This window comes from Lotus japonicus, chromosome 1 (genome assembly GCF_012489685.1).
Source record: "Lotus japonicus ecotype B-129 chromosome 1, LjGifu_v1.2".
Taxonomy (NCBI): domain Eukaryota; kingdom Viridiplantae; phylum Streptophyta; class Magnoliopsida; order Fabales; family Fabaceae; genus Lotus; species Lotus japonicus.
This window is the reverse complement of record NC_080041.1, coordinates 127,757,904-127,816,163: the sequence shown is the minus strand read 5'-3', so window position 1 is coordinate 127,816,163 and position 58,260 is coordinate 127,757,904. Positions and strand designations below refer to the sequence as shown.

At 36.9% G+C, this 58,260-nt stretch overlaps 8 protein-coding genes and 1 long non-coding RNA gene across 14 annotated transcripts; 6 read left to right on the top strand and 3 right to left on the bottom strand.

Annotated features, from left to right (window-relative positions):
- Positions 1 to 4,826: 4,826 nt before the first annotated feature.
- On the top strand, positions 4,827 to 5,765 carry LOC130732648 (uncharacterized). The gene is made up of 3 exons (XR_009017094.1): positions 4,827 to 5,193; positions 5,416 to 5,624; positions 5,750 to 5,765. It is a non-coding gene; the product is annotated as an uncharacterized LOC130732648 (long non-coding RNA).
- An 18,065-nt stretch (positions 5,766 to 23,830) lies between these two features.
- LOC130730542 (probable inorganic phosphate transporter 1-7) lies at positions 23,831 to 26,673 on the top strand. Of its 4 annotated transcripts, none has more exons than XM_057582580.1 (2): positions 23,831 to 23,985; positions 24,745 to 26,673. In XM_057582580.1, the coding sequence occupies exon 2, from the start codon at positions 24,791 to 24,793 to the stop codon at positions 26,408 to 26,410; it is 1,620 nt and encodes a 539-aa protein (XP_057438563.1). In that variant the 5' UTR covers positions 23,831 to 23,985; positions 24,745 to 24,790; the 3' UTR covers positions 26,411 to 26,673. The 4 variants fall into 4 exon arrangements, with proteins under 4 accessions (XP_057438563.1, XP_057438560.1, XP_057438561.1 ...); XM_057582577.1 differs by having other exon boundaries at positions 23,832 to 23,989; XM_057582578.1 differs by lacking the exon at positions 23,831 to 23,985 and adding an exon at positions 24,019 to 24,522.
- A 956-nt stretch (positions 26,674 to 27,629) lies between these two features.
- On the bottom strand, positions 27,630 to 30,436 carry LOC130730541 (actin-depolymerizing factor). The gene is made up of 3 exons (XM_057582576.1): positions 30,275 to 30,436; positions 29,396 to 29,661; positions 27,630 to 28,039 (listed from the first exon to the last, which is right to left on the bottom strand). The coding sequence occupies exons 1-3, from the start codon at positions 30,296 to 30,298 to the stop codon at positions 27,889 to 27,891; spliced, it is 441 nt and encodes a 146-aa protein (XP_057438559.1). The 5' UTR covers positions 30,299 to 30,436; the 3' UTR covers positions 27,630 to 27,888.
- A 1,212-nt stretch (positions 30,437 to 31,648) lies between these two features.
- On the top strand, positions 31,649 to 37,157 carry LOC130730539 (protein root UVB sensitive 2, chloroplastic-like). 3 transcript variants are annotated; one of them, XM_057582574.1, is made up of 9 exons: positions 31,649 to 32,200; positions 34,470 to 34,558; positions 34,640 to 34,724; positions 34,984 to 35,043; positions 35,139 to 35,232; positions 35,345 to 35,442; positions 35,635 to 35,814; positions 36,331 to 36,453; positions 36,555 to 37,157. In XM_057582574.1, the coding sequence occupies exons 1-9, from the start codon at positions 32,171 to 32,173 to the stop codon at positions 36,978 to 36,980; spliced, it is 1,185 nt and encodes a 394-aa protein (XP_057438557.1). In that variant the 5' UTR covers positions 31,649 to 32,170; the 3' UTR covers positions 36,981 to 37,157. The 3 variants fall into 3 exon arrangements, with proteins under 3 accessions (XP_057438557.1, XP_057438558.1, XP_057438556.1); XM_057582575.1 differs by having other exon boundaries at positions 31,650 to 32,204; XM_057582573.1 differs by lacking the exon at positions 31,649 to 32,200 and adding an exon at positions 32,553 to 33,425.
- A 3,116-nt stretch (positions 37,158 to 40,273) lies between these two features.
- Positions 40,274 to 42,493, top strand: LOC130730537 (transcription factor MYB30-like). The gene is made up of 3 exons (XM_057582571.1): positions 40,274 to 40,529; positions 40,645 to 40,774; positions 41,793 to 42,493. Exons 1-3 carry the CDS (start codon positions 40,397 to 40,399, stop codon positions 42,232 to 42,234), a joined length of 705 nt encoding a protein of 234 aa, XP_057438554.1. The 5' UTR covers positions 40,274 to 40,396; the 3' UTR covers positions 42,235 to 42,493.
- Positions 42,494 to 43,392: 899 nt separating this feature from the next.
- On the bottom strand, positions 43,393 to 44,328 carry LOC130730538 (uncharacterized). Its single transcript, XM_057582572.1, has one exon. It carries the CDS (start codon positions 44,201 to 44,203, stop codon positions 43,619 to 43,621), a length of 585 nt encoding a protein of 194 aa, XP_057438555.1. The 5' UTR covers positions 44,204 to 44,328; the 3' UTR covers positions 43,393 to 43,618.
- Positions 44,329 to 48,671: 4,343 nt separating this feature from the next.
- On the top strand, positions 48,672 to 50,150 carry LOC130730536 (uncharacterized). Its single transcript, XM_057582570.1, has one exon. The coding sequence runs from the start codon at positions 48,677 to 48,679 to the stop codon at positions 49,979 to 49,981; it is 1,305 nt and encodes a 434-aa protein (XP_057438553.1). The 5' UTR covers positions 48,672 to 48,676; the 3' UTR covers positions 49,982 to 50,150.
- A 3,581-nt stretch (positions 50,151 to 53,731) lies between these two features.
- Positions 53,732 to 55,201, top strand: LOC130730534 (uncharacterized). Its single transcript, XM_057582568.1, has one exon. The coding sequence runs from the start codon at positions 53,732 to 53,734 to the stop codon at positions 55,034 to 55,036; it is 1,305 nt and encodes a 434-aa protein (XP_057438551.1). The 3' UTR covers positions 55,037 to 55,201.
- An 886-nt stretch (positions 55,202 to 56,087) lies between these two features.
- On the bottom strand, positions 56,088 to 57,055 carry LOC130730535 (uncharacterized). The gene is made up of 2 exons (XM_057582569.1): positions 56,765 to 57,055; positions 56,088 to 56,658 (listed from the first exon to the last, which is right to left on the bottom strand). Exons 1-2 carry the CDS (start codon positions 56,908 to 56,910, stop codon positions 56,334 to 56,336), a joined length of 471 nt encoding a protein of 156 aa, XP_057438552.1. The 5' UTR covers positions 56,911 to 57,055; the 3' UTR covers positions 56,088 to 56,333.
- Between the last annotated feature and the right edge of the window lie 1,205 nt (positions 57,056 to 58,260).

The following is a 58,260-nucleotide window of genomic DNA, read 5'->3' as shown; positions in this document are numbered from 1 at the left end:
CTCCTAGTTCTAACTTTGGGTTAGGTGTAGATAGGAGTCATGAGCTCAAGTGTAAGAAACTGACTTGTAATTCTCTGTGGGCTTGCCCAAGCAGTTGTACTACCCTTTTGGGTTATGGGCCTGGCCCATGTTATCAATGAAATGTTCACCTTTGACAAAAAAAAAAAGAACTAACTCATTTAGCCAACTCAAAAAGAGCTAAAATGTGTTTCAAGCTTCAAAGGCTGCTTGGCAGAAATCCTAGACTTTCTGCTCATGCTGTGCAGCGAACTGATGGTGCTGAGTCTACCTCCTGGCTACTTGATTCGGGAGCGTCTCATCATATTACTCATGATCTTGAAAATCTGTCACTCACCAAGGATTTCTTTCCTCAAGATCAGTTGATGGTTGCCAATGGTAATTCTCTACCCATTCATCACACTGGTTCCGCTAATATTCTCACTTCTTCTAAGCCTTTACGTTTAACTGATGTCCTTTATGTTCCTAAAGTTACACAGAATCTTGTTTCGGTTTCTCAATTATGTCAATCTAATGGTGTTTCTATTGAATTTTTCCCCTGGCACTTTGAGGTCAAGGACTTGCAGACACAGGAGATGCTCTTGCGGGGAAGAAGTGAGGATAATTTATACAAGCTACCATCTCCTCTACCCAAGCCCAAAATTCATCATGCTGCCCTTACCCCATCATTTGATCTTTGGCACCATCGCTTAGGTCATCCGGATTCCTGCATTCTTCATTATGCTCTCAAGGATCTCAACATCAAGTTTTCAAGTTCCAATAAGCATTGCTCAGACTGTCTAGCCAATAAAAGTCATAAATTGTCTTTTTCTAAGTCTAGTTTGTCCAGCAATAATCCTCTTGAGTTAATTTATTCCGATGTTTGGGGTCATGCACCTATCAATTCAATAAATGGATTTTCTTATTATGTTATATTCATTGATCATTTTTCTAAATATGTGTGGCTTTATCCAATGCGTTTTAAGTCTGATGTCTCAACTATTTTTCCAGTGTTTAAATCTTTAGTTGAAAATCAGTTAAATTTCAAGATTAAAACACTTTATTCTGATAATGGCGGTGAATATGTTAAGTTACGTTCATTTCTTCAAGCCCATGGCATATCTCACCTCACTACTCCTCCTTATACACCAGAACATAATGGTCTTGCTGAACGTAAACACCGTCATCTAGTTGAGACTGCTCGTTGTCTTCTTCATCACGCATCCTTGCCACATAAATTTTGGTGTCATACCCTTCAAACCGCAGCATATCTAATTAATCGTCTTCCTACACCGAGTCTCCAGTTCAAATCTCCCCTTGAAGTTCTTTTCAAGTGTCCACCAAATTACTCAAAACTCAAAATGTTTGGTTGTTTGTGTTTTCCATGGTTAGCTCCTTATTCACAAAACAAGCTTGATCACAAATCTCTACCATGTGTCTTTCTTGGGTATAGCAGCACTCAAAGTGCCTATCACTGTTTTCATCCTTCCACGGGCAAGTTATACACATCCCGACATGTAAGGTTTGTTGAGAATATTTTTCCTTATTCTTCCTTCTCGGCTCCATCTTCTCATTCAAATTCAAATCCTCCTCTATCCAACTCTGCCCCTCCCACTAATTCTAACCTCTTCCACAAAAATTCAATTCAAACCATCTCATCCTTGCCCCCCCAGCAAAATACGCAACCACCACCAGATCATTTAAACTCAAACTTGACCCTTATCTCTTCTCACAACTCATCATCATCTAATACACATTTAAATCCCCACCATATAATAACAACCTGCCCACATGAACCTAGTCCTTCCTGTGCACGTGAATCTAGTCCTAATCCCATCCTTTCACATTTACAACCCACACCATTATCAACTAATTCCAATAACCATTCTCCATCCCACAATATACGCACAACCTCTCCTGGTGTACCAAGCCATTGCCAATTATCTTCACCACCGACCCCACCTAGCCAATTCCAATTCACTTCACAACCAACTCCTATTCAAACTTCCAATGGTGGCTTATCTATTTTATCCTCACCAACATCCCAAGCAGCAGCGGCTCCTGTGTCCGATAACACTTCAGTTTTGCCACATCATCCAATGATCACCAGATCGAAAAATGGCATTTCAAAACCGAAACAGATACACTTGGCAACTAAATTTCCCATTCCCCCATCAGTGGAGCCTTCCTGTGCTTCTAAGGCAATTAAAGTTCCTGAATGGAAAACAGCCATGAGCGAGGAATTCAATGCGGTCTTGGCTAATGTCACATGGAGTCTTGTACCACCTCAACCTCATAACAATATCATTGGCAACAAGTGGGTGTTTCGCATCAAGCGTAATCCAGATGGCTCTATTAATCGCTACAAAGCCAGGTTGGTTGCAAAAGGCTTCAATCAACTCCCTGGAGTGGACTACACTGACACTTTTAGTCCTGTTGTCAAGCCACAAACAATTAAAATGGTGCTATGTATAGCAATCTCCCGTGGTTGGTCTCTCAACCATATGGATGTCAACAATGCTTTCTTGCATGGGGTAATCTCAGAGGATATTTATATGAGACAACCTTATGGCTTTATCCATCCTCAGTTCCCCAATCATGTTTGTAAATTGCACAAAGCCTTATATGGCCTCAAACAGGCTCCACGGGTTTGGTACCAGGCCCTCAAAGCCTTTCTTTTGGACTATGGATTTCACAATGCTCGTACTGACACTTCTCTTTTTGTCTTCAACCGAGGCCCCACTCTTGTTTATTTTCTTGTGTATGTTGATGATCTTCTGTTGACAGGAAATGATAGCACATTCATTGCACAGTTCCAACAAGCATTGGCATCCAAGTTTTCCCTTAAGAACCTTGGTGTCCCATCACATTTTCTTGGCATTGAGCTTATTCCTACTGCAAGGGGTCTCTTCTTGACACAACATCATTATATTCGGGACCTTCTTCACTCTGTTCAGATGCATGACGCTAAGCCTGTGTCCACTCCAATCTCCACATCTCTCTCACTGGCTTCACCACCAGATTCCTCTACATGTGATGTTACTGCACATAGACGCTCGGTCGGCTCTCTCCAATACTTATCTCTCTCTCGACCAGATATTGCATTTTCAGTGAATAAACTCTCTCAGTCTATGCAGGCTCCCACTGACATTCATTTACAGGCAGCAAAACGAGTGCTTCGTTATCTCAAAGGGACTATTGATCATGGACTTCATCTTGTACGTGACTCTTCATTTCACCTCAATGCTTTCTGTGATGCGGATTGGGCAGGTGATAGCTCTGACAGAAAGTCCACAGCAACATATATAATATACTATGGTTCCAATCCTATCTCTTGGTCTTGCAAGAAACAATCCACAGTTGCCAAATCTTCAACAGAGGCTGAATACAGAACAATTGCATCCACTGCCATGGAACTGTTGTGGTTGCAGCAACTCTTAAAGGAGCTTCATTGTCCTCTCAATGAGAAACCTCTCATTCATTCAGATAATCTTGGTGCAACTTATCTTTGTGCTAATCCGGTTTTCCATTCTCGAATGAAGCACATTGCCATTGATTACCACTTTGTTCGTGATCTCGTCACCAATAAAGAACTTCAAGTTCGACATATTCCATCCTCTCATCAGTTGGCTGATTTGCTCACCAAACCACTGGCTTCGCCACGTCATCATCTTCTCAAATCCAAGATTGGTGTCGTTGCCTCTTCCACCATCTTGCGGGGGCGTGTTGGCATAATCAGTAAAACAGATTGAGTCTGTTACTAACTTTCAAATTCAAATTTAGCATATTCTCTATTGTAACAAGATATTTTCTGTTTTGTATTTGTAATTCAAAATACTCTATTTATACTCATGTAATCTGCACATATTGGAATAAGATAACATTTCTATTGTTCATCTCCTTTCTATAATATGGTGGAGTCATATTTATCTCTTGTTTGTGGGGGCGTCTGGAAATGTAGAAATAACATCCTATTGGACGAAGCGCCTTGGACAGCAACAGAAGCTTGGTGAAGGATATGTCATGACTACGATGAAGCCATTAATTTCCAAGATTCCCCACGAGTTGGAGAAGGAGATTCTTATAGTCATGTTTAGCAACGCCCCCTTCTGGGTTTGTAAAGCCCAATGTGGATGACAGTTACCGAGGGAGGATCACCGCATAGGTGGTGGCTGCCTGGTGCGTGATGATATGGGTCGATGGCTCTTCGATTTCTTTCATGTGATGAGGGAGGTGATGTGTTGATGCAGAAGCCCTTTTGTTGAAGAATGGCTTATCCTTGGCGTGGAACAATGGGCTCATGCAAGTGTTGTGTGAGGTAGATTGCATAGATCTTTTAATTTGTCTTCATGGAGGATGAAGGCACTATGAAGTTTTCATCCATTTTTCATAATATCAAGGAGCTTCTAAACCGAGAGTGGTCAATAGTCACAAACCGTGTCCAGCGAGGTTGCAACATAACAACGGATTAGCTTGCAAGATTTGGTGTCCGTTTCCCATCTTCTGGAATTCAAGTTATGGATGTTCCAAACATTGAGCTCGAGAACCTCTTGAGGGACTTCTTTTTGTTTTGTAGTGATTTTCAGATTTTGTATTAACCGATGTTCAACCATTACTTGTAAATCATTTTAGCATTCATTTAGTGTTTTTTTTTTGAAATACATTCATTTAGTGTTGATATAACGAGGTGCATGCTTGGGTGCCCATAAATTCAGGTGAATGTATGCTACAGGAAGGAGGTGGACGAATAATATATGAACACTTAATATAACAATGACTGACTAGATTCTATTTTACACTATTCATCATATGACCCCAGATGAATTATAGCTTACTAAGTTTGCCCTCAACCTTTTTAAAAATTATGTATGTATGTTTTACCATTGTTAATATAACTTTTTACCATGTATTGAGATTAGGGTGGCTGAATCAAATTCCTGGGTTGTGTTTGTTCTTCCCTTTGCACACCGTGAAGCTTTGTTCGTTCTTCCTTGTGTTTTCCGTTCAGCTGTTTCCTTCCTTGTCTCCGTCGTTCAGCGTCGTGTTCCCTCTCCTTCCATTTGTGGTCTACCCTCAGATGGGCCTCTTCGAGTAGCATATGTGGATGAGGTTTCTTTGGGTAGGGAAAAGACTGAATATTGCTTTGTTCTCGTGAAGTTTGATCAGGAGTTGCAGCGTGAGGTTCGACATCTACAGGTATGTTTGTCTGCTTTTTTCTGTTTGATTTTTATGGGAAATTTGACTTTTATGAACCCTAATTTTTTGAATTTGGGGAAATTTTGAAACCCTAATTTGATTGTTGGTTTCTCTATTCCTTAAGTTTTGTTAGATAACATGTCATAGTTATTTAGTTTTGTTTCATCCCTAATTATTCTTTCACAGAGTGTCCAGCTAATTACTTCTGTCTCTAAACATTAGGATCATTGATTGCTTGCTGCTGTGCGTGTTGAAGAGGATCCTGTTGTTTGAGGCCTTCTGTTTGTGTTCTCTGCCCTATTTTTACTGTGATGTTGCGGGCCTCTCTCTGTTATGTCCCCTGTTATGTTTATTTCCTGTTGTTCACGGTTGTAGCTTGTTTGGGCCTCTGGGTATTATCCCATGTCTTTTTCCTTGTATTTGGTATACTGGTACCTTTCCAGACTATTAATAATATCTTTCTCTTCTAAAAAAAACATTCGGATTATATCCAGTAAACTATATTGTTATTATCTATTATCAAATACATGACGGGTCAATGGTGTGAAATTGCAAGTCTGAACATCGGTGAAACGAGCAGAAAGAGATGAAAAAATTGAATGTTATTTTTTCACCTAGGACTGAATTCAAAAATAGAAGGTACTGGGGTTAGTTTATAATTACACTAAATTTACAGAGTTGATTTAGAGTTTTAAGAAGTCCACAATATTATTAACAAATAATCCAAGTGTAATTTTCCTATTGGTACATGTCACTCATGTATTTGGCCCATGATTTATTTGCTTGTACCAAAGGAAATGCCTAAGATTTTAGTGTCAGATCTGACACAAACAAAACTTATGCTAAATAAACTTGAAGTGTAAGTTTTAATTTTGGCTTTTAGCGTGAGATTTTTTAAGGTAATTTTTTTTGCCTATCTAAAAATGAAGAGGTTTCATACTCTTGTCTTGATTTGTCATGTTTTACTTCTTAATAAACTTTCATATTTTACAATTTAATCTTTTATATTCTAAAAAATTATCTAAAACGTATCACACTCTTACAAGAGCGTGTAATGTAGGCCAAAAAATTTATTTCTTTATATAATGTAAGTTATATATTGTATCATGACTCTCTTTTTTTTTAAATCACAATGAAATTTTGATAAGTATTAAGTGGTGATGAATGATTAGTGACTTCAGTCTTGACTCCAACACATGCAAAGTGATATCACACAACCAACAAGTGCACTCCGATCCACTGTTCCTGTTCTACTTCCATCAAGTCATAGAGTTTTGGATTTGGCCTTTTCAACGGACAAAACTATCACAAGTTGATATGGCCTCCAATGTGGACCGTGCTAAGAAAACGGAACCCTCAGTGTCATGAACTACAGTCTACATAGCCAAATTATAGGTACAAACAAGAAGTTTGTGGACCTTCAAGGAAGCTCAGTTATATATATTTGCAGTTTGGTAAAATAATGGAGAAAATGAGACACGGCAGATAGTGAAGGTTACTTTAATGAGTGACTATTTTTCTAATGTTTGATTTTTCTCTTCCTCTCGCTCCCCACCACTAAGCATAATGGAGGTCCACATACGCACCAATATCCAAGAGTTCAAACGAAAAACAAACTCACCTCTACTGTATTTATTATCAATATACATATGCGTAGAAAATAAAGTACATGAGAAGTGTTTAAAATTTTATTATTTAAAAAAAATTATAATCTATTATATAAATTAACTAAAAATATTTGAAAATTATACGTATTTAATAAAGATGTTATTTTTTCCCGAATGACAGCTTGAGCGGTAAAAGCTGGCGGAAACATTTGGGTTGGGGAGAGGAAGGTCTAAGAATCGATCCCTGAATGATATAATTTATCTTTTCGATATAAAAAAAATGTTTTTAGGATTATAAAAAAATAAATTGGATTAAATTAATTAATTTATAAAAACACAGATATATACTGGAAATTTTCTACTTTAAATGGACTCTAAGTTGAGATAATTAATAGAAAATATTTGAACAGTAGGATTTGGTAAATTAAACTTGTTCTTATTGTTCAGTGTAAGAACAAATTTATTCATTTTATATTTAAGGATGGAAAAAATTTCTTCATAAGACACGTAGAATCAACGAGAGGCTTGAATTTGGCCATCAACTTGGGTGTTGAAGAATATGTAAAAGACAAGCAGCGTACATAATCAGGTCATTCATCTTTGTACTTTCTCTTTTGCCTTCGAATAAATTCAGTCATGCACGACCGGCTATCCTTAGTTTCCCATTTCACTTTCAGTTTTTCTTAAGAGTCTTTCTCACTTTGCTTTATTTTTTCTGCGCGCACTGAACTTTTTATTTATCATAATATCAAAAATATGCATATACTAGCAACTAACAAGTCCTTACTCGCTACTTGGGTTAAGAGGATTCAATTTCTGAGATAGCTAGTGTTAGCTTCTTATTTGAGTTTTGAGAGCCCCTTCTGAACATGTCAAAAACCAAGAGAAAGAGAATAAGGGTTGAATCCTACTCACAAAATTAATGGTGAATGCACCACGAACAAGATGTTGGTTTAAAAATATGCAAAAGCTAGAACTCTGAAAAAAATAATTGTTGGAACTCTAGAAAAAAAAATGGTGAATGCATTGAGTTGGGTTGACCCTAAATTTGTGTTGAGGAAATGCAAGGAAGGCACAACTTGATTCAGACAGTACGATAGAGTGAGAAAACACAAATAAACCACACAGAATCTTTATTCACGCAGTTCGGCCATTTGTGCCTACCTCTGCGGCTATAGAGTAGCTATAGCTCCCTTTATTGATTCTCAATAATCAATTGTGTTTACAATAGCAGTTTCTCTCAACTGCCTAATTGTCTCACACATCTGCAATAGCAGTTTCTCTCAACTGCCCAATTGCTGTGTACCCTCGCACACCGCTGAATTGCGGCGCACTTGCACACCGCCCAATTGCGGCGCACTCCACACACACCTGGTGCACACTAGCACATGGCACACTTTTATTGTTAGAGGTCTTATCTATTTATAGGACACTACTAACTCTAGTATTACAAGATAAGATAATCTAAACATCTTATCTAAACCCATTAGATAAGATAGAGTCTTATCTTAACCCATAAGATAAGATAGAGTCTTATATAAACCCATAAGATAGAATCCCTCTAACCCAATATCACAATCCCCCTAAATCAAATTCAAATAACTGATAAGATATGAGCCAATCCCAACAATCTCCACCTTGGAGAATTCTCGAACCCTCGTGAAGATCAACTACTCAACTCTTGAATCTTGAATCTTGATTTCCAGGATTGTGTTCCCCATTAAATCAAATCCTAATAAACTGAATATTTGGTCTCAAAATAAAATCTGTGGCCCAAGATTTTCCTAATGAGCCAATTCCCAACAATCTCCACCTTAGCGAATTCCAAACTCCCTTGTGATGATCTGTTGCTTCAGTTTCTTGACTTTGATTTTCGGTATTGGTGGTGACTGGCTTGGTCAACATGCTCGTTGCACTCTGGCACTCGAACTTCACCTTACCCAACACCCCGTCCTGTGTCTGTTAGATCCGTCAGTTTCTCCTCTCGCTGACTTCTGCAATCCCCATGGCCTTTATCCGCAGCGGAAGATATCCAACCTCGCACCGCCGTTAGCTCCACCGTGAGAAACGGAACACTCCACCTGACCTCACTGTCAAGGGATACTTTCGGCACACCAGCCTCGGTCCCGTGAACCAGGCGCTCTGATACCAATTGTTGAAGAAAGAAAGGAAGGAACAACTTGATTCAGACAGTAAGATAGAGCGAGAAAGCACGAATAAACCACACAGAATCTTTGTTCACGCAGTTCGGCCAATTGTGCCTACCTCTGCGGCTATAGAGTAGCTATAGCTCCCTTTATTGATTCTCAATAATCAATTGTGTTTACAATAGCAATTTCTCTCAACTGCCTAATTGTCTCACACATCTGCAATAGCAGTTTCTCTCAACTGCCCAATTGTTGTGTACCCTCGCACACCGCCCAATTGCCGCACACACACCTGGTGCACACTAGCACATGACACACTTTTATTGTTAGAGGTCTTATCTATTTATAGGACACTACTAACTCTAGTATTACAAGATAAGATAATCTAAACATCTTATCTAAACCCATTAGATAAGATAGAGTCTTATCTTAACCCATAAGATAAGATAGAGTCTTATCTAAACCCATAAGATAGAATCCCTCTAACCCAATATCACAATCCCCCTAAATCAAATTCAAATAACTGATAAGATATGAGCCAATCCCAACAATCTCCACCTTGGAGAATTCTCGAACCCTCGTGAAGATCAACTACTCAACTCTTGAATCTTGAATCTTGATTTCCAGGATTGTGTTCCCCATTAAATCAAATCCTAATAAACTGAATATTTGGTCTCAAAAATAAAATCTGTGGCCCAAGATTTTCCTAATGAGCCAATTCCCAACAATCTCCACCTTAGCGAATTCCAAACTCCATTGTGATGATCTGTTGCTTCAGTTTCTTGACTTTGATTTTCGGTATTGGTGGTGACTGGCTTGGTCAACATGTCCGCTACACTCTGGCACTCGAACTTCACCTTACCCAACACCCCCGTCCTGTGTCTGTTAGATCCGTCAGTTTCTCCTCTCGCTGACTTCTGCAATCCACATGGCCTTTATCCGCAGCGGAAGATATCCAACCTCGCACCGCCGTTAGCTCCACCGTGAGAAACGGAACACTCCACCTGACCTCACTGTCAAGGGATACTTTCGGCACACCAGCCTCGGTCCCGCGAACCAGGCGCTCTGATACCAATTGTTGAAGAAAGAAAGGAAGGCACAACTTGATTCAGACAGTACGATAGAGCGAGAAAGCACAAATAAACCACACAGAATCTTTGTTCACGCAGTTCGGCCAATTGTGCTTACCTCTGCGGCTATAGAGTAGCTATAGATCCCTTTATTGATTCTCAATAATCAATTGTGTTTACAATAGCAATTTCTCTCAACTGCCTAATTGTCTCACACATCTGCAATAGCAGTTTCTCTCAACTGCCCAATTGCTGTGTACCCTCGCACACCGCTGAATTGCGGCGCACTTGCACACCGCCCAATTGCGGCGCACTCCACACACACCTGGTGCACACTAGCACATGGCACACTTTTATTGTTAGAGGTCTTATCTATTTATAGGACACTACTAACTCTAGTATTACAAGATAAGATAATGTAAACATCTTATCTAAACCCATTAGATAAGATAGAGTCTTATCTTAACCCATAAGATAAGATAGAGTCTTATCTAAACCCATAAGATAGAATCCCTCTAACTCAATATCACAATCCCCCTAAATCAAATTCAAATAATTGATAAGATATGAGCCAATCCCAACAATCTCCACCTTGGAGAATTCTCGAACCCTCGTGAAGATCAACTACTAAACTCTTGAATCTTGAATCTTGATTTCCAGGATTGTGTTCCCCATTAAATCAAATCCTAATAAACTGAATATTTGGTCTCAAAATAAAATCTGTGGCCCAAGATTTTCCTAATGTGCCAATTCCCAACAATTTGTCTTGATTCAAATAAATGAGCTCAAGTTTGATTGAACCAGGTAGCCTAGTCTGCTGGACAGGATCCAGATCCTAAGTAGTACTTCATTAATCGACTCGACACGTGAACGGCTTGAAGTTTTTACATAAAAAATTTGGTATCAAGTCAACCCTATAAATATTAGTGATGATTAAAATGCTTTTAGAGGCTTTCATGTTGTTTCAGCTGGTTTTAGTTTTTAATCGCCGAAAAGTACGATGCGGCGAGAAGTGGAGGTAGCACTCATTTTTATTCGTGTAATTGAATTCTCATCGTTCATAATGGGGGAGTCAATCATTCATTTATGCAAGTTCAGAGGTTCATTTCAATCTTCTACCGCCTCTCAAATAAAATATGTTTGGTTTCCATTGATAAGTTTATGCCTGTCATCCTCGTAATTCATCATCTTAATTTGTTATATTATGTATGCTAAAAGATACCTTAAGTGGAGATAGCTGCCTAGATGCCATGAATTAGTTTAAACTTGAAAAAATGATTAAGTTGTACATTTTATGCATTGTTTATTTCAGAATATAGAATCGGTTGCTTGATGTATACAAAATGAAATTAAATATTCTTAGTGAATGATTTCATGGGTGTCAGATAAATTTTACTAAAAAAATTCTCATAATAATGACAAATAAAATGGCTAAGGTGTTTTTATTAACGCTATACCAACAAGATCTAAAACAGTTAATAGATAGCCGATTGAACTCTTTAAATATTTATATAGTTTAGAACTTTGAACGGTGTATATGAAGACAAATTTATTAAGAAATGTCTATCATATAATATAATTTTCTAAACTCAAGAAATTAGTCTCATAATTATAACTGAATGTGGAGATATCTTGGAAAAATAAATACACATCATAAGTTAGTCAAATAATTAGCACATTGTTTATTCTTCTTCTACTAAAAATGTGGACCATCACATGGGGCAGCGACCGCCCAATTGCGATTCAAGCGGAATAGCGGGATCAAGGTTGACCTCCACGAGTTTTATCTTATACTACATGGCATCCTTGCCATGAATCATTCATACCAAGTAAGCTTTTGCATCTCTTACCCCAACAAAGAATTTATACTTCTTAACAGCTAGCTGTTTTGAAACCATAATATAGATCAAATGAAATTGCTTGTCCTATTAGAGTACGCACGTAGCTTCATTTACTGCCTTTATAGGAAATCTTTTTAGTTTTTTGTTTGATAAGCAAATCATGTATTAAAGAGGTATAAAGGGATACCTCAACTCATTATAACAAGACTAATGCTTTAATGAAGAGTTATATGGCCTTAACACTAAACACAACTTGATGGCCCAACGTCAGTCAGACGGGTCGACACCAATTCTAGTGTGGCGACATCGAATCTGGCCGGTAAAATAGGCGGGTGGGATTTAGAATGTAAGACCAATTTTAGGGTTCATGTCGATTTTAGGGATCATAGTGGGTTGGGCGGGCCGGACCGGGGTGAGCAGTTGGCCCCAATTCATACATGCAAAATGGGCAAGTCGATTTAACGTTTAGGGTTGATTTAGGGTTTAGGTTAGGTTTTAGGCCGTTTTAATGTTTATGGGAGATTCTGGGGTTCAAGGCTTGTCATGCGGGTCGGTTCAGTCGGTGTCGAGTCGGGCGGGCGGTGACAATCATTTGGGTCGCGCCGATCAGTTTGGAAGTAGTTTTATTTTATATGTTTTTAGTCCTCGTAAAATAGAGTAAATTGATTTTGGTTCCTAAAAAAGTCATAGCTTTTAGTCCCCGATATTAATGAAATATATGAAGTTAGTCCTTATTGTTCATTTTATGACGGTTTTGTTGCATTAGTCGCGGTTTTAGACACCACTAAATGAGTTTGTGGTGGTTTAAACCGTCGTAAAATGCACCATATGATTAATTTCACCTATTTCATTAATATTGGGATTAAAGAATACGATTTTTTTATGGATCAAATTCAATTAACACCTAGTTTACTGAGACGAAAAACATATTTAATCTTTTTTTGTTCAATTTAATTTTTTATTAAAATAACATTTGAAAGAATAATAAATAACTAAATAATATAGAGGAGGTCTCCATTTACTCTAGGAGTAAATTAAAAATCTTACTCCAAATCTCAACTATTGATTTTATTATAAAGTAACGGCTGACATTAGTATTTAAAATTGGTCACATGAGCTCTCTGCCCTGTTTCTTCATCTTTCTGGTAGCTAGTTAAACATAAAACAGGAAACAGTGTAACGCAGAGATGCCACCAACCACCATGCATGTCTTTCAAAAACGACAGCAACGCCACCTCTTCAGCTAAATCTTTTCCTCTTAAATTCGGTCAAAAAATAGTTCAATACTATCATTATTTTCATCTGTTCCAACCAAATGATGTATTTGATGATATGAACAACCTGCTTAAAGGGAAAAATCAAAAAAACATAATTGGATCGGTGGATCTGAATTGGAGAGATGGTAAGAAAGATAATTTTTTACTGGTTTGAAATGGTCTCAAATAATTTTGTTATTTTTGTATCTTTTGATTTGTGCAGTATTTGCTTGAATCTTGGTTTACAAGGACATGGCTAAACAAAGGGGAAATTCTAACAAATTCAATACCTAAAAGAATGCATCCTGACACGTAGAATGAAATGTGTGAGCGATTGGTAATTTGGTATCATCCTTGAGTACTCGATGAACATACACAGTAAGAGGAGATTCATTTACATATGTGCTTTTTATCATTAGAGGGAGAGAGATCACGTGACAAATTTTAAATACCAATCTCAGCCATTAATTTATAGTACAAGCAAGAGTTAGAATTTGGAGTAAGATTCTTAACTTACTCCTGTAGTGAATGGAGACCTCCTCAATAATGTAATGTTATCACATTTTCTTTCATCATCAGATTTTAAAATGATGATAGTGAATGGCATGATCTTGAGGTTAGCCTCATCCCAGCTCACATCCATATAGTAAATTGTAAGAGGCAATGGCTAAACCCTAAAAAAGCCTCGGGGTCTCGTTTGTTGAAAAAGTTAATCTCTTCATTCTAAAATGGTTATTGTATAAGGTAATGTGCACAGTTTAAGAGCACATTACTTAAGTTATATAAAGAAAAATAATGATAATTATTAATTAAGTGATTGATGATAATTGTGATTTGTGAGGATATTAAAGGTGGTAGGTGAAAGATACATAAAGATATATATGGAAGAAAATATGATAAATAGTCTTAGATTTTTTTTTTTGAATAAATAGTCTTAGATTTCTAAAACAACAATCATTCCAAAAATTGTATGAAAACTAAAATACAACCAAAAAAGAATAGAGAAAGTAAAACCACATGCATAATAGGGAGATTAGTTGGCTAACCATGCGATACCCTACTTGTGGCCACCATAAATTACACCACCCATGACCCATCCGTTTAGTTTACTACTTCTATGATTGAAGAAACCATAAATATGAACTCAACCCGATAGAAAGAGGCGCGATTTCAAAGTCAACGTCAGGTGTACCCATAAAGTCAATCCGTCAGACTTCATAGCCTTGAAATGTGAACCCTACTCGCCACATTTTGTTGAAAAGAAAACAATATTACTATATTAGTAGTAATGTACTACATTATTTTTGCGCCGATTAATTGAATACATATTTCTAGTAATAGTTTTTTGATACTCCTATTGATTTAATAACAATAAGTGTTCATCAATTGTCATTTTTCAAATGGAAACGTATATACGTCTCTGTTTCAAAACTGCGAAAGGCATCATCACGATCATTGAAAGCGTTCAACACTTCCACATCTCTGTCACTGTCTTTCTTTATCACAATGGACTTGCAGCACCAGCTCACCCATCTTGACCAATCTTGGGTTAATAATGCCTGATGGGTGATGAGAGTTGAGAGAACAAAAAATTATAAGAAATTAAAGCCGAAAATTTATTTATTATTTACACTGAAAAAATTAATTAAAAAATATAAAGCTAGGAATAATTTTTTTTAACTTATACAAGCTACCTAAATCTCTCGAATCTTATGTTCCTATGTAACAACAAAACAATATATCTCGAATCCTTCTATAATATATAGCAAATATCACAAACAATGGTTCAAAAAAAAAAACATAAAGTTCTATCTTTCAAAATTAAAAAATACATTTCAATATATACTTAACAATATTCTTTTCATACTATACTCTAGTCAATGACATTTTTTTTCTGGGAATTAGAATAATTATATCTTCACACTTTAGGTATGGAGAGGTGGAGGAAGAGAGATAGAAAAAAAAGAAAAAATAAGAGAGAGAAAGTATGAGATGAGATAGATGATAAGATGAGAGAGATAAAAATAAAAATAGGTGGAAATTAAGTGTTTAAAAAATGAAGTGTGTATATATCATTGTTGGGTACCTACCAGGCGACGAGTATCACTTATACATCAGAGTTTTATACCAGGAGAACTTTATTTTGTGTCTTTTTCAACAATTACTAATTTATTTAATAAAAAAAATAGTTTAGTCATTATTTGTTTAAACTTTAAATCAATCATATGTGACTCAAACATTAAATTTCAACCCGGACGGCAGAGGAATAAAACCAACCATATTATTTGGCCGCAAGCCCGGAAGAAACACAGAATTTAGAAATCTATACCCATTGGATTAAAGAGAAAATTACATGTGAATTATACACCATGTTTATTTTATCTAAAAGTTTTGATTGTATGGGTTATCTCACTTATAAAATATTAAACACTATCTTCTTTATTCAATATGAGATTCTTACTCACACATTATATTCCAACCTTTGTTATTAGTGTTGGAAAGTGAGAAAGAGAGAGAATAATTAATGAGACACATTTTACAAGTTAGAATGAATAAGGACATCATTGGAAAAAAATAATTAATATAGCTCAAATTTTCATTTGGTTCTTATAAAAATGATCAAGATTTTTCTTCTCTTTCATACTTATAAATAAGAACGGAGGTAGTATGATAAGAAACACACATATTGATGAGAGCAGTTAATTTTTTTAATTTTCTGAAAAGTATTAGTTGTTTTCCTATTTTACCCTATAAAATGTGTTTTATCTTTCTTTATTTATTGCTCATACAAAGGCATTATTAGGAAAAACAACATTTAATACTCTCTTGAAATGTTAAGTGAACAGATATATCTGAAAAAAATTTCTTGAAAATTGACAGTTAATAAAGAACAAAGGTAGTATGAATTTGAGATCTAGAAGACAAGAACTATTGACCAAAATTAATTTGGAGAGAATACAAGTTCTGATTTGTGTTTTTTTTTCTTCCTCATCTTCTCATCTTCTTTTTTTTATGGATATCGTTGAATGAATAAACCGACTAACACAATTAAGTTTTCCTTAGCTGATTAATTCAATCATATGAAGGAAAAAAAAATTGGTACATCAAAAATATAAACTACACCCGTCAAGAATTGATCTCTAGACATCTCTTCCCCAACCCATATGTCCCTCAGCTCTTACCACTTGAGCATATAAAATTTAATTTCATTAATACATTTAACTAATATTAATATCTTCAATTAATTTTCAATGTATCGAAAAAAAAATATCTTCAATCAAAACTAAAAATATTAAAACTCAAAATAAAGTTTTAATATTATTAAACTTATTTTAAAAAGTGGAAAATTAACTTGGAGAAATAATGGAAAAATAATTTTTTTTTTACATCGGAAAGATAAATTGCACCCGTCATGAATCGATCCCTGGACCTCCCCCTACCAAACCCATATGTCTCAAGTTCCTATCACTCGAGTTATACTACGGGGACAATGGAAAAAAGAAGTCTTGCGGCGGAGCTACTGGTTGTTCTAGAGCCATGGAAGGGGTATTTAAAGGGCGATGTCCTGTCTTGAAGACCTCTCGTCCCCGTGGGCGTCCTAGGAAAGGAAAGAACCCGACTCTGACTGGTGAAACTGATTTTCCCTCCTCTCTTGACTCCAGGGCGGTTGTTAAGATTTCAAAGGGACCTCCGGGTGTTATGAGGCGAGCGAGAGCGGCCTTGACCTTAGGGGTCCAACTTGGTCTGTCTTTTGATTGCACTGAGGAGGTGGCCCTTCAAGAATTTGCTGCTTTTATTAGGGATCGTAATTTTGTGGAGAGTTGATCGAGTGACTTGTATTTATTGCTATTTAGTGCGTTTCCTTGGGACTTTCTGATTTTTTTGGGGCTTTTGTTCTCTTGCTATCAATTGGGGTCTTTTGAGCTTTTATTTATTTCGGGGGTTGTTTACAGTTGAGCGATGATTAGCTTTTTGCTATACTAATCATCTCGACCCCTATGCATTTTTTGAGCTTTGGTCTCTTTCTGATCTTATATATACATATCTTTCTTTTGCTCCCAAAAAAAAGACAATGGAAAAAAGAATCTAGTGGAAATTAGCATTTTAAACAAATTTGTATTAATGGAAAAATATCTTATTACAATGATTTTGGTGACCGAAAAAAATACATTAAAACAACAAATAATTATGACAAAAAAATTAATAGCTGAGAAAATAAACATCTACAGCATCAACTTAATTTTTTGAGAAAATACTAGTATATCACAAGAACTTTAGTTGTTAAGATATGTTAGGCATGACGCCAACATGACTCACTACCATTGATCACAACAATAGAACTTTTGTAATGGCAATGCCAATATTTGATGGGAAAACGTTAACAATAGAAACAACCTCAAATATTGTTGCAAACTTTTCGCAACATGATATTCATGATGAATTGATGATATGCAACATGCAACTTCCTAATTTTTCTAGCAATATATATCATTTAAGAAAAAACAATTTATCTTGTAGTAATTATACATTTCATTTCAATTTTTTTTAATCTATTTTATGTTTAAAATAATTTTATATAATATGTATCAAACGGAAGCATAGTGTCGGGCATGAATGTCATTGGTGGCGGTGGTGTAGTGAGCGACAAGGATGGGAGATGGGTGTCGGGGTTTGTTGTGTTCTGGCCCCAATGTGCTAACAGCTGAGTTACGAGCCCTCCATTAGGGGTTGAAGATGGTCTGGGATCTTGGCTTCCGTCATGTGGTTTGTTTCTCAAATTGTGTTGAATTGGTGAGGTGGTGATGAGTACTGAAGATGTAAACCAGTATTGGCAGTGAGATGAGATCCGGCGAGTTCGAGAGTTAATACAATGTGGTTGGAAACTGTCAGTGCGACTCGAGAACGCAACGCGGTTGCGGATGCTTTGGCCAAGTTTGCAACCAAAGTACGCTGCTGGTGGCAAGTTTGGAAGCTTCCACCTTCAAACATTTTTCCCCTATTGTGTCAGAATGTTCTTGTTTAGCTTTGTCAAACTTGCGTTGTAACCAAAATAATATGTATCATTCTTATTTTTGATATCAAATAAAAATGTATTTAATATTAATTATATTTTTTCCTTTCAAAAAATATATTAATTATATTTTAAATTAGTTAATTAAATAATATTGTTCATTTTCTTAATTTTTCAATTAATTTATAAATTTCTTTGACAAATTCATATCAAATCATATCAATATTAATAAATTATCACTAGAATAATTTCTTTCCAATCCTTTGAGTAATTTTGAAAATATCAATAGGTCGTTAGTTCAAATGGTACATATTTAATTATCTTTAAGCAATATATATCATGTTTGAGTCTTGTGTAATGTCTCAGAGTATATCATACCTGTAAGCAAAAAAAAATTTGAAAATGTTCGACATAAAAAGTTTTAAGAATTTTAATATTTTAAAACGATAAGTACAGTTATAACCATTGATGAAGTCGAATCCCTTCTTGGGATTCCTCCAGATCTTCTTATTGAACAATGTAAGAATTCGTTGCTTGAATTAGTTAATTTTGTATATCCGAAACTTACGTTTAATTTGCACAAAAAAACTCTTCTTCCAAAAAAGAGCAATCCTTGCACCAACACTTGAAAGTGTAGAGGAAATCAACAACTTTATGTTAGCAATGATTCCTCGTGATGAAACAAAGTATTTGAGTTGTTGTAAGATCAAGTTTTGATCTAGTAGTACAACTCTATGTTTTGATGATTACAAGTTAACCTTTTGATATGAACAATTGTGGTACTCTAACGTGTTTTTCTGAGTGTGCTATTTGCAGACTTTGACCTCAACTCAATCTCATACAAATCAGAAGCACTGTGTATAAAGAGTGACCCAAGCAACGCTTTCGCATTCACCATGTTCAGTATGAACAGTGGAAAAGCTTCAGAAGTTCTGAAGTTATACAAACTCTGATGTGGACTCAGTCACTAGAAGTTCTGAAGATCCAGAAAGTCTGATAACCAAGAAACACTGAAGGCTCAGATGTTCTGATGGTGTAGAAGATTCTGAAGATCCAGAAGCTGAATAGTGGAAACTCTGAAGTCCAGAAGCAAGAAACTCTAAAGGCCATGTTCTTCCCTCTGAGTTCAGAATCAGAAGATACAATGGTCAGAGGATCTGTGCTTTCCCTCTGACTCTGATCAACCGGCTTCACAAGTTCCAATATGAAGCATTCCCCTGATCAGAAGTCTCCTAGGTTTAAAGGTCGCGTCGCTATCCAAGTACAAAAGCTACTGTACCTTCCTGACGACCTACCTAACGTTCTCAGCCACAGCAGAAGCTGGATTTTCCAGAACTGCCCTCCAACGGTAGCATTTCTCATGCATTGCTCAACCCTAATCCTTGGAGTATATAAAGAGGCTGAAGACTGAAAGAAACAAAAAAAGAAGCATTCACATACGCAAGACATATTCAAAAATCTTCTAAGTTTTCTTTCATCTGAAATTCATTGAGTTTACTATTAGCTTTTTAGAAGCAAATCTCTTGTAAACAATTCTTTGATAAACAGTTTGTTTAGTTCCTTTAGGAGATCAAGGTTGATCGGATCCTAGAGAAGACTAAGATAGTGAATCTTAGTGTGAGCTAAGTCAGTGTAATTGTTAGTCACTTGTAGGTTTCAAGTGCAGTTGTAACTCTTACCTGATTAGTGGATTGCCTTCATTCTAAGAAGGAAGAAATCACCTTAACGGGTGGACTGGAGTAGCTTGAGTGATTTATCAAGTGAACCAGGATAAAATCCTTGTGTGCTTTTCTATCTCTTATCTTTAGCACTTAAGTTCTCGAAAGATTTGTCAAAATCTTTAAGGTGGAAGTTTTATACTGAAAACGTTATTCAAACCCCCCCTTTCTACCGTTTTTCATACCTTCAGTTGTGATACTCCATGCAAGTCAGATGAAGATTTAGGTGTCAATGCGGAATGATTTACATTTGAATTCTTAAATGATTTCAAATGCTCCGAGATTCCAAACCATAAAATTAAACTGAAAGTCGGTGCCTCTATCATGCTCATTCGAAACATTGACCAAGCTGCAGGGTTGTGTAATGGCACTCGAATGATAGTCAATACTTTGATTAAATATATAATTGTTGTTATTGTTTTAAACAGAAACAAGATGGGGAAACAACCTTTATTCCTAGGATGAGCTTAACTCCATCTGATTCTTGGCATTCCATTCAAATTCTAGCGCGTACAAATCCCTGTTATTTTATGTTTTGCAATGACTATAAATAAAAGTCAGGGCAAATCTTTATCTCGTGTTGGACTGTATTTGTCATGGCGTGTCTTTACTCACGGGCAGTTATATGTTGCACTTTTAAGAGTTAAATCTAGAAAAGGGCTGAAGATACGCATCATAGATGACGAAGTTGTTTCTAACACTACACACAACGTTGTGTATCAAGAAGTCTTCGATAATATTTGACCTGTAACTGTAACTGCTGATATTTCATAAAATTATTTTGAATTTTAATTTTTTTAATAGCAAAACTGATATGTTTTTCTTTTAATTGTTGACAACATAAAAAGATGTCAAGCACTTTATTGATCATCTAATTCGAAGGGTTATTGGCATTGCTATAAGGTTGTTTATCATTTTCAAATGATATCGAGTTTATCTTTATATTGCCTACTAATTATAATTACTCTTATACATACTTTTTTCTTTGTAGGTTCTGTTGCTCAAATATGTTTACACAACAAATTTCAAGTTCGATTTTGAAATGTTATTATCATTCATCGTGGACTACAAGTTCCATTAAACGTTCACTATGTTGTCATTGAGAGGTTTATTGTTTATACATCCTGCTCTTTTTAAAAAATTTAATGTGATATATTCATCATATATGTTTGGAACATATTTCCTGTTCTACAACTATTTTACTCATGTATTTATATAATAAATTAAATCGACGTATAATATACGGATCAAAATCACTAGTTTATAAATAATTCGATGTCCTATCTCATCACTCTCATAAGATAGTAACATTTTAAGAAGATAAGTACAATTTCTACATAATTACAATTTTTTGTTTGAAAGATACATAATTACAATTTAAGTACGAATCCATTATATATGCGGTATTTATACATATTTGTTTTTCTATGATTTGGTATTTATGCATATAAAATAGAACAGTTGTCATCTAGTTAAATTTTATTATTATTATGATTATTATAGTGGACGTTATATCAATCATAGCAACCAAGTCAAATGCCTAACTAAGAAATTTTTAAAATATCCATTTATAATTAGTAGGTCACTGCAACTGCAACGTACGTAGCGGTATGAATTTGACTTGTTGAGTATAGAAATGTTTTTATTTACTTTTAAAAAAATTCTCAAGTCATGTCCTAGTTTTTTTTTTTTTTGGAAAAAGAAGTCCTAGTTTTTTATAAGCTAATTTATTGAATAAAAGTAGCCGGGCGACTATTTACCAAAAACACAGAATACATGCAGAAGATAAGAAAGCAAAAGAAAGAAAAACAACTACAGCCTACAGATTCAAGTCAATTCAAGTCCTATCCTATGTTTGACATGTCATTTCAGCTACCTTATAGCTTATTTGACTAGCTTAAAGTTTATTTGATTAGCTTAAAAGCTCTATAAAAGTGTTTGGTGAAGGAGCTTATTTCAATAGCTTAAAACTTTAAGTTCTAAACCATCTCAGGTAGCTTAAAGCTTATTAAATATATTCTCATTTTTATCCTTATTATTTTATTAAAATTCCACCTTTAGCCTTATATGTTTTTTACTAAGTCTATTTACTTATCAGTTATCACACTTGTCTCATATACACACCGTTTCCACACATAAATAATTACTACTTTGCAATAGAACAAATAATTTTATATTACAAATTACAAATTATTTGTTTTATTCTATTTAATTTAATAAAAATATTGAAAATTAAATAAGTACAAATTATATTATATTTTTAAGATGATAAATGACTTGAGTGAAATTAAAATATTTATAATAATTTTAATATTAATATCATATAGGTATTAATGTGAAGATAAAGTAATGTTAAATATAAAAAAAATTATACAAGTATGTCCTTTTATGTCATTTTACAATTTCAGCTTGTTCAACAACTAATTTTACCAAACACTTTTGTTCCAATTACGTAGATTTTCAGCTTTCAGCTAGCTTATCAACTATCAGCTTTCACCTAGCTTTTCAGCTATCAGGTAGTTTTTCAGCTTTTAGCTAGCTTATCGGCTAGATGTGCCAAATATAGCCCTAGTATTTATATCATGTCAAAAAAAAAAGTCGTAGTATTTATATGCTAATTTAGCGGCAGTAAATTAGATTTTAAAGTATGAGTTTGTAAATTCAAACTCCAAAATATCATGTGTCAAAAAGAAACTGTAGTAGTAATAGTTTAGTGCCAACATGGGTTGGCACAACTGGCTTTAGGTTTCGGGTTTAGCTCTCACCTCCCAAAGGTCGAGGGTTTGAATCCCCTGGGGTCAGTAAAATCTCAGTTGGTGGGCAACCCTCCTCGGAGAGATCCTCCGGCGCTCCTTCTAGGAGTGGGCCTCTGCTGGCCTCCCCAGCATGTCACTGGCGCCCTGCCCGGTAGTCTGGAGGTGCTTTATCTCCGTTCTACCATTTTTGTAACAAAAAAAAATGTAATAGTTTAGTGAACCAATTGAACTTAAAAAAAGAAAGAAGAAGAAGTCAATTGGGGAGATTGATGTTTCATAGGTGCTTAACAAATTTAATACTCGCTTATTCATTTTTATTCCTTTTCATAAGAATCAAACCATCAATACACGCCCCTTAAGAAATGTAGTTAAATTAGTTTCTATTATTAAATTTATTCTTAATTTATATTAACTTTTCAAAATTATCCCAACATACTTTTTAAAATTTCATTTGATCATTAATGCGTTACATAGTGGAAAGAGAGAGAAAATTCAATTAAGTTTGTCAAAAAATAATTTAATATACTATAAACTTCAAGTTGTTCTTATAAAAAAGACCAAAATACATTTTAATTTGACGCTTATAAAAAGGAGAGATTAATTTCTATGCACCGACGATGTTAATAAGTTTTACACCATCATTCAATCGCATCCTTTCATTTTGTTAGTTCACAATTAATTTTGAATTTAATAATATCTAAAATAGAAAATAGAATGTTGTGATTGAATGATGGTGTAAAACTTTTTACACCTTCGATGCATAGAAATTAATCTCTAAAAAGAAATGAAGAGAGTAACAGTCGGTATGAGATAAATCTTCTCGAGACTTAAAAATTACATTAAATGAGCAAATCATCCTCCATATATATACATTATTCAGTGATCGAACTTTAGACTATATACTCATCTATTTATTTACCCATTGTAATAAGTAACAACTGTTGATTTGATGTTTACTGGTATTAAACAACGTATACGCAACCAAAAAAAATTGATTCCTGCGTGTGTAAATGAAATTTCAAATATTTTTTTGTCAAACTACCCTCAAACTAGGATGAAAAGCTAAGTTGCGAAAAAAATGTATGGGTTGTTTTGTTACAATATACACACATGATAAAAATAGACGGTCTTAAAAGGAATAGCAGTAACGTGAGGAGGGAGGGGGTTCGGGGAAAGAACGGCGTCGTAAAAAGGCAAAGTCAGGTTGGTTTTGACTGAGCGAAGTATATGCTGGTGGAATATTTTGTATGTGGAACTCATTTATGTTCTCTCATATACTTCCCTATAAATCCTCTCCACTCTTTTCACTTCTTTCGCACACCTCTCTCTCTTCCTTCCTTTTTCTCTTCCCGTTTTTCTCTGCACCCTACATTTCTGCACAAAATTGTAGGTGAGTTTCAACCTCCTTTTTCATTCATGCATGCATCATGTGACTATAACTCTATGTGTCATGAGATTCATGAAATGTTTTGTTTTGAATAATAATCCTATTCTATGCATGATCATAGTTGTTTGTGCCACCGTTATTGAATATTGTAGCACGGTAGCACCCATGTGCTATGCAGCCATCCTTCATTATCTCGGTAGCTTGGACTTGGCTTCAATTTTTTTGACTTGTTTATTCAGATTCACCTATTTGCATGTGTTAATTATTTGGTTTAAACGAATAAAATCACTAGTAATCTTAATTTGTTCATTATTGGAGTGTGTTTCTTATTGTCTTCATGATATTTTTACCCCTTTTTCTGGGAAACTTGGTTGGATAACTTGTGTTGTGTGTATTTTGGGGGGATTCAATGAAAGACATGAATTTTGACATGACCATGTGAAGATCTGAATATCTTCTTTGTTGAAATGTCAACATCGTCTTTATTTTGGAGAGAGGGGTTGTTCACTAATTTTCTGATATCTGAGTAACCAAAGGTGGGGTAGCTTGTTCTTTTGCAAAATTGCTTGTACTGAGTAGCCTGCTCTGTCTCTTATCAAAATTGGCACTAGAGGTTTTGTCTTATAGCTTGAATTTTGAATTTCATGGTTCAATTAGTGATGTAATATTAGGCTATTAACCTAATATTAGATTCAATTAGGTATAATTTTTGTGCATGTTTGATTTTTTGTTGATGCCAATTGCTTTCACTTTTGCAGGGAATTCAAGCAGATAGAAACAGAAGGAAATTTGTAATTTGGCATCATGGCCAAGGAACAAATTCAGGTGCTAAATGCGCTTGATGTGGCGAAAACACAATGGTACCATTTCACTGCAATTGTAATTGCTGGAATGGGCTTCTTCACTGATGCATATGATCTATTCTGCATATCCCTTGTCACCAAGTTGCTCGGTCGCATTTACTACCACGTTGATGGCGCTGCGAAGCCCGGAACATTGCCTCCAAATGTATCAGCTGCTGTAAATGGAGTAGCTTTCTGCGGTACACTTTCAGGACAGCTTTTCTTTGGCTGGCTTGGTGACAAATTGGGCAGAAAAAAAGTCTATGGCATGACCCTCATGATGATGGTCATATGCTCTATTGGTTCCGGCCTTTCGTTCGGACATAGTCCAAAATCTGTGATGGCAACACTTTGCTTCTTCAGGTTCTGGCTTGGTTTTGGAATTGGTGGAGACTACCCCCTTTCTGCTACCATTATGTCTGAGTATTCGAATAAGAAGACTCGCGGCGCCTTCATCGCTGCGGTCTTTGCTATGCAGGGTTTTGGAATTCTTGGAGGTGGTATATTTGCAATCATAATTTCTGCTGCATTCAAGGCCAAGTTTGATGCTCCGCCTTATGAGGTTGATCCGGTTGGTTCAACTGTTCCTCAAGCTGACTATATTTGGAGGATAATTGTGATGGTTGGAGCACTCCCAGCTGCATTGACTTACTACTGGAGGATGAAGATGCCGGAAACCGCTCGCTATACTGCTCTAGTTGCCAAGAACACAGAACAGGCTGCAAAGGATATGTCTAAGGTTCTGCAGGTTGAGATTCAAGCTGAGCCAAAAGGTGACCAAGCACAGGCCAATACATTTGCCTTGTTCTCAAAGGAGTTCATGCGCCGCCACGGATTGCATCTTCTCGGCACAGCAAGCACATGGTTCTTGCTTGATATTGCATTTTACAGCCAAAATCTCTTCCAAAAAGACATCTTCAGTGCAATTGGTTGGATTCCTCCTGCAAAAACCATGAATGCTCTTGAGGAAGTTTACAGAATTGCAAGAGCTCAGACGCTTATCGCTCTCTGCAGTACTGTCCCTGGCTACTGGTTTACAGTGGCTCTCATAGACAGGATTGGAAGATTTGCTATTCAATTGATGGGGTTCTTCTTCATGACTGTTTTTATGTTCGCTCTTGCCATTCCTTATGACCACTGGACTCATAAGGAGAACAGAATAGGATTCGTGGTGATATATTCCTTGACTTTCTTCTTCGCGAATTTCGGGCCTAATGCCACCACATTCGTCGTGCCGGCCGAGATTTTCCCGGCTAGATTCCGGTCCACTTGCCACGGAATTTCATCAGCGGCCGGGAAGCTCGGGGCTATAGTCGGAGCATTCGGGTTCTTGTACCTGGCACAGAACAAGGACAAGAGCAAAGCAGATGCAGGGTACCCTGCAGGTATTGGTGTGAAGAACTCACTGCTTTTGTTAGGTGTGGTCAACATTTTAGGCTTCTTTTGTACTTTCTTGGTGCCTGAGGCAAAGGGAAAATCTTTGGAGGAAATGTCAGGTGAGAATGAAGAGGAAGGTGAAAATGGAACCAAAGAAGAGTCAGAGCCACATTCTTACAGCACCAGAACAGTTCCATATGTTTAGGTTATGTTTAACTAACTGTAGTATTGTTATTGCAATAAAGCACTACCTCAAGGGAAAAGCACAAAAGCTTTCTCTTCCCCTCTCCACTAGTTCTGTTAATTTTTTTACCCGGATAATATCATGTTAGAGTAACTGAGGAGCTGTTTGTTGAACTACGAGTGTTGGGAATTATTAATGTTATGTAACCATTATTCCACTGTAGAGTAGTAGTACTATCAATTTTCAAGTTCAATAACCGATTTGTGCTTTGTTTGTTTCTTTTCCTTTTGGACTTGTTCTTGTTGCTTCAATGTTTCTTTATCTTGTTGCTAAGACAAACAAACGACAGCTATAGCATGATACTACATCATTAAAACGACTTGCATGGAGCTATGTGAATAATTGAATATAATAGAAGGGTCTTTATTTATCGTCTTGTTCTGTGTGTCAATTTAGAAAGTCTTGTTAATTGTGTCAATTGTGTGAATAGAGATGATCAGATGAAGATGATTTAATGTTGAAGTTGATAGACGCAAAATACGACCCCAGCTACTAGATGTGGGGAGTTTCAGCAAAATTTGACTTGCACACTTCAAGTGCGTTCGGTTGTTGAAGACTTGAGAGTAAAGTGGGGAGTTGGATTGACTTTTTCAATCTGACTAACTTCTGTTTCACAAATACACATGAAACATTTTCTATTAGAATTTGTTTTCAATAATTCAATCTTCAAATGAAAAACAGTATTTTCAATAATTAAGCAACGGCCTAAAATATTGTTGTTCATTTTGATCTCCTGTTCTATACTATTCCAGGCCTAATGGCATAGATAAGCATTTAACCATCCTAAAATTTGAAGAGTTTGCTATTTTTTGGGTAATCTGTCATTAAATTATTCAGAGAACTATGTTCTTTACCTCTTTACTTCATGTGGTTCCCCATTATTTAAGTAAGATAAATAAAGTCATCATTTGACATTTCACAAGTTACAGGTTCAAGATTTCTCTCATCTAAAGTGAAGGACTGCACTCTACACCACAAAGTCTAAGGATAATCATTGAAAAATTAACCATTGAGATTATTGTCAAATGATTGTTGCTTTACTGTTGTGTCTGTTCTAATTGGCTCAACATTCATTACTTGGTTGCTGATCTCTGTCAGTTCTTTTGCCTCACTGAACTGCTCATGATAAATTAGCTTTCAAAGCAAATAAAGATAAAATTATGCAGTTACCCTGTTAAAGTTATGGCAAGGGGTTTTAATATCTAAGATATATGGGTCCATAAGGTCATGCTCATACAATACAGTCAAAGCAAATTGGAAATTAAGACAGTAGCTGCCAAGAGCTTAAACCCACAAGCCTTCAGATTCAAATTATTGGAGTTATATTTCGGTGACAAGATCGGCTTTGCAGATGATAGAGCATGGAGAGGTGATTCATTAAACCTATATACTAGTAGATTTTGACAACAAAAAAAGAAGCTAATAACTGCATAAACATTTCAATGTGCTCGGTCTTTGATCACTTCAAGATCCATTTCTGTGGGGTCAGTAGCCTGGATTTCATAATGAACACCATCTAGCTCACGTCTGAACCTTTCTTTAGTAGTGGCATAGAGCATCTTGGCTCGGATTCGAGATGTTGAAGGAGACCTAATCAATATCAGCAATGAAAAACTAAGAATGATATCTCAGAGGCATAATCATATATCAAACTGGTAAAATGACAAAAGTTCACCCCAAGTTAGTTCTCATTAGAAGAACATGCAGTAGTCAAACCCAAGTAAGAGATTTAGGTGATACTTGAAATGAAGGAAAATTTGTTAGGAACTGGAAATCAAGATGCCACTCAAACAAGAAACGGATGAATTTATCAGAGTAGTCTTTCTATTCTATGGACAATCAGCTCAAAAAATGCAGGAGTACCTAACCCATCCAACTATTAAAAACCAATAAGTTTTCTTACCTAAACTTATATTTATACTGATTTTATTCAGAAGCAAGGTATGTGAAGGCTTGACATGCAAATGCAATTCACGCCGATATAGTAAACTTGTACAATGGATTGATGGAATCGTGTACCATAGTACCAATTCCTTCAAGAACCAATCATCCTAATTGAGGACATTATATTATCTGCTCCTGTCTCCAGAAGATAATAAGAGACATTCTGAAATACTACATAATAGCAAAGCCCTCCAAGCTTTATCTCATCAAACTTTCAAATTTATAAATAAGAATGGAATAGAAACATTTGAGAACACCTAAATTCTCTACACATCAATTCTAGATTTGCAAATTAGAACTAGACAAACTACCTCCCCACCAAACAAAAAAAAAGAATGAAACTTACTCTTATATGGGTTAAGCTGAAGCATATAGATGTTTATGTCACATTATTTTGATTTGCATATATATATTTAAGAACTTCTAGCCAGTAATGCTCTATCTGAAACTTAAATCCTACACACAGAAAGAGCCCCTGAACAACTTGATGTCTGACAGTAGCAACCAGGATGGAAATGGTGTAAAATTCAAGATGCAGTGCATGGAGCAACATATCAAAGATACTACATTTGACTACATTTACAGCCCAATCATGTAAGAAAATTGTATCTAAACAAGAAATTTTTCCTGATTCAATGAAACAATAAACGCATAGCTTCAGTACCAGCAAAGACCATGCAAAGAATGACACTAAAGCAGTACAAATTCACATAAGCTTAAAGTGTGTTTGGTCTAGCTTTTGCAAACCAATTTAGGATCCAAAATAAATTCTACAAGCAGCTACAAAGTGCATTGATTTTTATGACCATCACTCAATCAAAAACACACTTTAAAGAATTAGTTGGCATGGTGATTTTGAAATCACACAAGATATGTTCAAAGAACATAAATCACATGTCCAGCTAAATTTTCTTTTGTTGCACAAGATAACACATATTAGGTGTCACTTCTCACAATCATCTAGGTTTAAACAGGGATAAAAGGCAGGACAAACAAACTAACCATGCAATGAAGAAGATTTTGCTCTTTTGACAATTCTCAGAAGTAACAAAATCAAAGTCAAACACAGCATATCTACAATCATTCTCAGGCAAAGACGCCGCGAAATCGTCATAGCTCTCAGCCGGGCCACCAGTCTTCTCAACCACAACCTCCCTTTTCTTCTCATCAACCTTAAAGATCACATACCGATGAACCTTCTTTTGCTTCAACTCCATGAAGGTGTTCTTGCTGTGATCAGCAACACCCATGCCTGATGAAGCATTCGCCTAAAAAATAATATAATCATAAACAAATCAGCATCAAAACTCAAAAGCCTTTTCAACTAAACCTTTATCTTGAAAAATTAAATGCACCCCCACAAACATTCACAAGCCAAAGGATGTAAAGAATTCAACTTTTGCTAAAAATTATCAAAAGCCTTTTCAACTAAACCTTTCTCTTGAAAATTAAATGCAACCCCACCAACATTCACAAGCCAAAGGTTGTAAAGAATTCAACTTGTGCTAAAAGTTCAACTTTTTTTGAATAGAAAAATATAAGTGACAATGATCAAAAGCCTTTTCAATTAAATCTTTCACTTGAAATTAAATGCAACCCCACAAACATTCACAAGCCAAAGTTTACTTTTTGTCCCAAATAAAAACAACATCTCAACTCTAACATGTTTAATCACTAACCTTGTGCTAAAAAAATTAAATTTTTTTGTTAGAAAAATAGAAGTGACAATGATCAAACACTAAGTGGTCATAAAGAATTAAACATGATATGATTAGCATACCCAGTATCGAAAAGTTTCAAATTTTGAAGGCAGAAACAGAAAATATAATCAATTTGATAAAAATAAAAAACTAAGCAAGCAGTAATGAATGTTAATGTTACCCGGCCGAATCCTCTGAAAGACATGGAGAATGTTGAAGAAGAGAGGAGGAAGGTGAAGAGTGAAGAAGAGAAGAGGGTGGTTTTGTAGAAAGAAAAGGAAACGAGGGCGGTGCGTGGTGGCAACGCTAACAGTAACAGAGGAGAGGGACCATGGAATGGAGCAGAATATATATAAAAGAATGATTTTCTTCACCGTCCAATCTGCCCCACTTCATATCTATTCGCCGCGTATTTGTGTATTTTTTTTTTACTTTTTTTTTTAATTTTGTTATTCTTTTTTAATTTGGAATTACTATAAGATAAATTAAAGGAGATAAAAATTATCAAATAAGAGATATAATTTTGAGAAAGAAGTAAAAGTTATCTCAATTTGCAATTGAATCTTTTATGTATTTAAATTTGAATTATTGTACTTTCTTTTAAATTACTATTTTTTTTAGCTTTTCTTCTTACTAGTGAGCCAAAATATCATCTAGTTCTATCAAAAATCTAAATTCCAAATCTTTACATTTTTAGTAGATAATAACAACCCACACTTTCCTTTTTATTTATATAAAGTAACAGATTAAATCAGTTTTAAGTAGATGAAATTTACTTAATCATTGATTTAAAAAAATCAACAAAAATAGATTTTGCTTATTTTACTTGTTTTCAAGAATATTAAATCCAAAACTATATTTTTACAATAAATGTGACCGTCAGAATTCACTAAATGGCAAAAACACTTTTGTATGTTTTGTTTTAAAGAATGGTGAACAACTTTCAGACTCACCATAGCATTCATCATTATCTCCATCTACTAATGACAAATATGAGAGTGATGGTTCGTCTCATTATTTACCATCAAATAAGCCTTCACTATACACCAATAGGTACAAAATAGGGTAGCAAGAGTATGTTTGCTCACAACAAGTTATGAAAATCTCTCTTACATAGCCCACAAAGTGTCTTTCAATCCTCAAGTAAGCATTTGTGTTTGAACAATGTACCTTAGTTAATAAAAGTTTATCTTATTTAAATCCTTTGTCTAGGATTATAATAAGCGACTTGTAGCATGTCTTATAAAAGTTTGAAGGCTTAATTCCACTTTAGGCCCCTAATGTTTCGTAAATGTGCGATCTGCACCCCCTGTGTATAAAGCGTGCGGTCAAGGTCCCTGACGTTTCTAAAACGTACGATTAACGCCCTTCCGTCCAAATCCGTTTGGTTCCTCACTTGACCAAACGGAAAATGCTGACGTGGCATTATTTAATTAATTAAAAATTCATTTTTCAAATAAAATTATTTCAAAACATAAAAATAAAAATTATTTCAAAGCAAAAATTTATCCAGAAGCTTCTCTTCATCTTCAACCTCTAACTCATCTTCTTCAACTTCCCAACAAAAAACTCAAACCCAAATAAAATCCCCAATCAACACCCAACCAACCTGCAACCTCCTCCCTCTCCCACCCACCTGCAATCACCACCCTAACCTCACCCCAATCAATCTGCAACCCTATTATCCATCATCTTCAACCTCCAGACCCCACCACCATCTTCAGCCTTCAGCCTCCAGGCCCCCACTCCCACGCCACCACCTCTCCAATGCCACCGCACTCTTCTTCTTCCATTTCACCACCGCACCACCACCCAAATCGCCCCTATAGCCTATAGGGATCCAAATCACCCCTCTCAAAACCCCTTCCCTGCGAAACCCAGATGATCAAATCCAAGTTCAAGTTCCTAAATATTTTAACTTAGATCTGGTGACAAAATCTCCCTTAGGTACCTGCGGTTTTTGAAGAATGAGGTGAGGGAAATCGAGATCTAGTGCGATCTGGTGTTACCGGTGTAGTGGCCATGACCGAATTTGATCTGCAAAGATTTGAAGGTGTGGTGCTCACGGTGGCTGTGGATGTTTGTTAGATCTGTGCTGGTTGTGTTTGTGAGTATGTGGTGTTATTTTTATCCTCTTTTCTTCAATTTTTCTCTTTCTCTTCTTTTGATGCCGTCCCACGAAGCTTCAAATACAAAGAAGAAGGAAAAAAATAACTTATGTCTACAAGAGAAAGAACCAGCACCGCCGCATGGAAAATTGAATTGAACATGGGTATTTCAAATTTTCATGTTCTGGATTTTTGTGTGTTTGATGGTAAATGTTAGGTGAGAAGGGTATGAGGCTTCTGCAATCTGCAAACTTGGAGGAGCTTGTTACATCATATTTTCTTGAGATCAAAGAAAAAAAAATTATAAGAAAATAATATTACACGTTTTAATATTTTATTATTTTTTATTAGAAAAATGAATTTTTTATGAAATTAAATAAGTGTCACGTCAGCATTCCGTTTGGTCAACAGACGGAACCTAACGGAAGGGCGTTAATCGCACGTTTTAGAAACGTCAGGGACCTTGACCGCACGTTTTATACACGGGGGGTGCAGATCGCACATTTATGAAACATCAGGGGCCCAAACTGGAATTAAGCCAAGCTTGAAATAGGTCCTCTGAACATCTTGAAGCTTTAAGTGGCCTTCAGCACGTTCTAAGATTACAATGTCTACTACATGCCTTATCACTTAACATATTCTCATAATTGTGAGTTAGCACTTGAGTGACGTTATCTTTTAACAACCATAGAACATCATGCTTTGTTTCTTGGTGATTTCCATCTTCCAACAAGTAGATGAAAAAATTGTTTTAGAATTTGATCCCTGAGCTTTGACTTTCCAAAAACACGTTGACCAACCAATAAGATTCTTCATATCAAATATGAGTGACAATGCAAGTCAACTCGCTTCGATTCAGAGTCGAGTTGGCCTGCTAAAGAATGTGAGTTGGGAAAGCCAACTAACACCACCTCATGGCGGGTTGGCTTGTAAATAAAAATACCAATAAAAAATAATGTGATGTATCATGTATAAACATTAAAAACAAAATTGGTTTCATTCATGATGGGCTAAAACAGCGAGCCCAAGAACTCATCCAAACATGTAGAAAACAGCACTGGGCAGTGAGCAGACAAGCTGGGGCTTTTGGGGTTGTCGGCGTTGACTCCAACGGATTTTCAGAACATTTCCGAAATGGAGAAGGAAGAAGGTCCCGTGTTCTGGTTCGAGACCTCTGGCTCTGTTTGTCACCGACACCACTTTCAATCCAATGGTCAACTTTCCGTACGTGTTCTCTTCTCTTCTCTTATCTGAATGTTGGGACTTTCATCTTCTAATGTATTGTAACCAACCCACTTTCTTGTTCAATCCAATGTTTTTTTCTTTCCAAATGGCATAGACCCTAATGTTCTTATCCATGTCATTTATTGTTAGTGTATAATATAAAATCGTGCTGCAATTCTAATAGACATAAATTTGGAATTTCCTCAAGCTCAGTTCAGATGTAGTATCCTCTTCTAAAATGTATGAATTGATGAAAAAACATAAGTTGCCATTCTCTCTCTTTGAGTATAGCAGGTCTTAGGTTTTGATTGTGAAGCTAAGTTGTGGGGGGTTGGATTTGCCACCCCACCCATTAGAAATGCCACCCCACTTTAACGTGGGGAAATACTTAAATGTCCCTCCGTGTTATACTCGGGAAGATTAAGTTCCGGAGCGCTCCGGAAGTTAAACTTCCGGATCGTATCAATTGGTGTCATGATTTTTGGCGTGATCGTTAACTTTCGTAGCATATTGTTAAGAGTATTTGTTGAAAGTGTTTGTTTATTTGTAAGGCCTGCTATACTCTATGGTAGCGAATGTCGGGCTTTAACGGGACGACATGGGAGAAGTGTTGGAGTAGCAGAAATGAGAATGTTAAGATGGATGGGTGGGCACACTAAAAAGGATAAGATACACAATGAGCGGATTAGAGAAGATATTGGAGTGACGCCTATTGTGGAGAAGCTGACGGAATATCGGTTAAGGTGGTTTGGACATGTGCAAAGAAGGCCTATGGAGGCACCAATGAGAAGGGTGGATAACATGGTTTTTAGTCCTGTGAAGAGAGGTAGAGGGAGACAAAAAAGAACATGGGAAGATATTGTTAAGGATGATCTTATTATCAATAACATCCCTCATAATTTATGTTTTGATTGAGCTCAATGAGGTAGTGTGATCCATATAGCCGACCTCACTTAGTGGGATAAGGCTTTTGTAGTAATTGTTGTTATATGTTTAGCTAAACCTTTTCTCTCGTCACCCTGAGTGTTTTTGGTTTCTTTGTAGGTAATGCTCGTTGATGATTCCAGGCCATTATACCAAAAGGTGGCTGGGTCTTTCATGAATAAATTTTTTCCATCAGGATATCCATACAGGTCGTTTGATTTTTCTTGAATATGGTTATGGCTTAGACAGGCCTGTTCTGCGGGCTCAGTTTTTACGTGTTTCCTTTGCAGTGTAAATGAAGGCTATCTCAGATACACTCAGTTTCGATCTGTTCAACATGTTACCAGTGCAGCACTATCAGTTCTATCAACTCAGGTCTTCTGATTACTTGAAAATCTCATTTAAGCAATTAATCAGAAACACGTTATTGTCTTTGAAAATGAATACTTACTGGCATGGCAAGTGGCAACTGAGATATAAATTTCTCTTAACTCATGATTGGTTCATTCCTTAAACATTATATTATATGGTGAAGTCCATGTGCATGATACATATTTTGTTAACCATAGGGATGTAATCTTTTTCTGAAGTAATTAAGTGTGTGTCCTTGATCTGTATGCTTATTCTTCTGCAGTCATTGCTATTTGCTGCAGGGTTGCGGCCCACTCCTGCACAAGCAACTGCTGTTAGCTGGGTAATTAGATACCATTTTAAAATTGACAATTTCTCGGACCAGTAATAGTAACTTCTTTTTAATGTATAACCCGTTTGTCCTGCTTACATCCATAGATTTTAAAGGATGGAATGCAACATGTAGGGAAGCTAATATGTAGCAATTGGGGTGCAAGAATGGATTCTGAACCTAAACGTTGGAGACTAATAGGTTTGCATTTGGGCTGGGGCTTTTCTATTACCAATTTCCCCTTATATTAGCTCTTACCTCTTATTTTCAAAGTTCTCAAGTTGTCTGACTGGAATTAGCTTTACATTTGCAGCTGATGTGCTCTATGATTTAGGCACGGGCTTGGAAGTGCTTTCTCCATTATGTCCACATCTTTTTCTTCAAATGGCAGGCCTAGGAAATTTTGCAAAGGTTTAGATTTTTATTGGGTTTTTGTAAAAAACAATTTCACATTATAGCATATGTTGCGACATAAAGTTGTCTCAGTGCTAATTGTTCGTTAAAGCTCATGGCCATTGGTTTTAGTATCCTGATTTAGATATCTGGTAAATGCATCATATTTTATGGTCTATTAACTTCTCTCTGTTATTTGGGAATCAACAGGGGATGGCAGTTGTTGCAGCAAGGGCAACAAGATTGCCTATATATTCTTCATTTGCTAAAGAAGGAAATCTCAGTGACCTGTTTGCGAAGGGGGAGGCTTTTTCAACACTCTGTAACGTTATTGGGATTGGAGTTGGAATTCAGCTAGCATCTACTATCTGTGCATCAGTGCAGGGAAAGGTATAGAGACCTTATTTGTTTACTCTTGAGCTTTAGTGTTCAATTTGATCTTCAGCTTTTACTTTTACAATTAGTTTGTGCCAACAATATATGCAATGTTGTTCTTGGTTGTGCAAGAGAGTCTGTGTCGGGGAAGATAGCGAGGGGAGGGGGGTTAAATTTTTTTGTTAGAGTTGGTGGCTTAGGCCAGGGAGGACAAGGTCTGTCTATTTATTCAGCTCTGATTGGTTACTTTATGTTCATTCTTTTTGGGTTCTATTATATTTTGAATACAATTTCATTGCCTTTCATATATTATTTAATGATGGAGTTATAGAACTTTTTCGTCCGGTTGCTGTCGGTCCTCTTTTCTTTCAATCATTGATCGTGGAAATTTTGTTTCTTGTAATCAGAAATGTTACTAACAAACTAAAAAAGGAAGGACAAAGTAAGTTAATCGTGTTGCATATCTTAATGGTAAAATACACATTGTGTTGAGGATTCCAACTGATGGATTATGAAACATTTTGTTGTCAGATGGTTGTAGGTCCTCTCCTTTCAATTTTACATATATACAGTGTGTCTGAAGAAATGAGAGCAACACCTATCAATACCTTGAATCCACGAAGAACTGCAATGATCGTGACAGATTTTCTCAAGGTCTGGTTTTTACCATTGTAGTAAATGAAATCACTCATGGTTTCCTTCCTTTATTTGAACATGTGAAATGCTGTTTTAATGTTAATTGTATTCGAAAGCAGGCAGGAGTTGTCTCAAGCCCTGCTGATCTAAGATATAGAGAGGATCTGCTGTTTCGTGTCCGACTCACAGAAGATGCTGGAAATGTAAGAGTGGGGAGGGCTTTGCATGAGGTTATTAAGCCTTCCAGGCTTCTTGAATTAGAACAGGTACTTCCAGGGGAGAAGTTTCTCTTAAATCGTGGGGGTAAATGCGTCGACATGGTGTTGGAACAAGATGCTAGTGGTGAAGATGCATTGAGAGGGTGGCTAGTTGCTGCATATGCTGCACAAATTGAGAATTCCTCTCATGAGCTCAGTGCTAGTGTCCTGCATGAGGCTTACAAGAAAATGACCGGTGTGTTTCCTGTATTTTTAAAAGAATTACAGAGCAAAGGGTGGCACACTGATCGTTTTCTGGATGGAACTGGGAGCCGCTTTGCATTCTAGGGTTCATAGAAATCCTGTATTGGTTTGAAATATTTTTTCTCCCACTATATGAGAGAAGTTTTGATGTAGTGTGGGTGTAGTGAATTCAATTGTTCATATTTCTTGAACTTAACTGTATATCTTAACTATTTTTTTAGGAATCCTATTTGGTGGGCTATGATATGGCACTGGTGAAAATCAAATAAGAAAAACATAGAACTAGCACAATATTGTAAGATGTTTGTTAAATAAACTTGCCCAACTCTAAACCAGAACCATATGGACCAAGTCAAGAAGCAAGTAGGTTGGCGTAGTGGTTCAACACTTCGTTCCTTAAGTAATATTTAGGTGTTTGATTCTCAACTCTTGCAAATTGAGGAAACTTATTGGTCAGCCTTTCATCACTTAATGTGTTGACAATGGAGTTGAAGATTAGTCCCACAATTATCCAGTGTATGATACCTCAGTTAACACTAAAAAAAATATAAACCAAAATTTTCCTTTGGTCAATAAAGTAGCAACATCACCAACACATGACAAACAAAATTGACGTGATTGTATCATACCCATAAAGTGAGTAGGCTAGTTTAAGATTTTGGAGACATTCAGTGCACAAGGACAGGACATGGATGAAGACAGTACAAAAGTAAGACCATTTACATGATATCATTCAATTTCTAAATTTAAATCATGACCCGTTTCACTTTGAGGAGCCAACAAATAGTCATTAGCTTTTGTTGTTAAAGCTAAATACTAAATATTGCGATTTTTTTTTTCTCCTTTGGTCACCAGTCTCCACGGGGAAAGGGGCCCCACGTGACTAATCTGGCTCGGGATACGGTAGTGATGTCCCTGGCCACAAAGGTTTTTATTTTTGACCTCAGAGGGGATCGAACCCGGGCCAGAAGCTTAGGTGAAATCCCTTAAGGAAATGCACATTCACCACTTGTGCCACCCTTGTGGCTTAAATATTGCGACTTTAAAGTCAAGTTATGTTGAAGCTTTATATAAAAATGACCTCCTAATTTTCTCCCCTAATGCAGAATGAAGATTCTGCTATGGCATGTGGGTCAGTGAAAACTTGGCTTTAATGCATGGTCATGATTGGTGTACACAATTTTATAATAATTTATGGCGGTTTAAAATGTTATGAATTGCAGGTGTAGATGCTTGATTCCGCTTGAGTAATGTCTCAGTTCGAGTTTTGTGAATGGAAAAACCCAAGAGTTAGCCTCATTATGATATGGATGTTTCCGGCTTGAACAAGATTGCCTCCGAAGGGTGTCAACTGTCCTACACACAAAATTTTTTTGAAGGTGTAGATGATGTCCGACACAAAATGTTTTTCATACATCATTAATGCATTAAACGAAAAAAAAAGGTTTTCAAATATATATAATTGCTGTGATAGAGAAAATTGGAAATATGAAATTTTCTCATATCGCTTAGAAGTTAAGTTAGAAAATTGGAGTATGTAACTATGAATAAATATCGGTCAAAAAACTACCTTTAAGATTTCAATAATTTGTTTTATGACATTTTTCCCCTTAGAGTAATTAATTAGGTATACACGTTTTTTTTTTTGAAAATAGGTATACATGTTTGTTAACAACAAACTCGGAGATTGAGTATTATGTTTTATAATTAGGAACAGAGGGAGTATTATACAAAGTTGGGTTCTTTAAATATGTTAACAAATGTTCAATCTTTAATTATGTGTCAGGATAAAATTTATTGAAAGAGGTAAAACTTACTATCGGCCGAAAACATTGTTAGCACCCATATTAAGATAAGATATATATATATATATATGTTTGTTTGATTTGTTAGATGCTAACATAGTGGATTTGGATTTATTATCCATATTGGAATCATCGGGTCATATTTTAGATGTAAATCATGAAACAATAGTCAATTATCTTGAAAGTGTGATGCCTTTTTCTTACCTAATAATAAGTGACATCATGTATGACAACATGCATACTTTGTTTCATATGTTTAATTAGTTATGTTCACACAAGAAATAAAGAGACTAAGCTCAATCGAGCTCTCAAGTGTTGTATTTAAATGTTCTCTTGTTTCTTTTTAATTGAATGAATCTGGTTAAAAAAAAAGTATTGTATTTAAATGTATCTTTTTTGTTACATATGCTATATATTTATATAGGACAATAATTAGAGTTTTCACGCTTAATCATGATCCCATTGATGAGTTATTTATTTTCTTATCTAGAACGACTATGCCATTGCGAACATTCAAGTGAAATTAGTTGTAGTGTCATTAAGCTCGACTAGCCGGTTGAGACAAAATCCATAATGATACACAAGCTCCCAAATCTTAAGCAATTATAATTGTGTGAAGTCTAAATGCATTGTTCGGTCGGGTGAAACATCTTAACATAGTAGAAGTGTCACAATTAAGAAGTCTCTATTGGTAAGGTATCTCGATGCGGGTCTTCGTATCATGATCGACCAATCGATATTTTCCTCCTCACACCCTAAGCGTGTGCGCGTGCACGTGCACGTGCACGTGTATGTGTGTGTCCATTACAAGAATGAGGCATCTCTTATATGCTTGATGTGACCTTTAATTACAATAATCAAATGAGTGAAAATGGTAATATAATTGATGCTAAACGACAGAATCATAATATTATGATGATGAATGAGTAAATTGCAAGTCATATTTGTTGTTCTTAATTAGAACTGTCCACCAGAAATATTGAAAACTTTCCCAAACAATTCATAAGTCCCAAGACACCCTGTACTTTGTAAAAAAATGTTACATGAATAGGTTTTGGAAAAATTAATGAAATATTATGAGCATATATTAGTTGGTGATCTTTAGCAAGGCTTTTGTCTATAAGTAAGGCAGGAGATCTAATCTAAAATAGAATACAGAGTATTCTCAAGCATGCATGAACATTCTTGTGTTTCTTTCGTGTGAACAAGTTTTAATAAGCTACGTTACCATTTAAATATTGGAATCAATAGGACTATATATAGAATAGGACAGTCAGACAAAGAAGTTATAATTACTGGTTGACCAACGACAAGTAGCCTCAAAGGGAAACTTTAATCTCATTTGCTGTTGACAGCCTCATATTAGGCAATATCCCACGTTTTATTTGACTTGTGTGAAAGAGATGCAAACTTGCACTAGTAGACGAACCAAGAAACCGACTAGTTGGAAAAGAAAAAAAGCTGCATGTTGGCTGAATAAACTAATATTATATAATGTGGATTTTGGACTATTATGTACCAGTTCACCTATATTATAGCTCGTGTGAGATTAAAGTTTCAACTCTCAAGTCTCAACTTTCCGACTTTTGAGTTGATATAACTAGTATATAAACAAGAGAGCCTGAACTTCAAGCTTATTTTGAAGCGTCCAAAACAACATACAGCATTAATTCACTTTTGAATTTGAAGCTCAAAATGGGGAGAGCTCCATGCTGTGAGAAAATGGGGTTGAAGAAAGGGCCATGGAGTCAAGAAGAAGATCTATTACTCATCAATTACATCAACACCTATGGCCATGCCAATTGGCGTGCTCTTCCCAAACAAGCTGGTAATTATTTACCCTGCAGTAATGTAAAAAAATTAAATAAAACAGGAATTCAATTATACTCGTGAATTAAAAATTAACTAAAGTTTTTCCTCATTTTTCTTACTTTGAACAACAGGGTTGCTAAGGTGTGGAAAGAGTTGCAGACTTAGGTGGGCAAATTACCTCAGACCAGACATCAAACGGGGAAACTTTAGCAGAGAAGAAGAGGATGAAATCATCAATTTGCATGAATTGTTGGGAAACAGGTAAACTAATTTATTTTCACTTAGTCTCTAGCTAGAATAGCATTTTCCCTTTCATTTTGATACCTCTTTAACTGTATGCATTTCAAATTGTTTCTAGTAATGATAATTTAAATGAAAATCCATTTACTGAATATGAAGAATAAAAAACTTAATTTCTATTTTTATATTGCAGAGTTTCCATTTTCTGTTTTTAGTTTGAGTTATATATCTGCCTGCCACCTTATTTTGAATTGACAAAAATTTATAAAAAAAATTGTAGTGCCCAGAAAAATGAAAATAGAAGTCAAACATATCCTAAAGTACCAACAAGGTTTTGGTTCAATGGTAAGCTAGATCCTGTGAAAATTAAATATATATAAGTTTAAACTCCGAAAAAGTCATATGTTGGGAGAGACTGTCACAGTTTCCCGAAGGAGTTTACACCCATCAAAATTTAAAAACCTAAAACGCCCCTAGAGTGATTGAGAGTCTCGAACAATGAAGAAGAGTATCTTGATTATTTCTCTATATTCAGCAAAGTTGTTTAATGTTCTGTAGCATAAAATGATAGAGGATGACAGGTGCATGTAACTTGTTCATCAACTTTTAACACTTGGGAGTATACAAATGCATAACAAATTCCATTCTTTCTCAGCAACTTCTTTTTCTTTTTCTTTTGAAAAAAAAAATGAATAGTTTTTTACTGCTCTTTTTATTTATATATGTAATGGCTAGGGCCCTGCATCATTTTGATTTTTACTTCAGTTTTAAGGCAAGCAAAACCATAACCAGAGGACCAGATACAGATTATGGCTGTCTGCTAAAGATTCTTACTTCATTCATTTGCTGCAACATTATTTGTCACATGTTTTTAAGAATAACATATTAAAAACTCATACTCTCATAGTTATCATCACATAACATTCTTATTGACTTAAGGGGATCCACCTTCCCTAATCAATGATTTACATTCCAAAATCATGCAATAGGGTCAATGATGTTGTGCACTAATTAATCAAATCTATTAATAATCATGCAGATGGTCAGCTATTGCAGCCAGACTACCAGGCCGAACAGACAATGAAATTAAAAACGTGTGGCACACCCACTTGAAGAAAAGGCTGCAGCCACAGACCAAACAAAAACAGACCAATTTGGATTTGGATGCCTCCAAATCCAACAAAGATGCCAAAAAAGAACACCAAGAAGATGAAGGGCCACGATCTCCTCAGCAATGTTCTTCTTCTAATAGTGACAACATGTCATCCCTCACCAATAGTAGCAGCATTGCTCCTAGTACTAACCATGATGACATGTCCATAAATGATGTTCACAATGTTAATTTTGATTCGCTGGAGAATAGTCTTGCATTGGATGAGGATTTCTGGTCGGAAGTTCTGTCATCTGATAATTCCGGCGAGACAAGTGGTGTTGTTCCGGCTACAACAGGTGTTGATTATCAGTTGGCATATTGTGGATGAAGATGTACTTGGTTTTATTCTTGGTGTTCTCAATAGTCAGACAAATCCAGGTTCAATAAATCAAACTTTTATTCTCCTTATCTCCAAGGTAAAAAGAGAGACATATATGCAAGGCCGATTTAGACCTATTAGGTTATGCAATATAATGTGATGTTTAGATTGTTTACAAAGATTATACTAATAGAATTAAATGTGTCCTAGCTGATATTATTAGTGAAAATCAAAGTGCATGAGCTCCAAATCAATTTATTACAGAAAATACACTTGTGAGTTGTGACTGTTGAGTATTTTTAATTATAAGGGGATTTTTATGTCCTTACTTATTAATTTTTTATCCATAAATCAATTGAAGACTCTTCTTTGCAAGGGCTGAAAATTGCGCTAGATATATACTCCTGATATTTCCCACTTACTTTATCCAGATGATACTATCATTTTCTCTATAGCCACTCTTGAGGAAGTTGGACATGTTTGTTCACTTCTTAAATCTTATGATGATGGGCCTGGTCAGAAATTCAATCTTGACAAACATCAACTTTCTTTTAGTCGAAATGTACCTAACTGAAAATAATCCTAATAAGTTCAAAAAAAGAGAAAATAATCCTAATGGATCTACAAGAAGGAGAACCTTCTCTGAAGGGAGGATTCCTTATCAGGTGAAACCTTTACAAATCTAATACTTACATAATACACTAATCTGAAGAGACTACTCCTATTTATAATAAACTAGCCCTAGTAAGCAAGTGGCTCTCAAACTGCACTCAAACTAACTGATAGAGATAGATAAAATCAAACATAGCCGGCCTAAACACAGAGGCTCATTCACTATAATTTAGAGCTATGCTTTAATTTTATGACTAAATTGTAATTCCACCACTGCTCTAAACTGAAGAAAAGTCTGAAAAGTACTATACTTCTTCTTTAGGGGATAAGATCCATGTATATTTAGAATAGGCATCCACACATGGAAGAAAGTATGAATAATCACAAGAGGAATCAATTGAAGTAAGAACCCATAAATTTGCAAAAATGAGTTCTAAAGGATCTTTATAAACTGTGTTGGATGAATGTGAAGACAATCTATGAGCTTTACCCATTCAAAATGCAATACAAACAGAAAATTGAGTTTTATTAGAAAGTTTGCTGATTTGTTCAAAATTTGAGCATTAAAATGATTATTTGATATATGATCAAAAAATGATTCTTGAACAAAACAAAACAACATAAGAGAATCAAGATACAAGGTTTAGAAGTTAGTAAACAGAGTAGGATCACATGCACATGAAAATTGGAAAACAAGATGGAATTCTTTCTACACATCTTGAATAAGAAAGATCCTTGTTTAATAATGCAAACCTAGTAGTACTCTAGTCTAGAACATGGACTACAAATTTCTAGTTCTAGCCAACATTTCTTGCGCCACCATCTCTTTTCTGAACATAGTGATAAACTCCTCTGCTCTTTCATCAATTCCCTGCATTTGAGGTGAAGCCAGTGCCAGAGACTCCCACATATCATCTGAAGCACAGGGCTTGTGATCAGATCCACCACCTCCTTTACTAGTTCCAGGTCCTTCTTTCCCTTTCTGTGAAGAGAGCTTTGCATTCTTCTCAGTTCGTGGCTTTTGTGCTGTCAATTGTGGCTTCCCATTCTCCACCAAGTCACATGAAGGCTCTTTAAAAAGCTTATCAATGTACACAGGTGCAGGCTCTTTGTGGAACCTGTATATGGCCCTTTTGGTAGAGGTTGATGATCTTTTGCAGCGAAAACGCCTCGCAGCAAGGAACTTGGGAGTCACCCTGGTAGTGGTAGTGGTACTGGTGGTGGTGGTTTTTAATATATGCTTTCTGGGTTTCTTCATGGCTTTGGAATTGGACCTACGAATCTTGTGAAGTTTGCCAAGTGTGGAGGTGATCAAGCTCTTCCATATCTTTCTGGCTGGTGGAAGCCTTAGACTTATGCAGGACATGGAAGGAAGAGGGAAGAAAGCAAAGCAGATCAGCTTTCAATGAAGGAGTGTAGATGATTAACTTTGTGGGTGAATGAAACACAATTTGTAATATAGAAACTTGAGTCCTAAATATCTATATATATTACATTGATGGGTAAGATTCTTGTTCTGTTTCCACTTTCCAGTGGTGTGAATGGTATATTATTTGTATTCACTTTGATAGTTATTGGGGGGTTGCTTAGTTCTTACGCTGAATATTTTCACAAGTTGATTGACAGAATCACGTTACAAAGGCTGCCAAATTCACCAGCACCCATGAACTAGCTTAATTATTAAGCAGCCACTTGCATGTATATTTTTCCATATATCTGCACAGAAACCTTTGGGCAGTAAGTAAACAATTATTCCCACAGAAGTTCCACAACAAATTGCATCCTCAATTATTTTAGTTGCGGTTTTTGTTTCTTTTCTTTTTCCTTTTCATTTCTCTTCGTCATGAAATAATGGAAATGTAAAATGTAATTATATAATCAAAAATAGTAAAATGTAACCGAACAAAAAGCACTGAATTAAAATGATTTCATAAAGGAAAAAATTATGTTAACACTTCATATACTGATGTACACTCACATATATATATGGATAAAATATGAAGACAATAGAAATAATTAAATGATATGGTAGGTGATGTGATCATAGATTCATAGAGAGATAAGATGAAAAATAGTGAAAATAAGATGAAAAAAAAAGGTGAAGTGCATATATATCAAAACTCTTATAAAAATTTGAAATATTGTCATGTCTAATATGCGGTGTTTGTTGTTGAATAATGTTGGGATGTCTAATGTTCACCATGTAGCGAACATGGACTAGATTCAGAGCTCCCATGGAAGGAATTCTAAACCTAGCTGTGTTTCTTTATGATAGTGAAAGTATATAATTAAAAGAGGTTTTTCCCTTTTACATAGGGGAAGGTATATATTAACCTAAATTTTCCTAAGTTGGAACTTAACAAAAGCGGCCTAGCTATAAAATAAGATGTTGTCTTCTGCCCAACTAAGGTTGCTCACTGGGTGAGGGCACTACATGCTGCACGATGAAGTCTCTCACTGAATAAGAAAGTCGCTCGCTAAATAAAGCTTCGAATGGCTTGCAGGATGAAGGAGTTATTAATTGGCTAGTCGCTCGATAGATGAGGGAGACACCACTCACCACTCGCTTGCAAAAGTGTCACCCATTAACCGCTCGCCGGATCACCTCAAGCCTCTTAGAGCAACTCCAACGCTGGTTTCTTAGACCAGTTGGAGTTGCTAAGGAACCGTTTCTTATTTTTTGCAGCATTGGAGCTGATCTATGTGGCAGTTTTAGTTTCTTAACTACAGTGCAGAGTTCCTTGTGCAAGGAACTCTGCTTTTTGGTTCCTTAACATTAAAAAGTAATATTTTCTCTCACTTGCTTCAACTGAATCCAGAGGGAAACGAAACAGAATGAAGGAAATCAACACAGTGCTTGCTCTTAAACCAGAATTCCAGAAATTTTATTCAACAATAAAATAAATACAAAATTATAATGAAATGTTTTAGAAGAAAGAAGATGTACAAATTTATTTACAACAGAAGATAAATTTTTTTACATAGAAAAAAAATAAAAAAACACAGAAGCTGAAAGGGAAGAACAGGAGCTCCGATCCGCTCATTTTCTCTGATCTGGTGGCGGTGGCAGAGGGTGGCCCTTGAGGAAGGCTTGCATGTCTCCGATCCAGTGCTTGAGGGGCGATTTGGGTCGAGATTGAAGCTTTGGTGGCGGCTGGGGTGTGTTTTGGTTGCGGTGAGGGGGCGGTTTTGGTGGCGGTGAAGGTTGTTTGGTGGCGGGTCAGTGGCGGTGAGGTGGTTTTGGTTGTGGTTGTGGGTGTTTGGTGGCAGAGAGGTGGGTTTTGTTTGAGGTTGTGGGTGTTAGGTGGCGGTGAGGAGGGTGGTGAGGGTGAGGAGGCCGTGAGGTGGCGGTGGTGAGGGTGAGGAGGCCGTGAGGTGGCGGTGAGGAGGGTTTGGTGAGGAAGAAGAAGAGGACGAAGGAGAAGAGGACGAAGGAGAAGAAGAGGACGAAGGAGAAGAGGACGAAGGAGAAGAAGAGGACGAAGGAGAAGAGGACGCAGGTGATCGGTTGGTGATGTTTGGTGATCGGTTGGTGAGGTTGGAGAAGAAGAGGACGAAGGAGAAGAAGAGGACGAAGGAGAAGAAGAGGACGAAGGAGAAGCTGCGTGAGAGAAGAGAGGAAGAAGAGAGGAGCGGCTAGGGTTAGAATGGAGAGTGAGGGAGGAAAAGTAGATTATATAGTGGGTGACCGGCTGAGCCGGTCATCCCACCGGCTGGTGCCGGTTTTCTGCCCGTTTGGGCTTTTTTTTTTTTGAATTTTTTTAAATTGACCGGTTTGACCGGTTTTTCTGCCCGTTTTCTGACCGTTTTTTCAATTCTCCGACCGTTTTTTCAATTCTCAGATTCTTTACCTTATATATAGTGCAGTAGACCATTTGAAACACCAACATTTACTCCCACAATTTCTCTCTTGTCCAAAAATTCTCAAATTTCTCACAATGTCTAATCCTTATGAGCAATATTATCCACTGCTCGACAATGAAACACCTCCTACAAGTGAAGGTTTGCAACCTTCGCCTATGTTTCCGCCACAAAACCAACCTCCGCAGATGATTCACCTGCAAAGCCAACCTATGATGGTGTTCCAACAACAAAACCAACATTCGCAGGTGATTCGCCCGCAAAGCCAACCTATGCCGATGTTCCAACAACAAAACCCACATCCGCAAATGTATCAACCACAAAGCCAACATCCGCAGATGTGTCACCCTCAAAACCAACCTCCTCACACCGGTGGTAATGTTCAAAATCCTTCGTATCAAATGTTTCCACAATCGTTCTACCATCAAAACCAACCTCAGGGTCAAATGGGATCATATCCATCACAAATGTCTTATCCAAACAATCCACAATATTGCATGTATCCACCACAATACCAAGCACCTCCTACTGGTAGCAGCAGTAGTTCAAAAGTCTCAAGTACACAATGTGAGGCTATGCCCGAGGAGCCTGAATTTTCTACTCAACGGGGTCTAGATGATATTGATCTTGAAGAATCCGGAAATAAACGCACCAAATGGAGTGGTAAAGATAATATACTTCTTCTTCAGTCATGGCTCAACGTTTCTACCGATCGGGTCGTGGGAAATGAGCAAAAGTCAGATTTGTTCTGGAATAAGATTCGAGCCCAATATGAGGAGTACCGCGACGATGCCTCTCCTTCGAGGACATGGTTATCCCTGAAATCTCATTTTAATAAATTGAATGCTAATCTTCAAAAATTTGTTGGTTGCCACACTAAAGCCGTCAATCATTGGAAAAGTGGACACTCAGATAAGGACATCATGGCTACGGCGCATCAATTATATCATGTAGATACGGGTAAAGATTTCAAACATGAGAATGAATGGCGGTTGGTGAAGGATGAACCAAAGTGGAAGGGAACATTTATGACAACCAGTTCAACGAGGCAGAAGAAGTCAGTAGATGGGGTGTATGCAACATCGTCTGACCGGAGTGCATCAATCGAGGGCGACGAATATGAGGCCACACAACCAGCAACCCGCCCGTTGGGAAAAAAGAACCAGAAAAGGAAGGCCAAAGTAGGAGACACAGCTTCAAGTGATCTCGATTATGTTCCTAACTCCGAGATGATAGCCATCGGGAAAGCTAAACTGGGATTCCTTGCGAGTTTTGAGAAGCTCAAGACTGAAGAACTGGAGGTGAGAAAGGAAAAAAACAAACTTCAAAAGGCGCGGTTATTGAAGGAATACAAAGATATCCTTATGGAGGACACATCTGAAATGAACGAGGTGCAGTTAGCAACGCATCAGCGCCTAGTTGAATTCGCCATGAAAGAACTAGGAATGTCTTAATTCTTGTTGTTGTCTTTCTTAGCGTGTGCCAATGTTGTGATTTTAGCATTTCTACTTATTGATTATGCATTAGTGTTGTAATTTTAGCATTTCTACTTATGTGTATTGCATCAGTGTTGTAATTTTAGCATTTCTACTTATGTATTCTGCATTAATGTTGTAATTTCAGTATTCGAATTTTTCTTAATGTGTACTGCGTTTCTACTTATGTGTTCTATATAGCCGTTGGGGAATATAGCCGTTGGGGAATATAGCCGTTGTGGAATATAGCCGTTGGGGAATATAGCCGTTGTGGAATATAGCCGTTGGAGAATATAGCCGTTGGGGAATATAGTCGTTGGGGAATATAGCCGTTGGGGAATATAGCCGTTGTGGAATATAGCCGTTGGAGAATATAGCCGTTGTTGTTTCTCTTATTTATACATGTCATATTTCATTCATCTCAACATTCAAGAGTTGTTTTGTCCTCTCATATTTTCTTCCTCCTATCCAATTACACTGATAGTTTCTCATTGTGTCATAGAATGGATCCAAACAATATGGCCGACTTGGACATTTACGACGTTGTCATTGACGAACTTATCAATGACACGACTATAGAAGATATGATGCAGGAGGAGATGGAGTTTTATCAACGACGTGCCAACACCGTTAGGCCCAAGCGAACAAGAAAGGTGATAGAGAGAGATCGTGAAGCTGGGAACGAGCGGTTGTGGAATGACTACTTCTCCGAAAATCCTGTGTACACGGAAGAGCTTTTCCGACGAAGGTTTCGAATGCGAAAGCATGTGTTCCTCAGAATTGTAGGGGCCCTTGGGTCTCATGACCCGTACTTTTTAATGTCTGTCGATGCAGTTGGAAGACAAGGCCTGTCACCATTACAAAAGTGCACCGCCGCTATTCGTATGTTGGCGTACGGATCACCTGCTGACAGTGTTGACGAGTACGTTCGAATTGGTGAAAGTACTGCAATTGAGTGCTTAAAGAATTTTGTGGAAGGTGTGTGTGCAGTATTTGGTGAAACATACTTGAGGCGCCCGAACCAGGAAGACATTACCCGCTTACTTCAATGGGGCGAGTCTCGTGGATTTCCAGGTATGTTGGGTTCTATTGATTGTATGCATTGGGAATGGAAGAATTGTCCAGTTGCGTGGAAAGGTCAATTCACCCGAGGTGATCATGGAAAGCCCACAATCATGCTTGAAGCAGTGGCATCACAAGACTTGTGGATTTGGCATGCATTTTTTGGCATTGCAGGTTCTAACAATGACATTAATGTGCTAAATCAATCTCCGGTTTTCAATGAGGTTTTGAGTGGAAATGCTCCCATGGTGAACTTTAGCGTGAATGGAACAATGTATAACATGGGATACTATCTAGCAGACGGTATCTATCCCCCGTGGGCTACATTTGTGAAGACCATCCCAATGCCGCAAGGAGAAAAAAGGCAAAAATTTGCGAAAAGACAAGAAGGAGCAAGAAAGGACGTTGAACGTGCATTCGGCGTTCTCCAATCTCGGTTTGCAATAGTTCATGGTCCATCACGCTTTTGGCATCCGAATGAGATGAAGTCAATAATGTATGCTTGCATCATATTGCACAACATGATTGTTGAAGATGAGCGCAACACGTACCGAGGTAATTTTGTTTATGATCAGGTCAATAATGACATATTGGATGCTGAAGTAGTAAGTGGTCCTATTCCCGCTTTTAGAAATATCTTGGAAAGAAGAGCACATCAAATTGATAGGTCAATTCATCACCAGCTTCAAGCAGACTTGGTGGAGCATATTTGGCAGCTTCCCGAAAACGAGAATAATGAAAATTAACCTTCAAGTGTTATTATGTATTTCATTTCAAATGTATTGTTGCTTATTTTTCATTGTCATGTATTTTCTTTCGTCTTTATTTCTATCATTCAATAAAATTGTTTTTGCTAGAAATAACACAATGTACTTTTTTATTTTTGTTTCAAGTTAACATGCCGATATTTAAATTTAATTGTTTTAAATATTAAGTAAAATTAAATTTAAATTAAATTCGTATTAATTTTAATTAAATTATTTTTAAGTTGAAGTATTGATTTAGTATTAAATTTTAAATCTAAATTGGGTGAAAATAAATATTATTAATTTATGTTGTATGGTGGGACACGGGTGGGACCCTTCAAATAGTAATTTAAGAAACCATGGGTTGGAGCAAAATCTGCTTCAGTTTCTTAGGAGTTTCTTAAGTCTGATGTGGCAGACAGGGCCCACAGAAATAGTGCTGAATAGTGCTGAATAGTGTGTTAAGAAACCAAATAAGAATTTTGGGGTTGGAGTTGCTCTTAGAGCAACTCCAACGCTGGTTTCTTAGACCAGTTGGAGTTGCTAAGAGCAACTCCAACGCTGGTTTCTTAGACCAGTTGGAGTTGCTAAGGAACCGTTTCTTATTTTTTGCAGCATTGGAGCTGATCTATGTGGCAGTTTTAGTTTCTTAACTACAGTGCAGAGTTCCTTGTGCAAGGAACTCTGCTTTTTGGTTCCTTAACATTAAAAAGTAATATTTTCTCTCACTTGCTTCAACTGAATCCAGAGGGAAACGAAACAGAATGAAGGAAATCAACACAGTGCTTGCTCTTAAACCAGAATTCCAGAAATTTTATTCAACAATAAAATAAATACAAAATTATAATGAAATGTTTTAGAAGAAAGAAGATGTACAAATTTATTTACAACAGAAGATAAATTTTTTTACATAGAAAAAAAATAAAAAAACACAGAAGCTGAAAGGGAAGAACAGGAGCTCCGATCCGCTCATTTTCTCTGATCTGGTGGCGGTGGCAGAGGGTGGCCCTTGAGGAAGGCTTGCATGTCTCCGATCCAGTGCTTGAGGGGCGATTTGGGTCGAGATTGAAGCTTTGGTGGCGGCTGGGGTGTGTTTTGGTTGCGGTGAGGGGGCGGTTTTGGTGGCGGTGAAGGTTGTTTGGTGGCGGGTCAGTGGCGGTGAGGTGGTTTTGGTTGTGGTTGTGGGTGTTTGGTGGCAGAGAGGTGGGTTTTGTTTGAGGTTGTGGGTGTTAGGTGGCGGTGAGGAGGGTGGTGAGGGTGAGGAGGCCGTGAGGTGGCGGTGGTGAGGGTGAGGAGGCCGTGAGGTGGCGGTGAGGAGGGTTTGGTGAGGAAGAAGAAGAGGACGAAGGAGAAGAGGACGAAGGAGAAGAAGAGGACGAAGGAGAAGAGGACGAAGGAGAAGAAGAGGACGAAGGAGAAGAGGACGCAGGTGATCGGTTGGTGATGTTTGGTGATCGGTTGGTGAGGTTGGAGAAGAAGAGGACGAAGGAGAAGAAGAGGACGAAGGAGAAGCTGCGTGAGAGAAGAGAGGAAGAAGAGAGGAGCGGCTAGGGTTAGAATGGAGAGTGAGGGAGGAAAAGTAGATTATATAGTGGGTGACCGGCTGAGCCGGTCATCCCACCGGCTGGTGCCGGTTTTCTGCCCGTTTGGGCTTTTTTTTTTTTGAATTTTTTTAAATTGACCGGTTTGACCGGTTTTTCTGCCCGTTTTCTGACCGTTTTTTCAATTCTCCGACCGTTTTTTCAATTCTCAGATTCTTTACCTTATATATAGTGCAGTAGACCATTTGAAACACCAACATTTACTCCCACAATTTCTCTCTTGTCCAAAAATTCTCAAATTTCTCACAATGTCTAATCCTTATGAGCAATATTATCCACTGCTCGACAATGAAACACCTCCTACAAGTGAAGGTTTGCAACCTTCGCCTATGTTTCCGCCACAAAACCAACCTCCGCAGATGATTCACCTGCAAAGCCAACCTATGATGGTGTTCCAACAACAAAACCAACATTCGCAGGTGATTCGCCCGCAAAGCCAACCTATGCCGATGTTCCAACAACAAAACCCACATCCGCAAATGTATCAACCACAAAGCCAACATCCGCAGATGTGTCACCCTCAAAACCAACCTCCTCACACCGGTGGTAATGTTCAAAATCCTTCGTATCAAATGTTTCCACAATCGTTCTACCATCAAAACCAACCTCAGGGTCAAATGGGATCATATCCATCACAAATGTCTTATCCAAACAATCCACAATATTGCATGTATCCACCACAATACCAAGCACCTCCTACTGGTAGCAGCAGTAGTTCAAAAGTCTCAAGTACACAATGTGAGGCTATGCCCGAGGAGCCTGAATTTTCTACTCAACGGGGTCTAGATGATATTGATCTTGAAGAATCCGGAAATAAACGCACCAAATGGAGTGGTAAAGATAATATACTTCTTCTTCAGTCATGGCTCAACGTTTCTACCGATCGGGTCGTGGGAAATGAGCAAAAGTCAGATTTGTTCTGGAATAAGATTCGAGCCCAATACGAGGAGTACCGCGACGATGCCTCTCCTTCGAGGACATGGTTATCCCTGAAATCTCATTTTAATAAATTGAATGCTAATCTTCAAAAATTTGTTGGTTGCCACACTAAAGCCGTCAATCATTGGAAAAGTGGACACTCAGATAAGGACATCATGGCTACGGCGCATCAATTATATCATGTAGATACGGGTAAAGATTTCAAACATGAGAATGAATGGCGGTTGGTGAAGGATGAACCAAAGTGGAAGGGAACATTTATGACAACCAGTTCAACGAGGCAGAAGAAGTCAGTAGATGGGGTGTATGCAACATCGTCTGACCGGAGTGCATCAATCGAGGGCGACGAATATGAGGCCACACAACCAGCAACCCGCCCGTTGGGAAAAAAGAACCAGAAAAGGAAGGCCAAAGTAGGAGACACAGCTTCAAGTGATCTCGATTATGTTCCTAACTCCGAGATGATAGCCATCGGGAAAGCTAAACTGGGATTCCTTGCGAGTTTTGAGAAGCTCAAGACTGAAGAACTGGAGGTGAGAAAGGAAAAAAACAAACTTCAAAAGGCGCGGTTATTGAAGGAATACAAAGATATCCTTATGGAGGACACATCTGAAATGAACGAGGTGCAGTTAGCAACGCATCAGCGCCTAGTTGAATTCGCCATGAAAGAACTAGGAATGTCTTAATTCTTGTTGTTGTCTTTCTTAGCGTGTGCCAATGTTGTGATTTTAGCATTTCTACTTATTGATTATGCATTAGTGTTGTAATTTTAGCATTTCTACTTATGTGTATTGCATCAGTGTTGTAATTTTAGCATTTCTACTTATGTATTCTGCATTAATGTTGTAATTTCAGTATTCGAATTTTTCTTAATGTGTACTGCGTTTCTACTTATGTGTTCTATATAGCCGTTGGGGAATATAGCCGTTGGGGAATATAGCCGTTGTGGAATATAGCCGTTGGGGAATATAGCCGTTGTGGAATATAGCCGTTGGAGAATATAGCCGTTGGGGAATATAGTCGTTGGGGAATATAGCCGTTGGGGAATATAGCCGTTGTGGAATATAGCCGTTGGAGAATATAGCCGTTGTTGTTTCTCTTATTTATACATGTCATATTTCATTCATCTCAACATTCAAGAGTTGTTTTGTCCTCTCATATTTTCTTCCTCCTATCCAATTACACTGATAGTTTCTCATTGTGTCATAGAATGGATCCAAACAATATGGCCGACTTGGACATTTACGACGTTGTCATTGACGAACTTATCAATGACACGACTATAGAAGATATGATGCAGGAGGAGATGGAGTTTTATCAACGACGTGCCAACACCGTTAGGCCCAAGCGAACAAGAAAGGTGATAGAGAGAGATCGTGAAGCTGGGAACGAGCGGTTGTGGAATGACTACTTCTCCGAAAATCCTGTGTACACGGAAGAGCTTTTCCGACGAAGGTTTCGAATGCGAAAGCATGTGTTCCTCAGAATTGTAGGGGCCCTTGGGTCTCATGACCCGTACTTTTTAATGTCTGTCGATGCAGTTGGAAGACAAGGCCTGTCACCATTACAAAAGTGCACCGCCGCTATTCGTATGTTGGCGTACGGATCACCTGCTGACAGTGTTGACGAGTACGTTCGAATTGGTGAAAGTACTGCAATTGAGTGCTTAAAGAATTTTGTGGAAGGTGTGTGTGCAGTATTTGGTGAAACATACTTGAGGCGCCCGAACCAGGAAGACATTACCCGCTTACTTCAATGGGGCGAGTCTCGTGGATTTCCAGGTATGTTGGGTTCTATTGATTGTATGCATTGGGAATGGAAGAATTGTCCAGTTGCGTGGAAAGGTCAATTCACCCGAGGTGATCATGGAAAGCCCACAATCATGCTTGAAGCAGTGGCATCACAAGACTTGTGGATTTGGCATGCATTTTTTGGCATTGCAGGTTCTAACAATGACATTAATGTGCTAAATCAATCTCCGGTTTTCAATGAGGTTTTGAGTGGAAATGCTCCCATGGTGAACTTTAGCGTGAATGGAACAATGTATAACATGGGATACTATCTAGCAGACGGTATCTATCCCCCGTGGGCTACATTTGTGAAGACCATCCCAATGCCGCAAGGAGAAAAAAGGCAAAAATTTGCGAAAAGACAAGAAGGAGCAAGAAAGGACGTTGAACGTGCATTCGGCGTTCTCCAATCTCGGTTTGCAATAGTTCGTGGTCCATCACGCTTTTGGCATCCGAATGAGATGAAGTCAATAATGTATGCTTGCATCATATTGCACAACATGATTGTTGAAGATGAGCGCAACACGTACCGAGGTAATTTTGTTTATGATCAGGTCAATAATGACATATTGGATGCTGAAGTAGTAAGTGGTCCTATTCCCGCTTTTAGAAATATCTTGGAAAGAAGAGCACATCAAATTGATAGGTCAATTCATCACCAGCTTCAAGCAGACTTGGTGGAGCATATTTGGCAGCTTCCCGAAAACGAGAATAATGAAAATTAACCTTCAAGTGTTATTATGTATTTCATTTCAAATGTATTGTTGCTTATTTTTCATTGTCATGTATTTTCTTTCGTCTTTATTTCTATCATTCAATAAAATTGTTTTTGCTAGAAATAACACAATGTACTTTTTTATTTTTGTTTCAAGTTAACATGCCGATATTTAAATTTAATTGTTTTAAATATTAAGTAAAATTAAATTTAAATTAAATTCGTATTAATTTTAATTAAATTATTTTTAAGTTGAAGTATTGATTTAGTATTAAATTTTAAATCTAAATTGGGTGAAAATAAATATTATTAATTTATGTTGTATGGTGGGACACGGGTGGGACCCTTCAAATAGTAATTTAAGAAACCATGGGTTGGAGCAAAATCTGCTTCAGTTTCTTAGGAGTTTCTTAAGTCTGATGTGGCAGACAGGGCCCACAGAAATAGTGCTGAATAGTGCTGAATAGTGTGTTAAGAAACCAAATAAGAATTTTGGGGTTGGAGTTGCTCTTAGTGGATCCTCCGTGCGTTGGGGCTCATTAAAGGCAACAGAAAGAGAGGCGTCGTCCAATTATTGTATATTTTTTCTTCACAACATCTGTTGTAGATTCCACACCTCCATGAATGAGTCTTGAGGTGATGCACAGTAAGATCTTTGCATTTTGCCGCTTGAGCTCGGCATGCTCAAACCACGCATTCAATCAGCTCAAGCCCAACCTTCAAATTGTATCTTCTTTCAATATGTTATTATTTAATTGGTCCAAAAGAAATATTATTTTATTATTTATCATTGAAGACTCTCTTGAGTTGCATAGCAATAACATGTTTCCATCAAATTGTGTAAATAACCCAATTATATTGGTTTATTGTTCAGATTTATATAGCTTAACATGTATCCTTTCATGGTTGTCCTCGCATCTAATATAATTTGTACAAGAGTGTATTTCAAGGTTAAAGTTGCACTATCATTTTCTCAATTGTTTGGAAACATTCATAAAATTAAATGATTGAACCTAATTAAAGATGGGTATCCCAAATACATATAGATAAAGACAAGGAAGTGAAGAAATCCAATTTTGCATCATCACAAAATTCCCAGCCACATATCATCGATTCAATGATCAACCTCCTTAACATTCCAAATCACATCATAGAGTAGTGATTTCTCATTTCCAGTCTATAATATACAAGCAAAACACACACACACAAAAATACAGAAAACATGGCTAAAATGTGATTCCAACAAAACAATTAGAAGCCAATAGCCATTCCTCTTCCCAATCCCATGAATCTTCAAAACAAACAAACTAAGAGCAAGCATGATTAGCCAATGAGAAGTGCTTGGCTTGAGAAGTAGCTGAAGCCTCAGAGACCAACGCTTGAATGAGCAGAGTCTTGACCTGCCATGGCTTATAAGGGAAACCCTCTCTGGCGTAAGAGTTCAGCAACGCTGCGGTGCCTTCCTTCAACAAGGCTCTGAAGGGGTTCCCTTCCTCGTCGTTCCTCTCCGTGGCTTCCAGCAATGTCAGATCAGATCTGTACCGTTCGTATACTCTTGACCCGAATACGTTCGTCACCGTTGATGTCTCCGGTACCATACGCGGCCATGCCTCTCTCCTCCCACTCCAGAACCTGCTCATAAATAAACCACACAATAATATAACAATATCAACATTACATCTTCAATGAACAAAACTGAACAGAACAAATGAACAATGTTTGTTTGTTTGTTTCTTACTGTGGAGTGCATCTTCCTCTGCTTCTTGTGTAGATGAAGCCAGGGATGTTCTGTCTCTGACTTGCTGCGGCTACTGAGTGGGGAGCTGAGAAGACATGACAACAAAATAGAAGAAGAAGAAGGAGTGTGGTTGAGAGTAAAGACATTATCCCTCCCTGGTTGTCGTCTTCCAAGGCTGATTTTGATTTTTGAACTCTCTCATTTGCTAAATGTCCATTTATCTGGTAAGGGATCTGTACTCTTAGATTTATTCAAGATTTGGTTTATGCTAGTTTGAACGTTACACTCCACTGTTTACTCTGTTTTCTAGGAACACGTGAACATGTATATATTAAAATATACTTGGACAAAGTTACCATTGCTATTGCTATGCTAGCTGGCCTAGGATTAATAATCAATCCAAAGAAGTACCAGGTGTTTTTTTTTTTTTGTCAATAGATTATCATCAAATTGGGAGACCCAAAGAAGTAGCCCACTAGCTGTAACTTCTTGCTATTTTTTACTATAGTGTATGACCCATTTGAAGTTGCTTTGGGCTTCTACTTCTTGAACAAATGTTCAAATGAGCCACCGTCCGAGATCTCTGCCCGCGGCCGTGGGCCACCGTCTCCCCCTTGGTCCTGTTTCGTTGCGCATTCATCTCACTCCCTGGCTTGCCTTCTGCTCTTCTCAATTCTTGTGGTGGTGCCTCATGAGCACCCTGTGGTGATGAAAGCCTTGAAGCAGATGCAGTTATCTGCGGTACCGGCAGAGTCGGCCTGGCTAAAAGCGACATAAAAATCATAAGATTAGTTTTTCGCTTTGAGAGTTGCAGATCAAGTTTGGTTAGAGATTAAGTGTGTTTGTTGTGGTCTGTTTAGTCTTTGATCTGTGTAGTTTGGATTTTACTGATCCAAGTGTGTTAGAGCATGCTAGCTTGTTCTGTAATGAGTATATGTGTGCTATGCTGTATGTGCTCCTTTCTAGGGTTCGATACCCTTTGCTTGTAAGTGCCGTTTGGCTTGGCTTACGCCTTAATCCGATGAACCTTTGACCAAAAAAAAATGAAAAATTTCTGGTTTTATAGTGCTTGTAGCATTATTACTCATCATTAAAATAATCGAAATTAGTTTAAAAATTCAGATGGAGACATGGAGTCATGTAATTATTTTTTTTAAATTTTTAGTTTTGATGAAGTAGAAGTGTGAAGTGTAAACATTAGTTGTACTTATGTTGACCACATAATTGATTGAAATAAAAGTCATGTTTTTTTTTTTTGACAAAAGTAAGAGTTAGGTTAAATTATCATGGACCAATGATATTTACAATAAAATTAAAACTTATCTTTAATTTTATTGGTTCATTTAAGAATTGAGTGATTTTAAGTACAGTTTAGTTTTATTTAGACAAATCTCATAGAAGAAAATGGTTGTCTAAATGACCTATGCAGTGTGTAGAGTTCTGGAACCATGTTTGTTGAATGAACCTTGTCTGTATGATTTTTTGATAATCGGTAC

What these genes read in the sequence shown, in the direction of transcription:
- LOC130730539 (XM_057582573.1), top strand. Translation starts at nt 33,336, where the DNA reads ATGGAGAAGGAAGAAGGTCCCGTGTTCTGGTTCGAGACCTCTGGCTCT. An exon ending in GTGCATCAGTGCAGGGAAAG is followed by an intron (nt 35,815 to 36,330) that starts GTATAGAGACCT and finishes TTTTGTTGTCAG; the next exon opens with ATGGTTGTAGGTCCTCTCCT. An exon ending in TCGTGACAGATTTTCTCAAG is followed by an intron (nt 36,454 to 36,554) that starts GTCTGGTTTTTA and finishes ATTCGAAAGCAG; the next exon opens with GCAGGAGTTGTCTCAAGCCC.
- LOC130730537 (XM_057582571.1), top strand. Translation starts at nt 40,397, where the DNA reads ATGGGGAGAGCTCCATGCTGTGAGAAAATGGGGTTGAAGAAAGGGCCA. An exon ending in TGCTCTTCCCAAACAAGCTG is followed by an intron (nt 40,530 to 40,644) that starts GTAATTATTTAC and finishes TTTGAACAACAG; the next exon opens with GGTTGCTAAGGTGTGGAAAG. An exon ending in CATGAATTGTTGGGAAACAG is followed by an intron (nt 40,775 to 41,792) that starts GTAAACTAATTT and finishes ATAATCATGCAG; the next exon opens with ATGGTCAGCTATTGCAGCCA.
- LOC130730536 (XM_057582570.1), top strand. Translation starts at nt 48,677, where the DNA reads ATGGATCCAAACAATATGGCCGACTTGGACATTTACGACGTTGTCATT.
- LOC130730534 (XM_057582568.1), top strand. Translation starts at nt 53,732, where the DNA reads ATGGATCCAAACAATATGGCCGACTTGGACATTTACGACGTTGTCATT.
- LOC130730535 (XM_057582569.1), bottom strand. Translation starts at nt 56,910, where the DNA reads ATGTCTTTACTCTCAACCACACTCCTTCTTCTTCTTCTATTTTGTTGT. An exon ending in AGAGGAAGATGCACTCCACA is followed by an intron (nt 56,659 to 56,764) that starts GTAAGAAACAAA and finishes ATTTATGAGCAG; the next exon opens with GTTCTGGAGTGGGAGGAGAG.
- LOC130730542 (XM_057582580.1), top strand. Translation starts at nt 24,791, where the DNA reads ATGGCCAAGGAACAAATTCAGGTGCTAAATGCGCTTGATGTGGCGAAA.
- LOC130730541 (XM_057582576.1), bottom strand. Translation starts at nt 30,298, where the DNA reads ATGTCTTTCAGAGGATTCGGCCGG. An exon ending in CTTTCAGAGGATTCGGCCGG is followed by an intron (nt 29,662 to 30,274) that starts GTAACATTAACA and finishes ATTATTTTTTAG; the next exon opens with GCGAATGCTTCATCAGGCAT. An exon ending in AAAATCTTCTTCATTGCATG is followed by an intron (nt 28,040 to 29,395) that starts GTTAGTTTGTTT and finishes GATATTGATTAG; the next exon opens with GTCTCCTTCAACATCTCGAA.
- LOC130730538 (XM_057582572.1), bottom strand. Translation starts at nt 44,203, where the DNA reads ATGTCCTGCATAAGTCTAAGGCTTCCACCAGCCAGAAAGATATGGAAG.